The 72,089-nt window shown below is 39.0% G+C and overlaps 1 protein-coding gene across 2 annotated transcripts; it reads left to right on the top strand.

The window, feature by feature from the left end:
* The first annotated feature begins 11,721 nt into the window (after positions 1 to 11,721).
* Positions 11,722 to 57,456, top strand: IRS2 (insulin receptor substrate 2). 2 transcript variants are annotated; one of them, XM_036754007.1, is made up of 3 exons: positions 11,722 to 16,511; positions 37,535 to 37,749; positions 55,026 to 55,831. In XM_036754007.1, the coding sequence occupies exons 1-2, from the start codon at positions 12,356 to 12,358 to the stop codon at positions 37,717 to 37,719; spliced, it is 4,341 nt and encodes a 1,446-aa protein (XP_036609902.1). In that variant the 5' UTR covers positions 11,722 to 12,355; the 3' UTR covers positions 37,720 to 37,749; positions 55,026 to 55,831. The 2 variants fall into 2 exon arrangements, with proteins under 2 accessions (XP_036609902.1, XP_036609903.1); XM_036754008.1 differs by lacking the exon at positions 37,535 to 37,749 and having other exon boundaries at positions 55,026 to 57,456.
* The last annotated feature ends 14,633 nt before the right edge of the window (positions 57,457 to 72,089 follow it).

Here is a 72,089-nt window from a genome sequence, read left to right as displayed (position 1 = left end):
TGTAGAAGGTGGAATTTTACCTGAGACTTAAAGAAGCCAAGAAGCCAGGACATGGAGATGAAGATGGGGAAAATTTCGGGCATAGAGGACAGCTAAATTAAATGCCTGGAGTTGGGAGACGGAATGTCTTGTGCAAGGAACAGCAAAGAGGACAGTGTCACCGGATCACAGAATAAGTGAGAGGGAATAGGGTATAAGACTGGAAAGGTAATAGGGAGATAGGTTGTGAAGAACATTGGATGCCAAACAAGGGATTTTATATGCAATCCTAGATGGGATAATGAGCCACTGGAGTTCATTGAATAAGGGAGTGACATGGTCAGAAATGAATTTAACAGCTGAGTGGAGGATGAATTGAAGTGGGGAGAGACTCGAGGCAGGTAAAATTGAAGTTATAATTGAAGGTAGAATCAACATGACTTGGCAGTTGATTGCATATGGTGTGTGTGAAAGAGTGAGGAGTTGAGGATAATACTTGGGTTTTGAGCCTATTTGACTGGATAAATGGAGGTAATCAGGCAGTTCAGAATGTGGAGGGTTGGGGAGAAAGATGATGAGCTCCTGGGTAATAGGGAGCCATTTGAATTCATTGAATTGGATTGGAGAGGAGAGGGACAAGGTCAGATTTCAGTTGGATTAGGAGATTCTTTCAGTTGGGTCAGGGACTAACAACAGATCATACCTTGTAATTTCATCAGGTTGATTAGTAAACTCATTTTGATCAGGAGCTTCTCTGATGACAACTTACATTCACTTAGTGCCTATACCACTAGATTCTCTCATTATTGTCTAATAATGGCAGACCTAGTTCTGAACAGTTGAGTGTTGGGCCATTTATTCCTACAGTACATTTAAGTGGTCAGTATCCTGTCACCTGCATTATCTTGAATCATCAGCATTGGCTTCAGCTTTAATGGAATTCCCATGATATAATGTTCTTGGGGTGACCTTCATTTGGGGATTGGTTTAGCTATGGAGTTTTTATTCTTAAAGTTTACTTTTTTTAAAGTGCTGGATAGTTGAAAAATGGCTAGATGATTATCCAGTTAGAACTTAACATGGTGTTGTTGTTTTCAAAAATATTCAAGAGAGTCGATATAGTATGGAAAGAGCAGAGAATTTGCAATCAGAGGATCTGCTGCTTACTCCCACTGTGAGCCTGGGTAAATTTAACCTTTACAGGCCTTAGTTTCTTTGATGAGAGGGTGAGTAGCAAATTGGTATAGATGATAAAAAATAGTCCAAGGTGGTAAAGCTGAGATTAGATGGGCACACTTATAAACTATCTGGTTAACAGAGAATTAATACAATTATCCCATAAACCATTTTGCAAATATATGGGGGAAAAAAGGTGATAAAAGTGACAAAATTCGTCATACCCCTTGATCCAGTAATTTTCCTACTGGGCACATATTTGAGATCAAAAATAGAAGAAAAAATATCCTAAATTTATTCATAAAAGGATTTAAGAAATAGAAACAGTAGAAGCCCATTAACAGGGAAACAACTGAACAAATTGTATATGAATTTAAAAGATATTATTGCATGACATGAAATTACAAATATGGAAAATTCAAAGAATAAAAAAATTGTGTGAACTGATAATGAAATAAAGAACACAAGAGAGCAATATAATGACAACTATGATAAATGAAAAAAATACTACATGGCAGTTGAATTCTAAGTAATTGTCTTAATAACCAATTTTGATTCAAGAGAAGAGAAAATGAAACAAGTCTCTCAACTTTAGGGAGGGGGTAGGTGTTTATGGAGGTGTAAATTTGAGAACACTGTTACAGGTGCTATTGTCTGGGATTAACTGTTTTTATTTTGTTATGAGGGATGTTGTAAAAAGCATATCCCCAAATGCCTGATATAAAAACAAGAGGCATCAATAAAACAAACAAATGAACAAAAAAAACAAATTAAAAAATAACAGAAAGGGGATCCAAAAAGTTTTCCCTAAGGTCCCTTCCAGGTTTACATCCCATGATTTCTCCTCACCCAATATCTTCAGGTACAGTTAAAACAGAGCTTCTCTCTTAGTCCTGGTTCATGTAAAGTGATAAACTAATCCTAGAATTTTGAGAGCTGGAAGGCAATTCAGAGATCATCCAATCTAACCCACTAATTTTGCAAACTTAGGAAACCAAGGCTCAGGTATGTTATGTGCCACACTAAAGGTAAATTAGTTAAACTGGTTAAAGAAGGTCTCTTAATTCTTATTCCAGTGTTCTCTTGATTAGATTGTATTTGTCTATCAGATGGAACAGGCAAACAAGAGGTGCTAAACTATTTTCATTGTCTTATAACTAATTAATCAGTAATTGTACAATTAATAAATCACAAAAATCCTTTCAGATTCCACAACCTAGGTGAAATCAAACATTTTGTTGCATGGGTAGGGATCTGGGTAGGACACATAGCTGAAAAATTTCTTACAATTCTATTTCAGTTCAAAGGTATTATTTTATTGCATTGTAGTTATAGGTTTTCTGGGTTAAATTTTTAAAGTTATCATGTAATCTAGGTAACTAATTTTTCCCTTCAGTTTAAAAATCAACCCTGAAATAAACTAAATGTGATTACTTGGGGTATCTGGTTAAAGCTCATTACCATGAAAGAAAATACAGAGAGGTTTTTTTTTTTTTTTACCATCCCATCCATCCCATTTCCCTGTAAGCAATTAATAACCTGAAAAAAACATGCACTGATTTTTAAGCACTCTTGATCTCTTCAAAATTGATGTCCCTTATTTGTACAATATGTACTTGTGGTATAATACATACCTTATTACTACTAAAATGATCTCATTATGTATTATTAAGTTTGAAAATAGCAATCTAGTCACAACAAGGGACATTATTTCAGCAAGCAAATCAGGGAAGACATAAAGCTATTTTTCCCCTATGGAATTAACTGGAGATTGTAAACATCCTTTCCAAGTGAGAGAATTAAGCTCTCATTTTAAGAATTCGAGACAAAAGACACCTAATGAAAAGCAACAACAGAAACCATATGGCAAACACTTTAATTATGTTTTAAGAAACAGAATGAAATGGAATGGGCTAGATGATAAATGCAATTTTAAAAGACTCTAGTTATTATTATTTTACTTAGCATTTATGAAACACCCACATGAGATGATGCTAGAGAGGAGCATTAGAAGTTGTTCTAAAGCCCGAGTAGAATCTATGACCACAGAGTATATTTTCACCATAATACTTTTCAGACTTATCAGTAAACAAATATCCTATAATTGAAAAGAAAACAAAAAACAGGGTAGTGTTCTAATCTGCCTTTGAAAATCAGTAATTATTGTGCTCTCAGGGGTTTCTCATTTCTTTTCTTTTCTTTTTCCAGAAAGCACAATCTTGCTCAGCAGCAATTCCTACCTAACCAAGACTGGACTCATCTCTTGTTGTGTCCCTTACACCTTTACTCAGCTCATTCATTACCTGGAATTTTCCTGAATATGTAATCTGATCTAAATATCTGTTCCTTGATGAAAGTACCTGGACTTGAAGAAGGAGGACATTCCCCCTAAACACACACAAAAAGGAAGAGGCTCAAAATTGACATTAGTCTTTTAAATTAAAGAAAATAATTACCATTAATCATTTTAAAAACTTTAAATTTGGAATTCCTTGTAAAAATAATACTGTCTGAACATAGTGTTGTAGGTCAAGATAGGAAAAAAAGCTATTTCTCAAGTATTGCTAATTTGAGAATGGAATGAAATTAAATGAAAGTTTATTTTGGAAGTTTATTTGGGCTTTCCCCGAAGGTTGCTTATGTGTTTTATTTTATTCAGCATATATTTGATGCTCAGTAACTGTATAAGCATTTAGCATTTAAATATTTAATCATCAGAAAACCCCCATAATTTCTTTAAGAGACAGAACCTACTGAAGTCTTACTGGCAAGAAATGTAAAACTAAAAAACATACAGATTCTATTTGTGCTATAAAATATCATCTCACCTTTTCTAACAAGGCACATACACCAATAAATAATGCAACCATCCAGTGACTCTAAATGCCAACCACCTGCATAGTAATTTTTACTGTGAGAATTTATGTATCAGATTTGAAATGGTATATACTGTTTTTAAATGTGATATGAATTTTAAATGTGTTGAGGACAACTAAAATGAGACCAGAAAAATTTCATAAGGCTCTTAAGAAATAGTTTATTTTATTTTAATATTTGTCTTTTAAAAGAGCTAGGTAAATATTATATATTAATGATTTTATGATAATTCAAAAGACACTCCAGTGTAAAATTTAATCCAACATTTCAATTTAATAAAAAAAATTGCAGATCACTTTTTATCAAGACAGATATCCCTCACAAATAAAAACCAAACCAGCTTAATGTCTACGGCAGTAAAGAAGGATTAGCAAAATCAAAATTTAGGGTCCCATTACACCGGTCTTTCTTATTTGGGGCTTATGTGAATTGAGTTCTTCTAATTCCTTCAGCCATAAGTGCCTGGCCGGCAAATTATATCAATTTCAGAATCAAAAGTTGTGTGAATATCATGATTTTGCATTTCCTAAAGAAATCTAATATCAGTTTTTTAAATAGTTTATGAAAGTTCTAATGAAAGCATAAGGCATTAAAAAACTGCAAAGCAATAATACTCAAATAATTAGGATTCCTAAATTCGTTACATCATTAGGGTTTTTCCCCTTCCTTGGACTCGATGATATATTTTCTGTTCTCTCTCCCATCCCAATAATCAGTTGGTAACAAATTAAACCAAGTTTTTCCCTTGGTTCATCATCCTTCATGTACACCCAGATGTAATAGTAGTGACTAAATGGAAAACCTTCATTCTTTGTATTGGTTAATAATTGAGACAAATCCAATTAGGCAAGAGAAAAAGTCCAAGCTCTGCATTTAAAATTGGATATGCACTCCCTGGGTCTTGGCTATTTTATTTACTCAAAATTTTGGTATGACAATAACCAAGGACCATAGGATACTTGTATTTTACTAGTTTTCTTAAATATTTTTCCAACTGACTCAGATTGTATTTTTTGGTTAACTTCAACAACTTTGAAATAGTTTTTTTAAAAAGATTTGATGTCAAAAATATGTCAGGAAATAATTAGCAGTATTTTCTTAATCAAAGCAGAAACTCATAAAGTTTAATCATGACCACAAGATAAATATATATGTGTGTGTGTGTGTGTGTGTGTGTGTGTATAAACACTAAATCCTTAAATTTCATAAAATCTTTCAAAATAAAATTTCTTGTGAAGAATATCTATACTGCTTCCTTAAATATTCCCAAAGAAATCCAGTCTTTTCAAGACTACAAATCTTTTTTTTTATGTTACTTTTTTGGATATAAACACACGATCGAAAAATGTGTATATTAATTCATGAATATGATTTTTACTTAGAGATTTTCCATACTTCATTTTTTCCTGACTACTGTCAGAAAATACTTCTTTTGCCTCCATTTATTTCAGGAAAATGTATGAACATTCATTTAACCAACTTTCTGTACTAGATGCTGCTCTAACAAAAATGCTAGTGCTGAATCTGGCGTTGGAAGAAATTTTACCAGTTGGTGGCAGCATTCACAAGAGTGGATCACATTTCCTCTGTTATCTTTAGGTTGAATTTCAAAACAACTCTTGAAAACAGTCTCATAAGGCAAGCTTAGAACAGTACATGAACAACTACAGAAAAGTAAAAGGTTTCTAGTTATAATACAGCTCAATAACACACTGAAACATTTGTCAAGGAGCAGGGTTGTTCATGTCCTATTCTCTATCTCATGGGTAGCTCATTGAATGTAAAATCAGGAACAATTCTGCCACACACAAAAATAAATTGTTCAATCAAAGACCTACATGCTGATCTTTCCCCTTTGGTAATGTCTGAAATATATTCCACTATACCCTAAATCCTAGATCATCATCATGGCTCGCCCCCCTCCCCCGCCCCCTTCTAGAAAATATAGCTGTGTCACTTTAGAGACATATTTCATTTTATCTGCTACTGATGATCTGAAGATTGAGAGGCAGACAATTTTGTTCCGCTCTGACTAGAAAAGAGCCAGTTTTATACCCAGCAGCAGGAGCTACAAACAGCAAGCAGTACACAGGGCATCAATTCGGTCACGCAAGACATGAGCCTATTATATTACAGAGGACATGTATTCAAAGGAAAAGAGATATTCCAAGGAGAAAACTCCCATGTTATGATGATTCACTAATGTTATTCAGGCTCAAATGTTTAATTTTCACATCAATCACTGAAGGACTTTAGGAAAGCCCTAGAAATGGCTGCTCGCAGTAGCTTTTAAATAATTCTTCTATGATATAAGATCGTTTCCCTCACGGGTTAAAAAAATAAAAAGACAACAAATTCAACATTTTAGCATTAAGGTGGCCTTTTAATTTCAAACCACAGTTCTTCTTTCACTCAGGTATGTGTTGATATTTACCTAAAATCAATTGCGTTCAATATACTTTTTAGAATAACTAAAAACACTCAGTAATATTAACAAATCCTGTACTGTAAACTAAATGAGTGCTTATATAAGCCTATTTTTGGAGAATGCTATTTATGTAATTCCATCCATTTTCAGACTAGAGCATTATCCAGTGAAGTCATTTCAGCTTGGACAAGCATGTACATACATTAGAAACAATAATGCTTCATATAAATTCGGAAATATAAAGTTTTAAAAACCTTTACTTTTTTGTTCCATTGTTAAATTCTGATTCTTTACATATATATATTCAAATGCCTTAAGTTGTAAATAATCCAAAAAAGTAGTTATTCTATCATTTAAATTGGACTGTTGCACTTATGCACAGTCAGCATGTTACAAAACTCTTGTGAAATTTCAGTTGAAAAATATTAGCAAATGGAATTTGTAAAGAAAAACTTGCTGTTTAAGTGTACTAGAGCCACACTATGAATAAGAGGAATAAGCTTTTTTTTTTCCTTGCACAGAGTTCATTCAACAGAGAAACGGATATTTTAAAACAAACTACCCTACCAAGCCATTACTCTTATTAGAAGTATAATGGAATGCCTACTTTTAAAAACAATGTTCAAGATAAAAAATCTTTGACAATTAAATTTGTCCCAAAATGTCTTCTATTCAATAATTCTAAACATAATCCTAGTGTTTATATATTTCAAAACCCTAGCAAGTAGAGCATGGTCAACCTACCCTCTATTAAGATTCGAATACAATGGAGGTTAGAATCCTTGAATTTACTTTCTAATTACCATAAATGTTCTTATCCTCTTTCTACTTCCTTTTTACTCATAAAATAGTACCTAAAATGACTCAAAGGAGAAAAATAATACTTCCACTATTTTCTACCCTTTTGAAATTTTCCAATATGGATTTCTCTTGATATGGGATTATAATGTATATTTGCTTGCCTTAAAAAAAAAAACCAACCCAAAAAACCAACAACAACCAATGTAATTACTATAGGAAAAACCATTGTTCTAGAAAGAGCACTGATTTATTTAAAATAGAAAAATAATTCTAAGATGCATGAAGGGTCCCTTTTGCTAGAAGACATAAGCACTTTATTATCCTACAGAAAGAGGGGGGGAAAAACTGCCAACTAAAGATCTTAGGGCATGAGAAAAATTTTCAACCAGGCTGTGTGCTGGCAGCAGGCCATTCAACAGTTCTCAGTCCTTCAGTTTTAAAGCATATTGGGCAGGAGTTAATAACTGAGTTTTGTTGAAAGAGTATAGAACGGTTAGGAAAGAATAAGGTGTAGAACAGCTCTTAAATTAGCAAATAAGTATATAATGACATATTCTGTGTGTATGACACACACACACACACAGAGAGAGAGAGAGAGAGAGGGAGAGAGAGAGAGAGGGAGAGGGAGAGAGAGAGAGAGAGAGAGAGAGAGAGAGAGAGAAACACCAGGAATTTTTCACAAAAAGAAATGAGAATGCATTGATTATAAAAGAGGGAAAGAAAAAGCCTTCAGCACATGAAGAAGACTGGAATAATTCTGAGTACAGAATTTCTTGGCTTCAGCATCGTGGAATAAGATTCCTAATGTGAGTTGAATATATACCTCCCACATTTTGAGGTTCAAGGGCATCAGGATTAAAACCAGTTTTTTTTTTCTTCAAGGGATTTGTAATCTTGATGGTATAAGACAATGCAAATGACGTACATGCTCATTCTCTACCCTTTTTCTCAGTTTGCCTACTCTTACCTTGGTGACCCTGGCAACAGATGGAAGGCAAAAGCCAAGCTAAACTTCATGCCTGTCCATAATAGCTACTGATCCTTAACCAAAAAAAAAAAAAGTTGGCATTTAAACTAGAATGGCTCTAAAACATGACTCAAGAGACTTCCTCTAGGTGACACTTGTTAACATCATATGTGTCCAACTGTGTCCAGCTGAAGATGCATAACAACTTTTAATTCATCCTGGTGTAGAGTAAGAATCTGAAGGTGGAGGTGGAGAGGGGGAGAGGGGGTAGGTGGAGATCAATGAAAACACTTGGACCAAACATCTCACAGGAAGTTACAGAATGATGGTAAGATGTCACCTCCTCAATCCCCAGTGACATCTTCTGTAACCTAGGTGAAATGATGAAGGGAAAGGGTTCATATATACATGTTTTTCCTTATGCAATGTGAATTGCTACAAGGCCAATTAAGCAGCATACATTTTCTTCAAATCTCCAGGTAAGACTCCCTCTATGCTTTCCACATAGAGATACGCTGAATTGCTAGGCAACATTTGTTGATATAAAAGGCAACAGAATATAAAGAAGAAGCAAACAGAAAACCAAACTGCAATGTCCACAGACGTTGCCTCCCTCATCTCTCCCACCAACCCACCAACCCCTACACACAAACAAAACAAGAAAACCACATGCCTAGTTACACATGTCTTTATAAAGAGGTTAAGGATTAAGGAATGAGATTTAAATGAATTTTCCTCATGGCCATTTTATATCAAAATTTCTTTGAAACACTGATCTTTAATCATAACTTTATGCAAATTATGACATAATTTAAAAAAATTTTCAGATCATTTAACATGCGAATGTTTTAAAACTATATCATATTTTATTTTTAAAATGTCACTTAAATTGTTTAAGATACAATTAAGATTGTAATATATTTTGAAAATTCTTTTTTATAAATTATCAAAGAAATTCATGTGCGTAATTAATATTTGAATAATTTAATAACAATAATTCACTACATTGATAAATTATTCTCTCACATGACTTCACAGAAACACTCTTAAGAAGTAAAACCAAAAAGAAATTTGTTTTTTTAAAGGGCAATTCTATTCTTCATTTTCTACCTATGATCCCATCTGCCAAATTAAGCTTACGGAAATGTATTGTCAAATCAGTTTTCACTCTTTTTCTAATATAAAGGATTATGGAGAACCTATTTTGTCTCTGAGTATGAAAATCATGAGAGGCAGCCTAGCATAGTGAATAAAGAGCCAACGTGGAGACAGGAAAAGCTGGGCTCAAATATCTCTGGTGATATACCCTGGCTATGTGTCCCAGAGCAAGTATTTAAACTCTCAGTATCCTCAGGCAACTCTCTGAGACAAGAAATAAAAGTACAGTTGCTGATCTGTATTGGTAGAAGGGGCTTTCCTCACCAGGAGTCCCCTCAAAGATGAAATCGCAGGTCCAGACCAAAGAACGGGGGAAATCATCAAAATCCATCCAACCACCCCCAAAATGAGAAGCAGCGATTCAAAATTAAGTTCAACCTGGGGGGAATCAGTAGCTGAAAGGTAGGTATATGCTCTCCTACACTCCTGTGAGGGTGTGTACGTGTGGGATGGGGTCTAGGCAGGCAAGGAACGAACGGCTGCTGACACAGAGTTTTGCTAATGTTGTTTTCTTGCTGGTGCCCGCCCTATCCCTGCACTATGGAAACTGTATTTTTCTCTGGCTGCTCTTCCTTCTCATTCTTTTTTCTCCTGTTACATCCAAAGCAGATGGGTTCAACTTCATGACAATCTGACAAGTTAATAGGTCCTGATGACATCCCGAAAAGAAAATGCGAAAACAGGGATGTTTGTGCGACCAGTCTCCCTCTTTCCTCATCTTGCCCCCACCCCTTGCCACACACATCCGCCCTTCCCACCCCTCATCCCTACCTCCACCACCCCCCGAGCATATGTAAAAAAGAAAGGTCTGAAGCCTGGTCTGGGAGAGAGATTTGCGGCTGATTAAAACCAGCCTAAGCTGGGGGGGGGGGGGGGGCGTTCCATTGAGCTTTGCTTTCATCCCAAGACTCATTACTCTTTCCTCTCGGTATTCGGCTCCCCCCCCCCTTTTTTACGCGGCATACCTCACCCTAAGCAATGATTTTCAACACCCCCTCCCTCCCTTGCTTGTATCTCAGGGGCTGCCCCTTCTTAACAATGAGAATTCTTCTTACCCCCCCCCAACACACACCCTCCGCCCCCCTTCTTTCCCGTAAAGGCAATGAAGCTGCTATTGAGCTTCATCTCACCGTGTGACTAATTTTGATGTTCGTAAACAAGCGCCAGCCAGGCTCTCTCCAGGGCCACCCTTTACAGACAAGGGGAAGAGAGAGACAGAATGTAAAAAAAAAAAAAAAATACTGACAGCGCACCAAAAGTGAGGGCACCCCGACCCCAGAGACCTTCCACCCTAGACCCGTAAACAAACATGAGCTGCGCCACACGTTCTCCTTTCCACCAAACGGCTAATCGGCTGCATAAACTTCTCCGAAATATTAAAGAACGGCTTGCTTTTCCGGAATTGGGGTCGGGCTGGGGGAGAGTGCCGAGAAAGAAGTCCAAATTCGTCCACACCTCCTTTCTTCCCAAAGGAAAAGATTCCATGAAGCCAGAGCCACTGCAGTTTTGGAGTGGGGGCGGGGTAGGGTGTGAGATGCATTGGGGCTTATTCAGGGGGATGCTTCCCGCCCCCCTTTCCCAACCTATTAGCTAGCTGTGTCTACGCTTTGATCTCCAAAGGGTCCCCCCCACCTCCTCCTCATACATGCTTTACAGTATTTCCTTTACAACGGAAGTGTGGGGATAATTTAATATATTCAATGGCAGGAGTGAAAGGTCCGTCTCGCCCCCCCCCCCCACTTCCTCCCCCAGCTCCCCTTTCCCCGCCTCTTCTCCTCTCTCCTTTTTCACGCCCTGGGTGGCATTTCCTTCGCGTGCATCAACAACAAGCCTCTGATTAATGAGGCACTAGAGCTGGCATTTCCCCCATACCCTACGCCCCCCTTCCCAAGTCCCTCCATCTCTTTACCCTGTGTGCGGGGAGGGGAGGGGAGCTCAGAGCGGGGGAGGGGATAGGCGGGAAAAGAAACAGAAGGAGAAAGGAGGAGAGAGAGCAGGAGGGAGGGAAAAGAAAGGGGGGAAGGAGGGGTGTTTTAGGGCCCGCCTCCTCTCTCCTCCCTTCTCCCTCCTCCCGCCACCTTCTGGCTCCCGCTCTGCCCCCCTTTCCTCCCTCCCCCCAACTTCCTCTGCGTGGTGCTCAATTGGTGCTCAGGGCCGTCAGTCCCCCAGCGCTGCACCCAATGCGGGGTGCGTGTGGGGGAGGAGTGCGGCTCTCTCGCCCCCTCTTTCCCCCCTCGCCCTGCGCTCGTGTGTGTGCCTGCGTAACGCAGAGTCACATGTTGTTTTCCTCTTTAGTTCAGTCACTCAGTGCGCGATGTGTTACTCACTGTTCAACTGGGACCGAGACAGGCAGGAGTCGCCGTTGGCGGCGGCAGTAGCGCCAGTAGCAGCAGCAGAGGCAGCAACCCCAAACCACGCCGAGGGATTCGCAGCTCACCGAAGCAGCCCAGAACGCAAAGAGGCAGCGGCAGCCGCCGAGGTGGTGGCGGCGGCGGCGGCGGTGGTAGTGGCTGCAGCCGCGGCAGCTGGGACAAGTGCAGTCGCTTAACCCGGAGCGGCGGACAGCCTAAACAGCGAGGGCGGCTGCAGTCCAGAGACGGGGTCTACAGTGTGCTTTTTAGGGCAGCCAGAGACCCTGGAGAGAGAGGAGCCGCGGGAAGTTGGAGAAGGTGGGGGCGGGAGCGGACTGTGATCTGTGCATCATTCGGCCCGACCACCGGAGATAACCGAGCATCTGAGGGAAGCCGGCTCGGCTCATCTTCCGATCGTTGCTTTTCATATTTTTATTTTTTAAACCTTTGGGGAAAGAGACGCTTTCACTTGAGCGAGTGAAGGGAAGCCATCCCGAACCTCCCATCCCCAAATCACTCCCCCTCCCCAAATCACCCCTCCCTTTGCCTCCCCCTCCCCCTCCCCCTGTTGCCTTCGCGACTGGATTGGGGAGGTCAGGACTGCACCCTCCCGGGAGGATGGCCAGCCCGCCACTGAACGGGCTCCTGACCCCGGCGAATTCCTCCAACGGAGGCGGTGGCGGCGGCGGCGGCGGCGGCACCAATCTCAACAACAACAACAACAACAACAACCACAGCGTGCGGAAGTGCGGCTACCTGAGGAAGCAAAAGCACGGGCACAAGCGCTTCTTCGTGCTGCGGGGCCCCGGGAGCGGCGGCGAGGAGCAGGGCGGCGGGGGGGCCGGGGGGCAGCCACCCCTGCCCGCCAGGCTGGAGTACTACGAGAACGAGAAGAAGTGGAAAAACAAGTCGGGGGCCCCGAAAAGGGTGATCGCCTTAGACTCCTGCCTCAACATCAACAAGCGGGCGGACGCCAAGCACAAGTATCTGATCGCCCTCTACACCAAGGACGAGTACTTCGCTGTGGCAGCCGAGAACGAGCAGGAGCAGGAGGGCTGGTACCGGGCGCTCACCGACCTGCTCAATGAGGGCAAAGCCGCCTACGACTCGAGCTCGCTCTACCCTCACTGCCTCTCGTCCGGCGCCTCGTCTGCCAGCGCCTCGTCCTGCAGCGCCTCCCTGCCCGGCTCGGGCGGCAGCGGCTCCTTCGGGGCAGCGGCCGAGGATCTCCACTACGGGCTGATCACCCCGGCCACCGCTGCGTACCGGGAGGTCTGGCAGGTGAACCTGAAGCCCAAAGGGCTGGGACAGAGCAAGAACCTGACGGGGGTGTACCGGCTCTGCCTCTCCGCGCGCACCATCGGTTTTGTGAAGCTCAACTGCGAGGTGCCGTCGGTCACTCTGCAGCTGATGAACATCCGACGCTGCGGGCACTCGGACAGCTTCTTCTTCATCGAGGTAGGGCGCTCGGCGTCCACCGGCCCTGGCGAGCTCTGGATGCAGGCGGATGACTCTGTGGTGGCCCAGAACATCCACGAAACCATCCTGGAGGCCATGAAAGCCCTGAAGGAGCTGTTCGAATTCCGTCCCCGCAGCAAAAGCCAGTCCTCGGGCTCCTCTTCCACCCACCCCATCAGCGTCCCGGGCACCCGGCGTCACCACCACCATCATTTGGTCAACCTGCCCCCCAGCCAGACCGGGCTCCTTCGCCGATCCCGGACCGACAGCCTGGCCGCCACGCCTCCTGCCGCCGGTGCCCCCATTGCGACCCAGGCCCCAGGTGCTGGGAAGTGCAGCTCTTGTCGGGTACGCACGGCCAGCGAGGGGGACGGCAGCAGTGGGGGCGGAGGAGGGGTGGGCTGCAGGCCAGTTTCAGTGGCCGGCAGCCCCATGAGTCCCGGCCGGGTGAGAACTCCCCTAAGTAGGTCCCATACTCTGAGCAGCAGCTGCAGCGCCTCCATGCGACCTAATAAGATGATGTTAGCCCCTGCAGGGGGCCCCCTGCAACACAGCCGATCCATGTCTATGCCGGTGTCCCATTCGCCTCCGTCTGCCACCAGCCCTGGCAGCCTCTCCTCCAGCAGCGGGCATGGCTCAGCTTCTTACTCCTTGCCCCAAGGACAGCATCCACATCCACACCACCTTCACCACCACCAGGGCCAGCGGCCCTCTAGTGGCAGTGCTTCAGCTTCTGGCTCCCCCAGTGACCCAGGCTTCATGTCCTTGGACGAATATGGCTCTAGCCCTGGGGACCTGAGGGCCTTTTGCAGCAACCGAAGCAACACTCCTGAGTCCATAGCCGAGACCCCACCAGCGAGAGATGGCAGTGGGACTGAACTATATGGATACATGACCATGGAGAGACCCCTGAGCCTATGTGGCCGAACCTTCAGAAGGGTGTCCGGGGAGGGGGCCCCAGACTTGGACAAAGGTCACAGAAAGAGAACTTACTCTCTGACCACACCTGCTCGCCAACGTGCAGTGCCCCAAGTGTCTTCTGCCTCCCTTGATGAATATACTCTGATGCGCGCCAGCTTTGCAGGCAGCTCAAGCCGACTTTACCCAGCCTCATCTCCCAAAGTGACCTACAACCCATACCCAGAGGACTATGGGGACATTGAGATTGGCTCCCACCGGAGCTCCAGCAGTAACCTTGGAGCAGATGATGGCTACATGCCCATGACTCCTGGAGTGGCCCCACTGGCAGGGGGCAGCATTGGAAGCTGCAAAAGTGACGACTACATGCCCATGAGCCCCACCAGTGTCTCTGCTCCCAAACAAATACTACAGCCACGCATGGCAGCAGCCTCCCTTGCTGCAGGTGCAGCCTCCCAAGCAGCCTCATCAGCAACAAGTGGTAGAGGCTCTCCACTGAATGGCAGCAGCTACAAGACCAGTTCTCCAGCTGAAAGCTCTCCTGAGGACAGTGGGTACATGCGGATGTGGTGTGGTTCCAAGCTCTCCGTGGAAAGCTCTGAGGGCAAGCTACTTCCCAATGGGGATTACCTTAATATGTCCCCTAGTGATGCTGGAGCTTCTCTCACCCCACCCGACTTCTTCTATGACTCTGTCCCATTGCCTGGTGGTGGAGAACCACCCAAGGGAGTCCCAGGCTGCTGTTACAGCTCACTGCCCCGGTCCTACAAAACTCCCTGTCCTCGAAATGGGGATAGTGACCAGTATGTCTTCATGAATTCTCCAGTGGGGAGGAAGATTGTGGAAGAGGAGCAAGAGCAGCCAAGGCTGCAGCCACTGCCCACCACAACTACCCCCTGCACCCAGACCACCAGGCCCTTTGTATCTAATGGGGGCAGCCACTCCCAACCTCACCACCTAGTGCCTTCAACAGTTAGGCAGAGTGGCAGCAGCAGTGGCAACAACAACCGGCCAGAGAGTTTCCTCATTCAGCGTTGCAGGGCAGTCCGGCCAACTCGTCTGTCCCTGGAGGGGCTTAGGACCCTACCGAGCATGCATGAGTACCCACTGCCACCTGAGCCTAAAAGCCCAGGTGAGTACATCAACATTGACTTTAGTGAATCTGGAGCCCACCTTTCACCACCTCCACCTCCCCTGCTGACTTCAGCAGCCTCATCATCATCACTGCTCTCAGCTAGCAGCCCCGCCTCTTCAATGGGTTCAGGTACCCCTGGCACCAGTGGTGACAGCCGGAGGCGCTCTCCCCTCTCTGACTATATGAACCTTGGCTTTGGCTCACCCAAGTCACTCAAATCTGGCACTGAGGGTGGTGGCTCTGTGGGCTCCTTGGATGCCTTGATGTCCCCTGAGGTCTCCTCACCCTGCCCACCACTGCCAACACCACCTGCCTCCTCCTCTACTTCTTCCTCACAGCAGCAGCAACTACCACCTCCACCACCACCAGGAGAGCTGTACCGCCTGCCTCCAGCTTCTTCTACCTGCCACCCAGCCCCTGTTTCTGCCTCCTCCCCTTCTTGTCCCCCTGAGACAGGGGATAGTGGTGACTACACCGAGATGGCCTTCGGCATAGCTGCCACTCCGCCACAGCCCATTGCAGCACCTCCGAAGCCAGAAAGTGCCCGGGTGACCAGCCCTACATCTGGTGTGAAGCGGCTGAGTTTGATGGAGCAGGTGTCTGGTGTAGAGGCCTTCCTGCTGGCCAGCCCACCCCCAGACCCACACCGGGGTGCCAAGGTCATCCGTGCTGACCCCCAGGGTGGCCGCCGACGCCACAGCTCGGAAACCTTTTCCTCGACCACTACTGTGACCCCTGTGTCCCCATCCTTCGCACACAATCCTAAGCGCCACAATTCGGCTTCTGTGGAAAACGTTTCTCTCAGGAAAAGTGGCGAAGGACCCAGTGGCAGTGGTGGTGAAAGTCTTGGAGGAGGTGAAGAAGAGCCCTCTACATCTCCTCACCTTCGGCAGCCATCGCTTCCTCTGCCACCTCAGCCCCAGCAGCTGAGGTGGACACAAAGCCAACCTGGAGCATTAGTTGGTTGCCCTGGGAGCAATGGCTCTCCTATGTGTCGGGAGACATCAGCAGGCTTCCAGAATGGTCTCAACTACATTGCCATTGATGTTAGAGATGAAGCTGGCCTATTGTTACAGCAGCAGCAGTCTGGAGACAAGAGTACCTGGGCCCGGACCCGTGGCCTCAGTGGGCTCATCAGTGGTGGAAATGGCAGCAACACAGGTGGTTGTGTGGGACCAGGCTCTGGACCCTTGCCCACAGCCAACACCTATGCTAGCATTGACTTTATGTCCCATCACCTGAAGGAGGCTACAGCTGTGAAAGGTGAGACCATCTTTGCTTTGTAATTGGGTGAAAAGTGGGGGAAGGTGTGAGGGACCTGTGCTGCCTCAACTCCACTCTTTCTCATCCTTAATAACTTGACCTAAATGGCGAAAGCCCCAAATTAAGCTTGGTTTGTTTTACTTTGGGCTCCTATATGGGCCTTTTTGCCAAAGTAAAGCCCTCTCAAGAACCAGTAAAACAGTTAATGTGAAGGAGGCTTAAAAACAGGGATACTTTCATTTTTCCATCCAGGCAGGTCATTTGTCTCTCCCCTCCTCTCCCCCCCACACAGATTGAAAGACCCAATCTGTTAACACTATGAGCCTCTCTTTGAATCAAGCCAAAAAAAGGCAGCTTTAAACAGCACTGTATATCTTTTTAGTTACTAGAACATTTTTGGAAGGCCTTAATAAGTCTTACTTTTATTTCCTCCTGTTGTCACCTTCCCCCTGGATTGCAGTACTCTAGACAGGATACTTGTTTATTCTTTTAAAATGTTACTTAAAAGTTTTTTCTTTCTTGGTTTTTTTTTTTTTGTTTTTGAAAATATAGTACAGAGAAAATTCCTTTAGAAAGTTACCAACCATTCCCCTGGGTGACAGGGTGAATAATTAATTAGCCCATCAAATAATTATTAATTTAATTAAACTTTTATACAGAAACTAAATGATACTTTCCACTAGTCAAATTTTTTTTCTCTTATGGGGGAACTTTAGTGAATCTGCAAGAAGCACAGAATGTGAAACAAAAACATGGGTTTTGTCGGTAATAGTTGTATGAGTGTTCTTCATTGTTCCCGGAGTTTTCTTCAAAGGCCTGTGAATAGTGATGTGTAACTGCAGCTGGCAGTTCATTCTAAATATGAAGGCTTGGTAATTGGCTTGTATGTTGGAGTAGAGCTTGAAGACAAAAAGGAAGATTCAAATGTTGGAGATTTGAGGGGTTTCTTTAATTCCATAGCTGTTCCTTTGCTGAGGTGCTGGTGTTTTAGAGGCTTCTTTTAGGGTTAGTTAGGCCCATAGGGAAGCTTGAACAGGACCAGCTGAATATTATCATTGTGAAGGTTTCGGTTATTTTTTTTTGGTTTTGTTTTGTTTTGCTTTTTGAGCAAAAAAAAAAACCTAGCAAGCATTGCAATTGGATGATTAAGCTGGCATGGGGGTACCCTTCTCTCCATCTCCACACATCTAAATCTAGCAGGCATTTTACAATACAGTAGAAGCATTTTAGGAGATTTAGCTGTAACCGTAAAACATCTCCCCTCCCCCCATGTTAGTCTTCCAGAGGAAAAGCTATTTCCTCTTTTGGAAGTAAGACCAAAAGGTGAGTGACACGATAATTGAAAAAGAATAATGACTTTTGGAAACTAATGAAACTCAAATAAAGTTGATGTGTTAGATTTTTTCCCATAATATCATCCATCCACTGAAGGTCATTTTGTTGTACATTGTATCAAACAAATATTCTAGGTAGTTCTGCAAACTTTCCAAGGGAGTGAAAGGGTTAGCTGAAAATTTGTATATATTATATCAATAGACCCACAGAAGTAAAGTCTGGGTATTTTTTAGTAGGTATATTTGACAGCAGATTGTAAAAGTAACAATTTTTGCCCAGACCTAATTCTAGTAAAAACAATAACAACAAACGAAACACAAACACACACAAGCTGAGGAACTGATAGCTTTTACTGTTTCCGGCCTGTCCCTGAAGGGGAGGAGCAGGGTAATAAAAACCTGGACTGGATTCAGGTGAGGCCCTGGCTGTTGGTTTCTGCCTTCTATTTACAGGAGGTATTAGGATTGGAGTCTGGTCATTGAGTGAGCTCACTGAAGGTATAGGGCTTGAGAGCTAGCCGTCTGATGAAGCAAATTTAATTCTGACACATGATTCGTGTATGATACAGTGCCCTCTTAGGGTTAATAAAAATGGTAAACAGCCCGTTAGTGTGTGTTTGGGGACCAAGCTTAGCCTGTTTGGGATAAAGTTTTCCCAACAGACTCACTCTCTCTCTCTCTCTCTCTCTCTCTCTCACTCACTCACTCACTCTCACTCACATTTATTGTTTTCAAGTCAAAATGCTATGTATCCTTCATAACCGAACAGAGATGGATAGTTATTTTGGCTGGCAGTTTTCTGAAGTATGTGTGTATGTGTCTGTTGCATACACACTGTTTGGAGGAAGGTTAGCTGATTTCAAGGTAAATAAAGGAGGTTTTATGTTAAATGAATCTATACTGAACTAACTTGTAACACAGGGAATAGTAGATTAGGGAAGTGCGAATGTATCATCTTTCATTATTAATGTAATCTGTAAGTAGTACTCTATTGAGCCAGACCATTAGCATTTACAAATTCACAGAATAATCATCTGCGTTGATTAGAATTACATACGAAAAGTGTTTCTGGTGCTTTTACATAAAAAGGCCGTAATAGCAAAAACGCCTTCTAAGAGTGTGATTTATAGAAATGCAGTTGTAGGATTAGAAAAAAAAAAAAGAGTTGATCTTTTACAGAGGAAGGAGTACCCTCGATCATATCCCATTTTAGCCTTAATTCTTGGAAGTGTTTGGTATTTGTGCAGAACAACTCTGCTGGGTATGGAAAAATGGTATTGATTGAAGAAAAATTCCTTGGTGCTAGTTGTATCCTGTTTACTCTTTGCATAAATGGTAGCAAAAAGGGTGTGTATCTTTGTTTGCTTATGTTTGCAATGGACTTTTACTGGATCACCAAAGTTCATTGAAAAAAAGCTTTAGGTAGGCAGTTTTTTTTTTAAGTGGCATGAATGCAAATAAATAACTATGAACACAATGTAAATGTTTTAAACAAGAAATGAAATAAAGGTCACCCACTTTTTGTGTGTGCGTGCAGGAATGCTTGTTTTCATTCTGTTATCTGTGGATTTTTATTGGATCAGAAATTTGTTACTACTTTTAAAAAAACTGCTGATTTGTGTAAACTTGACAACCAAGTGTAGCAAAATTTGTACAGTGGTTTATATTGGCTATTAAGGAAAATCAGTATTTCAGCTTTTTTTTTCTATTCTTTGGAGGCAGTGTCATTCTAAAATTTATTTGTATATTCTAAAGCAAATTTGATGAGAAACACTGCTTGAAGTAATATCCGATGTCCCTTTGTCAGGTGGATTTGTCTAAAATGATAGAGAGTATATCACATGATAATTTTGAAACCAATGGTTGAGTAACTTTGGAATGAAAGAAATGCTTGCAGGGGAACAATAAAGGCACTACTCTATTTACATTTAAGAGGAAGTTGTACTTACTGAAATATCAAAGCACTTGAACACTTTCAGAAGTATAATGAGCTTAGTTGACAAACCAAATAACCTTTCATTTTTTTCCCCTTGGTTTAGTTGGCTAGCTCTTGTCATAACAAGATAATACTGGTATAGAGTTCCTATCCCATTCCCAGGAGCAGACAAGTAAGGTGCTAATGAAAACACATGCACCCTTTCTTGAATGAAAGTCACATGACTGGTTCTGTTTCCTTTATTGAAAGGCAAGCCTTTACAAAAATAGTACTTCATAGTAGGCACATAATCTGTTCCATAGAACACTGAATTAGGTATCAGGAAGCCAGATTTCTAGTTCCTGCTCTGTTACTGAATCACTGTGTGACCTTAGGGAAGCTACTTAATCCCTCTTTTTCTCAGTTTCTCCATCTGCAGAATAGGGAAAATAACTTCTCTCCCCTTAACTATCTCACAGGCACAATTGTGAGGGTAAAGGAGATAGATGCAAGATGTCAAGGTACTTTAGAGTTCTTTCAAAGAAAGATGGGACATCAATCCTAGAATTCTGTTGCTACTTCTGTTTATTTAAACACACACACACACACACACACTTACCAAGAATTCACAGATATACAAAGAACAGGTATTTATTTGTTTTAAATGAGCACACAATTTAACAGATCTAAAAACTATTTTTAAACTTCTAAAATTAAGTTTGCTCTTTTTAAAAAAATGCACCAGTTTTTGTATAATTATATATATATATACACATACATACATAATTGAATATGCATATGTGTATATACATATGTGTATAAATAGATTGCTAATCTTTTGAGTTTTGTTTTTAGTTTTTCAAACGGAGGACGTAATTCATATGTGACAAAGCCATTCATTAAGAAGTAGTTGCTCTATCTATTTTAAGACACCAAACCTCCTGATAGTTTTTGTTCCATTGTTTTTATTTAACTTGATCCTTTATTTAAAGATACCATTAACATTAATGCATTAGTGTTCTAAATTACACTTCAAAATAGATCATTAAGAAAACTATTTTTCTACTCTTGGAGATTCCTAAAGACTTAATTTTTTATTTCAATTACCCTTTATAATTACTTCATATTTAAAGAGGGGCTTTCCAGATGAGCATGTATGTTAAATCCTACATTGTTTTAGTAGTGACAGTTTGTGTTTAGGAAAAATATACATTTGTTTTACTAGTGGCAATCCAAGCTGTTATTATGAGATACATTAGAACAACAATAACCAATTCCTCAGACTTTGCATTGCCTCCATCACTCTTTGTTCACTTTGGTATTTCATTCTTTTGGGCTGATTAAATGAGACTGGTCCCTCTGTGCACCGTGTTTTGACTTGTAATGCTGTGCTCTTTGGTTTTGCAACAATGTAGGAATATATCTACATTTTATCACCACCTTCTATCCAAATTCTGTTTTAATTGAAAATTGAGTCTTTAAAAATATTTTATTAACATTAATCCAGACTTTTGTTGTTGTTTTTAAGAAAAACCTAAAACAAGGTCACAGTTTTCCAGCCATACCAAAGCATAATGGTTTTTCTGTTAAAATACCCACTAATGCATTTTCCACAGAAACATAGTTCCAAGAATTAGTTAACTTTTGGTATCAGATTTGGCAACTAAAGGGAGTTTTTGCCTTTTTTTGTTGCACAGAATCAAGTGTTCCAGTTTCACCTTAAACTTAAGGGAAAATGTAACTTTAGTCTTTTATCTACATTACCAAGTAGAGTTTGGAAAAAAAAAATCATTCAGAGTAAAATAAGCTTTTGTGGGCCCACCCTCCTAGGCAAATTCTCCAATTAGGTCCTAGTCAGTCCACAAACCAAGTTCTCTGCAGAGTTTCTGTAGTATGTATAAGACTAAAAATAATGTGTGCTTCTAATTGAAACTAATATAAAGTATTTGAAGTTAAAAATGCCATGAATTTTGTAAGGTGATATCTTCAAAAACAAAATTTAATTTAGAATATAAAAGAAATACAGCATTTTGCAGGGGGAAAAACCCTAAACATTTTTCATTTTGAGCTTTAATATACATGTCATTAAAAAATAAAACTAATGCCATCTAAAATGCAGAGTGGGGGAGGGGATGCTGGACATCAATGTTCTTTTATTTTTCTTTGTATTTTAAGTCATATTTAGTTTGAATGTCCATTTGAAGACTGTCATGGTAACTCTGAACCACTTAAGATAAATTATTGTAGACAAAGTTGAAGGGTAGGTTTGTTCTAAAGTGAACCAGCAGAGTCATTGCTCAAGGCAGAGGAAATGGTTAGGTTGATGGTTGTGTCTGATTACTCGATTTCTTTCAAGATAGCAACAGAGAGTAACATTGACTTGGCTCTAAGTAAAATACATATAGGAATGTATGTTTAAACAGAGAAAAGATTTGGAGCATATTTTATGTGCTAGGCTTTTCCTCCCACCATCCATAAGAGAAAATAACTTTAGATAGAGCTTGCCATACTTATTAGAAAATTTCATTACATCAGAATGCTGCAGAAAAATTAGGCTGAAACTAGTATGTTGTGTGCTTAGCCACCTCATGTTCAATTTGGTCACTCTGATTTCTTTTCCATTAGTTTGGGGAAATATTATTTTGTATAATTCCAGTGTTTACTATGGGAATCAGAATGAGTGATAATTTTTGACTGGCAAACAAATCCTTAAGTTTTGATTTATTAAGTTGTAGAATACTATGATGTGTGCAACGTGAATGCTTTTGTGTATATTTTAGATGATAATAAACTTTCAAAAGTGAGCTACATTTATTTTGCCATTCTGTCAGTTTTAGATAAGTTGTACATGATATAGTTCTTCAAAATTCATTTCTGAGGCAAACAACTACTTTTACTGTCATTTGCAAATATAGTATCTTCCAAAATGGCCTATATCAATATGGAATAATTTAGAAAGGGTTAGGGAATTGACCTGTAATTTCACTTACATACAGAACATCCAGGTGAGGAAACTACCACTTACATGGCAGTTTGGTATCTACTCTTGAATTTATAGTCTTAGGGATTGCTTGGTATACACACAGGTTAAGTGACTTGCCCAGGGTCACACAGCAGTTGTGAATCAGAAGCTGGACTTGAACCCAGGTCTTTCCGACTTTAAGGCCAACTCTATTGACTACATTCACTGCCCCTGAACCACTGATTCATTTAAGGATTTTAAATTAACCAAATTCCTTATAAATTTTCTAGAAACTGTATTTTTAGATTGACATTTACATATACCTATCCTCATTTGAACACACTTGGCTTATATAAATTTAAAAAGTGATCCCACAGGAAAAACAGTAGTTTTTGCTCTGTTCTAAATAGAAATTCAAAATGATAACTTGATCAAGGACATAAATAAAAATGCTCACATTGGCATAGATTATTTTCTAAACTTGAGATTTTATTTATTTATTTTTTTTGGCAAATGTACCTGTCATGATAATCTATTTCATTATCCTATTAACAATTATCCCAAAGCTTGTGCAGTAATCAATTATATTCCAGAGTTTTATTGCATAATCCTAAAGTTAATGTATGGAAAAAGATGTTCTGTCTTTCAGTGCATCAAATAAGCTGCTCATATCTATCTACAAATATGTCCCCCAAATGACAGAGGTTTAAAAAAATAACCCAACAACCTCTTGGAGAATCAGTCTTTTGTTTCTGAAGGAATGGTGTTGTGTTTAGCTGTAATGAAAGATTTACCGATTTCTACTCGAAAACTTTAGATTTTTTTTTTTTTGGCAAAAGACCCCTTAATGATGTTTTTTCAGTTTTTACCTTAATAAGTAACCGTTCAATAGTGGTGCCTCAACAATCACCAAGTAGTTTGGAGTTTTCAAAGTCCATCCTACATATGTTGTCTTATAGTAAAGCACTTAACAACCCTGAGTAGTAAACATGGCAGGTATTATTCTATCTTTTTTATAGGAGTGTAGACTGAGATTCAGGGAAAATGACAGACTAGTAATGGAGGTAGGACTGGAATCTCGGTCTTCAAACTTTTAGTCTACTTCTCTTTCTGCAGTATCATGCTTCCCTATAAATTATATCCTTTGTAGTCATCTTAGACGATTCATATTGTATTGTGATATCCACATCACAGTTTTCCTGAGCTGGGTGGGGAGAGAGAGAGAGAGAGAGAGTGTAACATTGGCCATTTATAAGACATAAAGATTCAGAGAAGAAAGTTTCTAAAACCTTTGGAAGACTTTAAATAGGATATTCAGTTTGAAGCACTGGCTTTGATGTTTCTAGGATTTCATCAATGTATGAAATTTTAGACATGGAAAGAAAGACATGTCATCTAGTCAGTGCCATTTTACAGACTAGAAAACTGAGACTCAGAGTTTTTGTGACTTGCCCAAGTTAGTGGCAGGAAAATTTGTGCACATTAAAGAGAGTGCATTGCACTCTATTATAATGACTAATAATTTCTTGATTTCTTTCAGGACTTTGGAGCAAGTCAGGCATTTGTAGGAGCTCCTTTAAGACCCCTCAGTCTACTAGAGTAAATTGTTTCTTGGCAGGGACAGAAGGTACCTTCTTTAAGGGGCCAGAATGATTTAATTAACCCAGAAGAGGTCAAGTAAAGGGACAAGTTTTGCACAGAAAGTATTTGGCTAATTTTGATAGTGCTCACGTAACACAAAAATGAAGGAGATTTGTCAAGCATCTCAAGTAATTTACTCAATGTAGACAGCCAATTATTAGAGATAATTCAGTTCTGAGAACCTACCTAGAATAGGACTAGGAAGACATAGCTTAGGTTATAAATGCAATAGCTAACAAACTGCTCACTGTTGAGCTGGATTTTTTATTTGTTTGGAGTTTTTCATGTTCTTCCAGGCTAATTTATTATTTAAAATGAAATACTTTATACCCCTCATTATGTCTAACTCCTCTAACAGTTTCCTAAGACATGAGTCATTAACCCATTCAGGACCGGTTATTTGAAAACTAACCAATCTAGAATTTTCCTGAAGATGGATAAATAACCTATCAATATTTTTAATACTATTTTATCTATTTGTGAGTTGATAATTCTACCAATACTTTCATTATTCTTAAGAAAATAAAGAGAAATTGTTAGCCAAGTTGACTATATTAGTTTAGCATGAACCAATCTCTAATGATAATAATTATGATAATAATTATATTCCTTTTAGAAATACATGCTTTTACCAAAGCATAAATACCCAAATGAACGAATAAAAGTTCATGTTGTATCTATAGAGAAAAGTACCTAGAAGTCTCCTATATGGACTCTGGTTATTATAGATGACTCAGTGTTTTGTTTACATTAGCTGTCAGTCTCTTCAGCATCCTAGAAGAGAATACTTCCTTCCTAGCAGATGGCAGCCCCAGGGCCATGCACCTGCCATTACAAGCAATACACACTAGTAATCTACCCCAGCATCGCTGTTGACAACAGGCTAATGATTGGAGACTGTCTGCCTCACAGGGTAAACAAAATAAGGGGATTTTTTTTCCCCTTCAGTAAAAGTGATTAAGGTAGTGATAAAACTTCTCCTTTCCTGGACAAAAAGGAAATGTCTCCTAGTACTGGATTTGTTATTTACTTTTGAAGTTGAATAAAAGCGAATTAAAGGAAGTAAAGATGTACTGTAAATACACATGCACCCAGGTCTCTTACCACATGACGCTTATTTTATTGACGTGCAATCTTGCTATCTCCTGAGTGAGGGATAGGGTTTGTAGAGTTATATACACTGCCCAGTGTTGTGATATAGGGTCATTCTAAAAGAAGGACTGAAATCTATTTCATCATCACAAATTCCCTGCTCTGTTGTTGAAGAATCCTTCAGTAAATCTAGTTCTGAGTTACACTACCATCTGTTACTGCCATGCCAAGGGACCAGCTTATATTAATGTGGGACTCCCTGCTTTTATTTCTTTCAAGTTTTCAAAAGGCACTGATAGATTATGTTGTGGGTTAGGGGGATGCACAGTGGTAGGAGGAAAGGTCTTTGAAATAGGCCAGGATGTTCTTGCTAAATTTAAAAACTACCCAAATATTACCCGGAGTTTTGGGAGTATTAAGCAGGATTAGGTGACGTGTGGATTAAATGTTGTGTTGAGCAGCTTGTTTTTGTTTAAAGGAGTTAGAAATGGAGACATTAGGGCTCTACTCTATTGCCCCAATCCAAAGTCTGATAACAGATTTAGCAGAAATTCCCTAGAAAAGCAAACCTTAACAAGTCAATTTCCTATACCACAGGCCCCTAGGCATTTTTGATAGTAGTATCAGCATTGCTAATAATGTATCATCTGGTAAATGCTCATTGTAATACTTATATCTTGTTTTTGTCTTTTTAAAATTCGTCTAGATGTGACCTAAGGTAAATGTATATAGATTAGTACATCAGGAAGCTGTTCTAGTGGTAATCTTACAAATTGGGTCAATCAGAAATTCTGTACTTAAATTAATTCTTGTGTTGACCTTCTAGAGAGATTTAAAATAAATACATGATTTCATTTAAAACTTATTTAGGTATTCAGTAGAAAAGTAATTTTGCTAAAATGGAAAACAGTTCCCCCCCCCTTTTTCTAGGAGGTGAGAGTTGGGGGTGTGTAGGGTTAGGGTTCATAAAATTACGTATGTACAAGTCTTTATATTCCATGAAAGTCACTTTGCTATTTGAAGCCTAAAAAATCCAGTGATGGCCTTTTTAAAATCAAAAGCTTCAGTTTTTTCATAATTTCTGCAAATTTGTAAAAAGCAGACCTTTTTTTGGATAAAGCCTGTGTGGCTTTCAAAGCTAAGGACATTTAAAAGTTCTAGTCATATCAAAGGATTATAATATTGATGTTAAAAAGCCCTATAATGCATAGATTCACTTTCAGCCTGATTTGTGAAGCACTTTGTATTAAGGAGTTGAGTCTGCCAAAGTTCATTAGAATTTTTTTTTCATCTTCCTGTCCTCTATTTTTTAATTAATTTATTTTTAACATTCTTTTTAAAACTTATTTTTAAATTCTGAGTTCTAAATTCTCTTCCTCCTTCACACTCCCATCCACTGAGAAGGCAAGCAATATGATAGAGATTATATATACATGTGAAGTCATTCAGTACATATTTCCATATTAGCCATGTTGCAGAAAAAAAAACACAATAAAAAACAAAAAAGTAAAGAAAGGGGGGAAAGTATGCTTCAACTGCATTCAGAGTTCATAAGTTCTCTTCCTGGAGCTGGTTACTTTTATGGATATTTTGAAATTATCTTGGATCATTGTCTAGATAAGAGTAGCTAAATTTGTCATAGTTGATCATCATTACAATATTGCTGTTAATTATGTACAGTGTTATTCTGGTTCTGCTCACTTTACTTTGCATCAGTTCATATATGTCTTCCAAATATTTTCCAGAAATCATCCTGCTTGTCATTTCTTATGAAAAAAATAGTATTTTATCACAATCAACAACTTGTTTAGCCATTCTCCAATTGAAAGGCATCCCCTCAATTTCTAATTATTTGCCACTGCAAAAGGTGCTATAACTATTTTTGTATATGTAAGTCTTTTTCCCTTTTGTTTGATCTCTTTGGGATAAAGACCTAATAGTGGTATTGCAGAGTCAGAGGGTATGCAGTTTTATAACCCTTTGGACATAGTTTCAAATTGTTCTCCAGAATGGTTGGACCAGTGTATCAGGAGGGCAGAGTTTATAATCTCAAAGAGGATCATAAACATGTCTGAAAGGTTCGGAACCGCCGGATATAAGAAACTCTCAAAGTAGAAGGCAGAAGAATCAAAACATTTATTTAGGCTCCACAGTAACCAACCCATGAACCAGAAGCCCCATTTTGATATGTTGATCAAAATCTTCCAGGCCCAATAAGTACGCCTTGCAAGAGTAACCAGGAGGCTACAGAGAAGCATGATTGCGTAAAGCAAAATCATGTTTCCCCCTCGATGGTAATAAGATTACCCACTGGCCTGAAGTCTTTGTTCAGCTTCCTCCCGTAGGTCATTTCTGCTACTGGCAGCTCCTGCTTCAGCTGTGTCTGGTCTGTAACTGAAGCTGCAACTGAAACTGACGATGTAACGGTCGCTGTAACTGACGTAACTGTCGTAACTGTCGCTGGCTCCAACCGGAAAAGGAAAAGAGAGGAATCTTCAAGCTGTCCTCTCCCCTCTTATAGGGTTTTTGACATCATCAAGCTCCGCCCAAATGACCAGGGCCGATTGGTTCCTGAGTTGGCCCCTCCCCCTAGCATAGACATTAACACCTCCCCTCAGCCAGCCCCATGACTCCTCACACAGGAAGCTGTCTGCTTCCCGGCATGCTCCCCGGGCCTCCTGCCCCGGAAGAGCAAGCCACAGTGTCCAGAGGCTCAATGAGGCAAGCTGAGCCATTCAAAGAAAACAAAAGCCATTATGGCTACACTCCACCCCTTGTTATAGGATACATAATCTAATCAGCCATGTATCCTAGAACATACATTGTGATCCAATTACAAAGGAAACTAAAACATATCATTCATTATAAAGCAAAGCATATCATTTGGTGACATTCCCAAACATTGGTTAACGATTCAAATGCGATCCACCCCTAGATCCCAGCAAAATAATCTCTTCAATCAATCATCCCCAAAATAATTATTAATAATTCAAATGTCCATCCCTAAATCCTTGTATCCATTACATAGGATCAATAATATCATAACAATAAAACAACACAGCAAGGATAACACAAAATAAGTAAACAGAACACTATCATCATTTCCACCCCCCTTGAACGATTGGGGCTCAAAATCTTGGGGTGAGGGGTGAAGGTCTCATTTTCCATAGCTTCTTCATGCTGAAATTGGATGTAGAGATGGCCCTGCCCCCAAAAAGTCCCATTCCAGAGGTCATTTCTTTAACGAGCTGGCAGGAATTCCAAGAATGCTACATGCTTAGGCAGTCACCGGAAAGTGCAGGGTGCTTAAGCCTGAAGGAAACAAAACTAGCAACAAGGTTAGCCAAAACAAAGGACAAAAAGAATAGTCTGTGAATCTATTATTATAACCTATTCACGGTAAAATATATGGTTCAGGGGTACGATTTGGTAATTATTTTCCCCTGAATAGACAACTGTTACAGTGTTGTCCTTCCCATGGGCTATAACTTCTGCAGCCTTTGGAATATCATCTGGCTTCCGTTTTACCCATACCTTAGCTCCTGACTTTATTCTATCAATGGAGCAAGACCCTTTTGCCCCTCTAGTAGTTATTTTGGGAGGAGGGTCAGTTTTCACAAAGGGTATTTTTTCACAGGGGATAATAATGACTTGAACCATCCTATCATTTCTACAAAATTGTACAGGTTTTTTACCCATATTCTGGAGTGTCACAACAATTTCTTTTTGATAATTAGAATCTATCACTCCAGCCAATACATGTATTCCTTGAGCCGCTAATCCTGGTTTAGGTAATATCCGTCCAAGATGATTTTTGGGGATTCTCATACATACTCCAGTAGGGGTTTTTCTTATCTCTTTCCTATTTAACCTAAAATTCTCTATACAATGTAAATCATATCCTGCTGAACCAGGTGTTCCTGGACTTGGTAGTGGGACATCTTCCCTCACAGTCCAAAATTCAATGTTTTGGATCTCACATGTTTGCTGTTCTCTGATCTGCAGATTTGGGGTCATCATTCTGGCTAGAGGTGTACTCCCCCCTAAGGGTCTATTATTCAAATTACGTAAGGCAATAGACAAATTATCCTTCCAATGTCGATATGAATTATTGAGCTTAATTTTCTCAGCTGTTCTTTCAACAATCCATTCATTCTTTCAATTAGCCCAGATGCTTGTGGGTAATATGGAATATGATATATCCATTCTATATTATTCAACACACAATATCTTTTCACTTCTTTGCCCTTGAAATGTGACCCATTGTCACTTTGAATCTGCATTGGGGTTCCATAATATAAACTTACAATATCTAGAGTTTTACAGGTGTTTTTCTGAGTTGCGTCTTTATAAGGACAAGCCACTAGTACACCGGAATAGGTGTCAACACACGTACATACATATTTACATCCTTTATCCTGGGGTAGTGGGCCAATATAATCTATCTGCCAAATTTGGGCTGGAACTTTTCCCCTTGCTATTTCTCCAGTAACTATCCTAGGAAGAGTTCGTTCTTTTTCTAATTGGCATATACAACACTCCTCTGTTATTTGTTTTAACAACGCATGAGAAATACTGATACCTCGATCCTGTGCCCATCGATGGGTGGCCTGGACCCCTAAATGGCCAGCAGTCTGGTGGACCCATCTTGCTAAGGCTGGGTCATCAGTTGGAGTTGGAGTAGGGACAATACATTCAGTAGCAATCTTTGCTAGTCGATCCGCATGTGCATTGTACTCACGTTCTGGTGTGGTCAGGGTTGCATGAGCATCAACATGAAAAACTGACAGATCTGTAACCAAAGACATGTCCCATATATTTTCCCATAACTCTTTACCCCAAACTTGTTTGCCATGAATCTCCCAATTCTGATTCTTCCATATAGGCATCCACGTAGCTAATCCATTAGCTACCGCCCACGAGTCAGTAAATATATGACACTGTCCTCCTTTCTCTGCTCTGATGGCCTGATGCACTGCCATCAGTTCAGCATATTGGCTACTTCCACCTATCCCAGAACTTTCCAGAGTTCTCCTTGTACAGGGGTTATAGGCTACTGCTTTCCAATGTCTCTTCTGTCCTAAATATTTTGCTGTCCCATCAGTAAACCAAGCATGTTTCTTCTGTTCTTCATTTAGTCCGTCATATCCATTATTCCATTTCACTAAGGATGGTACCATCTGTTGCTTAGATTCAAGGGGCTTTTCATTGCTCTCAGTATCAATGTTCGCCACAGATTCATGTAGAGCAGAAACTCCATTTTTGCCTGCTCTGGACCTATTCTGAATATACCACTTCCATTTGATTATGCTTGCCTCTTGTGCATGTCCAATTCTGTGAGAAGCTGGGGTACTCATTACCCAAGTCATAATTGGAATTCCAGGCCTTAATACCACTTCATGACCCAGAGTTAGTTGCTCAGTTTCTACTAAAGCCCAATATGCAGCTAACAGCTGCTTCTCAAAAGGTGTATATTGCACTCCAGATGAGGGCAGTTTCCCTTGACCAAAAGCCTAAAGGTACACTTCGGCTTTGTTGTTTTTGCCACAGACTCCAATTTGCATAGTCATCCTGTACAGTCACTTGTAACTCCACTGGCCCATTTTGCATAGGCCATAAGTCTAGAGCTAATTGAATAGCAGCCTTTGCTTCCTCAAAAGCTCTACTTTGTTCAAGTCCCCAGTCAAATTCATATTTCTTTCTGGTGACTTTATACAAGGGTTTTAAAATCTGTCCCAAATGTGGGATGTGGTGTCTCCAATAACCAAACAGCCCTATGAACTTTTGGGCCTCTTTCTTATTGGTAGGGGTGGGAAAATCCTGGATTTTTTGTCGAGCTTGTGGGAGAATTTCTCGCAGTCCTCTATTCCACTGTATCCCCAAGAATTTTACAGTTTGAGCTGGCCCTTGAACCTTTGCGGGGTTGATTTCCCATCCTTTGCTTTTCATATGGTCAATTAATAATGCTAAACTCTCCTCCACCTCCTTTATATTCTTTCCCTGTATCATGATGTCATCTATGTAATGTGTAAGCTGTACACCAGGTAACTTTAATTCATCCAAATGTTCAGCTACAATCCTGTGGCAAATAGTTGGGCTATGAATATATCCTTGCGGCAGGCGTGTAAATGTATACTGTCGGCCTTGCCAAGTAAAAGCAAACTGATTCCATTGCTTGGGGTCTATTGGGATTGTAAAGAAGGCATTGGCCAAATCAATAACTGCATACCAAGTCCCTTCACGTTTTTGTATTCTCTCTATTAAAGTAACCGTGTCTGGGACAGCAGCATACAAGGGAGGAGTCACTTTGTTCAGCTGTCTATAATCTACTGTCATCCTCCATGTTCCATCTGACTTTCGGACTGGCCAGACAGGGTTGTTCCATTGAGTAGTTGTAGGGACTAACACTCCTGCCTCAACACATTCTCTTATAGTGTTGGCAATTTCATCTTGCCCACCTGGCACACGATATTGCCTCAAAGTAATTACTTCAGAAGGTTCGGGCAAAGTGATTGGATCCATCTTGATTTTCCCCACTAAGACTGCATTAATGCCTATTTTCCTCACAGCAAATTGGTATTTCCCTTCAGGTAAATTTAAGGTCATACCCTTCAAAATGTCTATTCCAATGATGTATTCAGGAATAGGCACAATAACCACACTATATTCTTTCTTGGGCAACTGTCCAATTTTCATCATCAATTTAACTTGTCTGGCTGATATTTCAGTCCCTCCTAGTCCTGTAATGGTAATAGGAGTTCCATGGCTGAACTTGTCTGGATTTCCATAAATAAGGGTGGCCTCGGCCCCAGTATCTATTAATGCCTCAGTTACCGTACTTGACCCATTTTTCCAATATATGGTCAAGTTAATGTGAGGTCTGCAATCCAGCCGGTGTATTTCCTTAACTTGGGCTGGGGCCTGGCCTGTTCCCTAGTATTCCCTTTCATGTGATTCACTTGGGTATGAAGGTTCAACATCTGTAGCATTTGCAGGAGCAGTTCTGATTTCCCTATCTCTCCTGTTATCAAGGCCTTTATCTCTGTACATTCTATATAATTCATTGGTTGGAATTCCATCTATCATTTCAAAACCTACTCCTGCTCTCAATAAAGCAGTAAACATTTCTTTCCTTGTTACTCTCCTTTGGCGCCAAGTTTGCTGGTTATTCACCCTTCTCTCTCGAGGAGATCTATCCCCTCCCCAGTCACCTAAGTCATGTAACTGTAAAATCTTATTTATCACTGTTGTAAGACGGCTCCCTACTTCTCCAAGTAATAAATTCAAAATTAGTTGTTTATAAGCAGGGGGAGCTGTCCTAATTATTAAATTCCTGTGAGGCAGTTCCATTGAATCATTGTAATATTTGTCTGCAGTTCCTGTCATAATGGCAGTCTTCATTACCTCCTCCTTTAGTCTCATGATACAATCTCTAAGTGAATACCAGGGTCTGTGCTCAGTGGGCCACATAGAATCAGTAGCATATCTCTTATTGCATCCCACAGTGGCTAATGCCAACAGAGTAGTCCTGCTATCACCATCTCCTTGCTGATGATGTTCCCTAAAAGCTTGTTGAACTAGAGGATCATGGCTGATACCTATGAATCTCATGCAGTCTGTCCCATCTACTGATATTCCACCGGCCCCTTGATCACTGAGTCTTACCATCCAAGATATCAATGGTTCTCCTATTCTTTGGCTGAATCTACTCAAAATATCTGTGACCTCTTGCGGTGAGAAATCTTCCTGAATTTCCCTTGTAACTGAATCTTCACCTCGGGTTTCTGTCTTCCTCCTTTGTATGGGTCGAGCCCTTGTCTGATCATTTAACCATCTCCTATTCTCTGTGTGAGGCACATCCTGAACCCCAGTAGTGTTTTGTGCCTCAGCCCCTAACATTGTCTCATTCTCTCCCCACTCACTTCCTCTGCCACCATGGCTAGGACGAAGCAGGCAATCAGGCTCTTTCTGGGCTGGGTTGAAATGCACTCTGGGCTTTTTTGGTCTCCTGTTGCTCTTAGCCACATTAATAGAAAAGTTCTCATTTGAGTCAGTTTGGTCTTCTGCTATCTGAGATTTCCCTTCTTCCTGTGGGGTAGGAGTGCCCCCATGTCTTTCACTTAATCTCAATCTTTCGTATACTAGCCGGTAGGCTGATAACACTATCCAGCTTTGCCTAGATAGTGATGCCCCTGACTGAATCCCAACTTCTCGTAAACACTTTTCCAAATCCCTAGGATCTCCTCTCCGTAGCCTTGGTTCCCAGTTTTCACAGGGTCCAGCTTTTTTAACCAATTCTTTTGCTAGGGAGGAATAAAATGGATCCTCCCATCCTGGGATATTCATCTCTTCCTCTGAAATTGTTCTGCTTCTAAATAGAGATCTTATACCTAGCGATCCTGTTTGTGACGCCAAATGTATCAGGAGGGCAGAGTTTATAATCTCAAAGAGGATCATAAACATGTCTGAAAGGTTCGGAACCGCCGGATATAAGAAACTCTCAAAGTAGAAGGCAGAAGAATCAAAACATTTATTTAGGCTCCACAGTAACCAACCCATGAACCAGAAGCCCCATTTTGATATGTTGATCAAAATCTTCCAGGCCCAATAAGTACGCCTTGCAAGAGTAACCAGGAGGCTACAGAGAAGCATGATTGCGTAAAGCAAAATCATGTTTCCCCCTCGATGGTAATAAGATTACCCACTGGCCTGAAGTCTTTGTTCAGCTTCCTCCCGTAGGTCATTTCTGCTACTGGCAGCTCCTGCTTCAGCTGTGTCTGGTCTGTAACTGAAGCTGCAACTGAAACTGACGATGTAACGGTCGCTGTAACTGACGTAACTGTCGTAACTGTCGCTGGCTCCAACCGGAAAAGGAAAAGAGAGGAATCTTCAAGCTGTCCTCTCCCCTCTTATAGGGTTTTTGACATCATCAAGCTCCGCCCAAATGACCAGGGCCGATTGGTTCCTGAGTTGGCCCCTCCCCCTAGCATAGACATTAACACCTCCCCTCAGCCAGCCCCATGACTCCTCACACAGGAAGCTGTCTGCTTCCCGGCATGCTCCCCGGGCCTCCTGCCCCGGAAGAGCAAGCCACAGTGTCCAGAGGCTCAATGAGGCAAGCTGAGCCATTCAAAGAAAACAAAAGCCATTATTATTATTATTATTATTATTATTATTATTATTATTATTATTATTAACAACTCTACCAATAGCGCATTAATGTACCTATTTTTCCACATCTCCAGCATTTATCTTTTTCTTTTTATGTCATGTTAACCAAGCCGATAGATGTGAGGTAGTACTTTAAAGTTCTTTTTATTTGTATTTCTATAATCAGTAGTGATTTAGAGGATATTTTTCATGTGACTATTGATCACTTAGGTTTCTTCTTCTGAAAATTGCCTCATCATGTCTTTTGACCGTTTGTCAACTGGGCAATGGCTCTTATTTTGATGAATTTGGTTCAGTTTCACATATATTTGAAAAATAAGTCATTTATCAGAGAAACTTTCTGTAAATTTTTCCTAGTTTCCTTCTTTCATTCTAATTGTGGCTGCATTGGTTTGGTTTGTTCAAAAGCCCTTTAGTTTTATGTAATCAAAAGTATCTGTTTTACTTCCCATGATCATCTCTCTCTTGTTTGTCAGCAACTCTTCCATTATCCACAAATCTGATGGGTACATTTTCCCATGCTCCCTTTATTTATGTTATCACTCTTTATAGAACATTGTTTCTTAAAGATAGCATAGTGCAGTGGAAAGAACCCAGAGTAAAAGCTGAGATCTTGAGTTCTGGCTTGAACATTTACTAAACATTGTAGCTGTGGTCCATCATTTAGCTTCTCTGAGCCTCAGTTTCCTAATCTGTAAAACAGAAAAGAATATTTTTATCACCTACCTTATACCACTGTTGTGGAGAAAATGCTTTGTAATACTTAAAATGTTATTTATGAATTATTATTAACAATGTTATTCATAGTAGTAATAGAAAACCAATGTCAAATATACAACTTCTCTAGACCAAAATGTGTTCATTCTCACCATGTTCCTTACTTTATCCAACTCATGAAACACCTATAAAAGTCTGAGGCTCCAGATAGTGGAGGTTTTACCTTAATAATTCCATTTATATACAGTTTGAGGATTGTTATGTTTGCACATATTGGAAACCATAGACCCTCAGTAAGGGTGGGAACCTGTTCATATTAACCTGTTATTTAGTCAACAAATATTATTGTTCACTCTGGTATTTCATACACCCATTTATTTTTTGGTGTTGATAAGGAAATCCTGCAAAATAGTGTAAATGTGCATGCATGGAGAATTCTGATCCTTCAGTGATAATAATTACTATGCCTAAGTACAGGTGGGAAAAATAACCTTTCACACCATAAATAATAATGTAAAGCCAGCTGTGTTGTTTAGTCGTTTTTCAGTCATGTCTACCTCTTTGTGACCTGATTTGGGGTTTTCTTAGCAAAGATACTGGAGTGGTTTGCCATTTCCTTCTCCAGCTCATTTTACAAATGAGGAAACTGAGGCAAACAGGGTTAAGTGACTTGCCCAGGGTCATACAGCTATTAAGTGCCTGAGGTTAGATTTGAACTCAGGAAGATGAGTCCAAGCCCTGCACTCTATCCACTGTACCACGTAACTGCCCAAAACTAGCTACAAAGGATGCCTATAGGACATAGAACACTTGCTTTTTTCTCTTGTCATCTGTTTTTCAGAATCCATTATCCTATTGTGGAAAACATTCACAAAATCACAACTCTGAATTAATACGCTGATTCTAATTAGTAATCCTCCTGTCATGTAGAAAAGATTGATTTTTATTATCTGATGATGCTGAGGTATAAATTTGTTCTATTCTTTTAGCAGACTTATACATGTTTATCTATAGATCTGTAAGTATATATACATGTGTATATAGGCATACATGTGTGTATATATATATATATATATATATATATATATATATATATACACACACACACACACAAAATCCCTCTTTCTTAGTTCCATATGGCAGTGCTTCTATGTAGTCACATATTTTCCTAGATAAATAAAGCACGAAGGAATCTCGGAGCTCAAATTACCCCCCCTCTTTTTAATATGGAGAAACTGAGGTCAAAAGAAGGTACATGATTTTTCCAAGCCAGTCAGTGGCTCCACCTCATTCTGCTCTCTTGGCTTCTTACCCCTTGCTGTTTTCACTTTAGCACTGTGAAGTCTTCTCTCAGCCTCATACTTCTAGTTCTTTAATCTTGCCTATCCTCTAATACCCATGTGGGAGAGTGGGAGAGTGTGTGTGTGTGTATGTGTGCGTGCGCGCGCGCACATGTTTTAACAAGCCCTAGGAATTTTTACCCATACATTGTTTCATTTTCATTTTTAAAATACTAATTCATTAATTTTTAGTTTTCAACATTCACTTCCATAAGATTTTGAGTTTCAAATTTTCTCCCTCTCCCTCCCCACCCCACCCTAAGATGGCATCAGTCTTATATAGGCTTTATATATATATGTGTTCCCATTAAACATATTTTCACATTAGTCATGTTGTAAAGAAGAATTAGAACCAATGGAAGGAACCATGAGAAAGAAGGAAAAAACAACAGCAAATATTGTGCATTCAGACTCTGTAGTTCTTTTTCTGGATGTGGACAGCATTTTCCATCATGAGTCTTTTGGAGTTGGCTTAGATCCTTGCATTGCTACATAGTTTCATTTTTAGTAGTCATGAGGTGGTTTTTTTCTTTCATGAGAAGGTGATTTTCTTTTCTCTTTTTCGTATAACTGTTTCAAGGAATACCTATGTGGTCTGAGTTTTACACTCAGTACTTTAAAATGCTTATATAATCCTAAAACAACTCCTCTAGTAGTTAGATGATTTTTGTTTCTATTTAGTCATTTCAGTCCTGTTTGACTCCTTCTGCCTCTAGGGCTGGCGCTCTATCCACTGCACCACCTGGTTTCCCTAGTTAGATGATGGGGTGGTATTTTTATGTAATCACTTGAAAAACATCAATGATGGTGTGGGGGCTTTTTTTTAAGCATTTGTCCCATCCCTTTTACAGACAACTGTGAAATATCCAGGAAAGCCTCCTTTCCTTCATGTGCAGAGGAGGCTATTCTCCCACCATCAGTTCCTACTGCTTATAGTGCTTCCTTCATTGAAAAATTGCTACCATTCAGCTCAGTTCCCTCAACTACTGTGATGGTAGCTGGAGAAGGGAAATCCAATTTGACTGGGCAGCCCTGAATCATGAACCCATAGGGGAATCAGCTACAGGTGAGTTTCCTGTCGTTCCTGCCTTTTTTTTTCTTTTATAACCAACTGTCACTATTCTTTACAAAAGTAATGACAGGAACTTCACTTAAAGGCTGCCTTGGTAGGGGGAGTGGGAGATAGGAGGGTGTAGAGAGGGCAGAAGAATATATAGAACCTCATACAGCATCAAATTTGGAGTTCGAAAAGGCCTTAAGATCATTTACCAGATTAGGAAGCTGAATCATAGGCTCTGGCCTAAGACTGTACACCTAGTCTGTGGTAGATGTAGAATAAGACTTCATCTCCTGATTCAGAACAACTATACCTAGGCATCAGGAATATAAATAGTACCAATACCACACTGCCTCCCAACTTCAACCATTCAGAACTCATCTTTCAACCAGAAAGTAAAGAAGTCCTATGAACCAAGGTGGAAAATAGTTGTCATAAAGCCCATGCACCTAATTAGGATGCTCATTTAATAAGCTTGGTTATTTATAGATGAGAAACTTTGAAGGGGGTGACTAGGATTTAACACCGTTTGGCAATAGTGAAGACTTGGGAAGGATACAGTTTTGAAAAGCAGGAAAAACTATAAAAGCTTAGCATTCTGGTGTTGTTTAGCATAGGAGCCAATAGCTCCCTTAATTCAAAAGCCTTTGAGCGCACTGCTGTATTAGAACAGAGTGCAGTAATTAATTTTTATAGTAATGGCTGCCCCTGAAACAGGTAGGTTATGATAAGCAAGACAAGGAAATGTGGAACACATTTTTGAAAAAATTCCCTTCCAAGATGTTTTCTTTAAGAAGTGTTGGCACTTTTTTAAACATTCATTTTATCATCAGCCACAGGCAAGCAATATGATAAGTGTTGGCACTTTTTAAGGAATAAGCCTTAGGTGTCTGGAGTTCAGATACATGGCATACCAATTAAAGGAAACATTACTTTAAACACATTCATTTTTCCAGTTAAGTTCTAAAAGGACAATTAAGTGAAGTGTGTGGGTACATGTTCACTTTTTTTTAAATCATGTATAAACCTGTTCCTGCATTAATTTAGTATAGTATGCCTTTAGGTGAAAAAGTAAACTGAGTCTGCCACAATTACACAGTTACATTAGCGATTCAGAGAGAGATGAACTGGGAAGAATTTAGAAGCAGCATGATCAATTTTATTTTAAAACTTTATTTTTAGCCTTCCTTTGCATTGTATATGTGTAGGTTATCACATATCTTAAAACTAAGTTTAAAAGTGAAGTATGATTTTCTTGGAGACTCTTTATCAAAACCATGTATCCACTAATTTTATTTTAAAATTAAAATAAAAGCAGGTAACTGAAATTGTACATTGTTAAAATAGCCTTATCTCCCGAATATGAGTGTTGTCTAAATTTTTTAAAAGGCATTTTAAAGACATTCACATACTTCATTTGAAAGAAGCTTATAGTTGAGGAATTTTTCAAAGTTCGGAAAGCAGAGATTTAGTTATTAAATTGTGTAAGAGAGTCATACTAAGTCGTCTTTGAGTTTTCCATTTCTAAAACTTCCATGTAATGGGAGAGTATATTTAAACTTTGTTATGTCAAAGGTAGGCTATTCACAGAAAAGTATTGTGGATTTGGAGCAATCTGTAAAATCCTTTGAGACTTTTATATTGGGTGGTCATGGCTTTTCTCATTCCTTCATTGTGTTCATGGTGGCCCATGTGATATTTCAGCACACAGTGAGGTAAATGTCAACTCTTGCATTTCTTTATAAAATATTTTATGTACTGTTTTTAAAAAATCTTGAGAGGCAGTGTGAAATAGTATGTAGAGAATTGGCATTGGAATTAGGAAGACCTGAGTTCATTTTCTGCCTCTGAAATATACTAGCAAATATCTTAATCCTGGGTAAGGCCTTTAGCTTCTCAATGCTCTTGGAAACTCTTTAAAATGGTAAGTTTCAGAGACAGTGCAGACTTGTGTTGGAAAAGGGAGTTTCCTCTCCGGGCACTCTCTTTGCCAGCAGAATCACTGTCCTTTAAAAAATCTTCATTGCCTTTCAGTAGAATGAAGAGCAAGTAAAGCAACTGGTGAATACTTTGAAGCAGCAACATCTGAAACTCTTCTATTATTAGCAGTTAGTCATTGAATTATGAAATTTATTATGTATCCTTTCTGTTTTATTGTATTTGCACTACAGTCCTGCCTTCTGGGTTCAATGTCTGGGATCATCTGAAATATGAAACTTCCTTAGGTCTTTCAAATGACTAATGATTATAACATATTCGTTGATAAGGTGCCTTATCCATTTCCCACTGTATTTGTTTTCCTTTAGGTTTTTTTAAACTTCAGATCATGAAGTAAAGGTTTTAGTCTTTGACTCACTTCATTAATTTGGGAACCAAAACGTAATGATATCTTACAGATTTGCAAGGGACAGATAGAAGGGAGTTGACCTTTAATTTGGTATAGGAAACCCCCTGAACAGGGAAAGCTCCCTCTACCAATGCAGGTCAACATTTCTCTGTAACATAGTCTCTCAGATAGTTGTCTGAAACACTGAGAGGTGATGTGACCCATCCTGGGTACATGTCATATATACTTGAACCCAGATCCTTCAACTTCCAAAGCTGGTTTTTTATTCACTGTCATACTAACTGTCAGTATTTGTAAAGTGCTTTAAAATTTGTAAGTTGCTTTGTCACTTTTTATCTCATGTGATTTTCACAGCAGTCCTATTCCATAACTGAACTACCTATCTAGTTTAATTGACTTGCAAGAGGTCACACGCCTATAAATAATAACACTTTTTAACCTAGGTTTTCTGACCTGGTCTCTTTCTATTGTAAATCATACTGTCTCATGGTTATGCTGTCTTGCCTCCTAAATAGATTGAGTCAGTCAGTCTATCATTCCATAGAGAAACAATGTAGCAGCCTGGATAGGAGGCTGGAGTTGGAGTCAGATACATCTAGGGAGAAAATCTTGCCTCTGACACTCCATGGACATGGACAAGCCTATGAAACAGGGATAATAATGCCTTTATAGGCCTTAAATGAGGTAATATCTACCACATACCTAATAAGTCTTAAAATACCATATGAGGGTTAGCTGGACTATTTGTGTCCGACCTGAGCTCATATTGGTCTGATCAGCCACAATCTGACACACTGTACCTTGACCCCAGTGCAGGGATGTCATTTTGGTCCTCCTCAACTGTGAAGGACAACCAAGGGTCAGCTGTCGTTATCTTGTGTCTTCTATAGACTTTGTACTGATGGAAAGAAAATTTAGAATTAATGATGTAAAAATTGTGGAAACATTAATAAGCTATAAGTAGCATGATGCTTTTTTTTTCCAACCCTTCACTTATTGGAGACCATGGAGAAGCAGTGTGGTATAATGGGAGGAAAAAGGTGAACTTGGAGTAAGGGGACCCGAATTCAAATCTTGACTCTGCTATTTACTAGCTCTGTGACTTTTAAGCAAATCATTGAAATTCTCTGGCCTTTATAAAATGAGAGTAGTAGACTAGAGGATTTCCAGGGTTCCTTCTAGCTCTGAATGCTTTCGCCTATCATGTAATTAGATTGATTTGATTAACTTTACCTGAATATAAGTTTGAGGATATTTTGAAAAACTTGATAAATGCTTTTATCAACTCTTTTCTTTTAGGATCCAGACTCTGTTCTACATGTTGATTTTCCTAGAATAAGAATATCACCTCATTAATCATTATTGACATATAAAGAGCCCCCTATAAAGACAATAGTTATATTTTCCAAATTAAAATTAATGAAAATTAAAACAAATGATGTGTCAAAGAATATCCTGATTGCAAAGCCATTGCAATGTATGTAATAATACATTTCCGCCTTGAAATTTGTACTTTCCTTTGCTATTATAGTGTGTGGTTGCTGTACCTATAAAATGCTATCCTTCATTAATCAGAGGTGAGGGAGGAGAAGAATAAAACCCTTTCATTTAATTCTTTGTGGAGCCTGAATAATTAAATATTCCTTCTCAGGCTTTATTGTCATTTTTCTCTTTCAAGTCCGAAATACCAAATTCAAATTTCTACTGTCACATGGGTTGTAGAAAGCAACATTATATTTCCAGAGCCTTTTGACAGTATCCGTATTCATAAGGTAAATCTTAGAAGACTTCTTTAAAGGGAGTAATGAAAGTAGAAACAGCAGATGAAAGGAAGCAGCTGTTTTTGCATTGTTGGGAATATAAACAAAGGGATGGTTGTGACATGCAGTAGTGCATGTGGTGAACCCTGGTGCCCTTTGCAGCAATTATGAAAAGACCATAGGAGATTCCTGCTCAGTCTCTCTGGATAATACATAAAGCCTGATTTTTAGGGGAAAAAATCATCAACGCATATTTATAAATCATCTGATTGGGTTACAGTTTTTAATTTGTTGAAACTGGCTTATGTTTTAGTAAAGTTAGCATCTTTGTTTTTATTACACATTCCATTTGTTAGTTAATTTTTTGGATCTCTGTGTCATGCCTTACATTTTCATCACAGAAGTAGGCTTCATTCATTTATGTTTAGTTGAATTAAAAACTGCAAATACTCCTCAGGAAATAGGAATGAAATACAGTTGTATTTTTAAAATGATCTACTTGCTGTTTTTTTTTTAAGAGACATGGGTTCTAGTCTCAGCTCTGCCACTTTCCAGGTGTCTTTGGTTAACCTGAATTGTGGTTTTCTTGTCTGTAAAATAAAGGGGTTGGAACAGGTGATCCCTTAAAAACCTTTCAGCCCCAACATTTTGTGATTCTGTCAAGATTGAGAAATTGTCAAGTAATCTTCCATATATATACACATGTATGTATATGCAGGATATCTATCTATGTAATCCTATGGCATATGGATGTCTATATGTGTGTGTGTATGCATATATGTATATTTGTATACACATGTATACTATATATATTTCTAAACTTATGATTTCATTGAAGTAGTGAACTCTTAATGTTTTACAAACGCAGATTGTCAACTCTTTTGCAACTTAAAGTCCTAGTTGTCTGGGGGCACTGAGAGGTTAAGGGACATACTTAAGGTCACATATCATGTCAGAGATAGAACTGGAACCAGATATTTTCCTGACTCTGAGGCCAGTTCTCTATTCACTATGTCACATACTTTTCAGTATCAACTATTAAGCCATATAAAATGGATATCACAAAATTAAGTTAACCAAAAACACCATATTGTACTGATTGATATTTATTTTGGGGGGAATATCATCTCCCATCTTTGAGTGGTTGGGCTGCAGGAAAAATAATAATAAAATATAAAAATAATAATGACAAAAAAGAAAAATCTAGAGTATGTCAGTGTCAGAATATCATAGACAAGGAAGGGATTCTCCAGAAAGGACCTTAGAAGTTATTTAGTCCAACCTTATCGATTATGCATCTGTTAATTTAGTACTTTAAATTTTGATTTTAAACGACTAGTAAATCAGTTTAACAGCTTTGTGTTGCATATGTGGAAAATGTTGGCAGTACTATATTGCTTTGGAAAAAATTCTTATAATTGAGAACATATGTATTTGCTTACATCCTTTATCTCCAATTTCAGTGAGTAGATGCTTTGGATGGTGATTTTGTACTGTAGACATTTCGGGAACTTATATGTTTATGTAGATAAGGATTTTATTTATAATCCTTCTGTCATTTGGGGGTTTAATGAAGGAAGCATCACCAGAAATGCTTATAATCATGTGTCATAAAGGGCATCACTGCCTTCCAGTCAGAAAGAGATGAAGCACATGTATCAGTCACTGACCTTGAACTTCTCTTTTGCTACTTTCCCTAATTCAGAAAAGGAGTTTGTGTTTCTTAGACTGGCAGTTAGGTGTTCTATAAATTGTATCTGAAGAAGGGTGCAGTCAGACTCTCTTAAGAAGACATTGTTTCTCTTTTTAAATCAATAAGTCATCTGGAGAATAAAATAGACATTTTGGTAGTTGGGAGCCAAATATGATGAAATCATCATAAAAATTTGGTTTTCCCCTCATATACAACACCTTTAAAATGTCAGTGGGTTAGAAGTGATTCTATTCAGATTCCTGATAAACTACCATCTCATTTATCTACTACTTAATTTTCCTTGTGACAGAAAAGAAACAGTATGGTACATTGTAAACAGCTCTGGGTTTGGAGTCAGAGGAGATTATTTTGAAACCTGGCTCTGCCACTGAACACCTGGGTGATGTTGGGCAAATTAGTTCACTTTCTAAAGTTTACTTATCTGTCAAATTAATGGGGTTAGATTAGAACTGAAAGAACATTCTAACTTTTAATTCTAGCATCCTCTGTTCCTGAGATGTGACTGCACAAATCCTTACACCCTGAAGCCCACATTTTCTAAAAAAAAATGGATATAATAAATCTGTATGGAGGATAGCATACACACACACACACACACACAGTTGTATGTATAAATGTGTGTGTGTGTGTGTGTGTGTGTGTGTGTGTGTGTGTATGTAAGAAGAAATGTTACATGTAGAGCTTTGAGGACCTGAGGGTATTGTAGTAACTCCTGGAGACAATAGGAATGCCTGAAGTTTGCAATCATATGAGCAATCCATATACCCTATCACCAAATTAAAATGATGGAGACCATTATTCCTCTTTTACATAACACTCAGGCTTACTTCTTGAGATATTCTTCCTTTGAAGGCTTTTCTTGAGGTTCAGTTTAATGTTGGATAGTAAGAGCATACAGAGTGTGACTTAGTGAAGGCTTGGCTTCACGGCCTTCGTCATGGTTGCGGGTCTTGTATTTGTCCCCAGCATGAAGGGTCCCTCTTATGTAAATTAACTGTATAATGATAGTTTGTTACTTGGTGTTTGGTCTTTTTCAGTAGTGAAATCTAAATAATGGGTGATTTGAATGTAAATCATTTTTCTTGAGCTGAAGGACTTACATGTAGATCTACCAATTGGTGCATATTTTTATCAGCTAGAGAAACCTGAATTGCTATTGCTGCATGGCCTTGACTAGACTCGTATCTAGTTAGTTTATGATGTATTGTCCTTGCTCAGTACATGTGAAATTAAAAAGGATTTTGGCATTCTCTAGCTGTGCAGCTGCCTATCCTATTGGCTGCACCCTCTTTCAGTGTGTTTGCCTGCCATTCACAGTGCATTGAGAAAGCAACTCTGTCATGCCCTGAGCCTTTTGCAAAATTTTGAAGAACTTTAAGCTTTTCAGAGGCCTATAGCTAGTTCTTGGAAAAAACAATTCCAGTCCTATTTAGTTTCTGCACAATTTAAGCAAATATATTTATTTGTCTTATTTGAAGGGTTATTTATTTAATTGGTTTTAAGTATTAAAGTATTAAGTATTTTAAAAAATATTTTCAGTTCTTTGCTGAAGTATCCTTATGAAGTGATTTTCATAGCAACTGGTAGTGATGTTTTTCATAAATATAATTTGAGATGAAGAAAAGCAGTAAAGACATATATTGTTGTCTTAAGAGAACATGACTTCATCATTAGCAGTAATAACATGAGACAGGAGTGGTAGTAGGGATTATATCATTTTATTTTTTGGTTCTAGGAAGTTTTTTTGAAGTTGTTTTAAAAATTGATGACACAGTTTTGGAGGAACTTTAAAAATAATCTGATCTAACCCCTTTGTTTTACAAATGAAGTCATGAGGCCCAGAGAGATGAAGGAATTTGCCTAGTCTCCCATAAGTAGAAGTTACAGAGCTAAGATTAAAACCTAGGTCCTCTAATTTCAAATTTAATACTTTTTCTACCATGCTATACACAAATCAGGCAGAATCCATCTTTTCCTCTGTCCAAGAAAGATTTAGCGGTGTGTGTACACACACACACACTCACACGCACACACGCATGCACACACATACCCACCCCTCCCTACCTTCTTAGGATGGGCCACTTAGCAATTTGTATTTACATTCTTTCACTACCTTTGAAAAAGCAAGACTTTGTTTCCTTGTTTGTACTGAAGCAGTCTACTGAATACAAATTTACTTGTTTACCATCTAGATAAAAGGATACTAGGTGGGGATAGGCCACCTAGTAGTAACCTAATTTATGTAGCATAATTTGTATCCTATGTGAGAGAAGTCAAATGAAATGCCCATAAGACAGAGGAGGATTCTTCCAAACGCTTCTTGGCTTCATAAATGATTTTATGACTAGCTTCCTCATTTTCAGTTGGCTCTGTAATAGGATAGCATGGTTTTTAGGGGATAGTATTGCATTTCTAAAGTAAGCAGGCTTGCTGGTGATTTTCAAAGGGAGTATCAGTTAGTCTCCAGGTGTAACACACAGATGGAAATTTATTGTGTTATTGTGACAAAACTGCCCTCCTTTTTTCCTCACTCTTTTCTTTAACAAAATAAAAGTTGCTATGTATTTTCCTTGGAGCCACATCATCATAGGTAAACTGTAAAAAGGGATCTTTCCCTGCTGTGTTTACAGCTAGCTGGGATGGATGGCCATGTTGGCCATTGTGTGTGTGTGTGTGTGTGTGTGTGTGTGTGTGTGTGTATGTGTGTGTGTGAGATACTTTTGAATTCCTTTGGGTAAGTAACAGTATTCCATTTGGAAAGGAAAAATGTGGATGGAATATGAGAAATCATCATCTGAGAGAACCTTCTGAAGGAATAGTTCTATTACACAATTTTTAATTATGTCAACATAAAAGAATTTATTAAGTTCCAGGGGCTTTTTAAGCTTATTAAGCTTCTTCTAAAGAGGCCCCTGGCATAGTAGACAGAGGGTCAGCCCTGGGCTCAGGAAGATCTGGATTCAGATTTTTCCTTTCATCATGTAGCTACTGTTTAACCATGGACAAGTCACTTATCTTGTGAGTACTTGAGGCAGTTTTAAAAGACCTTAAATTATAGATGGGTTGCTAAGTTGTATCAGTGGAGTTTGTGTTTTGGGAATTCTCCCATACTGGTTAAATCATTGGTCTAGACCAAGGTAAAATGATCCCCTCCCTTTAAGTTCTAGGTATCTAAGCACAAATTTCAGAAAGGGGCTTTTTGTGTTCGTTTTTCATTTGTTAAAGAAACATAGCTGAAGTAGCCTTTACTTTGTAATATATTGAGAAGATGACCAGATTCAGTCAGAAAGGCCTTCTTGCAGTCTTTGATCGGCCACTAATTAGATGTATGATCTTTTCATGTCTCTGGACCACAGTTTACCTATCTGTAAAGTTAGGGGGTTCAATGAAATTATTTCCTAGGCTCTTTATACTCTGTGATTCTATAAAGACAAGGCCTCTTTTTTGTGTAGTCCCTTGAAATCTAGGGCATGGTTGGATAGTATCTTTATGTCAAGTAATTATTTGCTTGTCCTTTTATACTAGATGTGGTGCAATAATTTTTTATGTTAGAAGTCTTATAATAGCCCCTATTTTGTGTACTGGTTTGGCTAAAAAGATTTAGGGGTCATTCTGTTCCACAGTGGACTGAGATCAGTTGATACTTGTCTTTTGATTTGTGACCAAAGAACAAAAAAGAAAGGGCAAAGATAAAGCAAAATTTTTAATTATTGAACATAAAATGTGTTTGGCTCTCACACTAGAAATTCAGTATTGGATTTAGCACAGGTTGTCTTGGACTGAATTGTGAACACAAAGATAGATTTTGAAGTACGCTTTTACTAAAAGCAAGTAGAATGAGTTGGTAAGGACTGGGTTTTGAATGGTTTACATAGTACTTTTTAGTTAGTGGAAAAACAAGAGTTGGAGAAGGGAGGTTAGTCATTTTTGTTTTGTTTTGTGCTTAGCAATAAGGTCTCTATAAAAACTAGATTGTCTCATCGTTGTGGAGTGGCATTAACATCAAGTTACAACTTGATTAGAAGTGAATACTTTAATAACAAAGGTTCAGAAAGGAATGATGGTTCAAACTGTAAGTGGGAGTAATGAGCTAATATAAAAGAAGTTACGAATTCACCTCATGAAAGATTTAGAGATACCCTGAATTGTTTTCTTCAGCCTGAGAAGCTTTATTTTTCTATAAATTTACTTTAACAAAATTTTAAAAATCAAATTAAAAAAAAAAAAACCTTTCCCCAGCATTTATTCCCTTGCATAGCTTTCTACAAAACCCCAACTTGCCATTCTGGATATATTCTTGAAATATCTTGCTTTGATTATAAAAAAGGAATGCATAGCAGTCAGGTTTATTTTCCTAAGAATTTTGTTGTTACTGAAAGCTAAACTTTCCCTTTGTCATACTATATTTTAATTTAGGAATAAAATTCTTTCCTAGTCGTGTCAACTATAGTCATTTTATCTGTCTGGACCTCAACTTCCTCATGTATTCAGTGAGGAGGCTGACCTAGATAGTAAATTGTTTGGATTTATTAGAAAATAATTTCATTAATCCATGATGCTAATTATTAAAAAATAAAATCTCCATTTTAAAATGTGATTTGCTTTTGCAAGTCAATATTAAGAATGGTCTTGACTCTTAAGTTGAAAATATTAAAAGACATCTTCCTTCACCCTATAAATTGGCAGCAGTTTTTTGTGCCTTGGCTATCTTCTATAGACATCTTTCTACCTTCTTCCATATTGCTTTCTATTGAGAGAAAAAGAACAGTTCAGAGATCTCACTTTTGAGGTATCTGTTCTGTGTTTTCATGTGACGACTTATAATATGAGGATGAGAGAAAGCAAGGATAGTGTTGAAGCCAAAAGTCCCCCCAGTTACAAATGTTCATTAGAGCCTCACCTAAAGGATATAGTTTAGAGCTTATTCAATTTTATTTTTAATCTTCTACCTTTACCTAAATGTTGGATTTTCATTCTTAATTCTTAGATTGTTCTTAAGTCCCAGTCATATCAGTTCCTTTAGCCAGTTCTTAAAGAATCCTAGAAATTATGCATAACTTTACATTTTAAAAATATAAATGTGAAAATATGTTGTCTAGGTGATATGGAATATAGAATAACCATCTCGTTTTTGGTGGAATTTTGAAAAAAAAAGTAGGGAAAAAGCAACTTTTCTTATTCTTTCTGTTGTGTGTGCACCCTCCAAAGGAACATAGCCAGTGCATACAACTCAGAAACCACAGCATTTGCCCAAAATTATGTACCTCCTAATAATTACGTTCACTTTTGCAGTTATACTTAGTGTAATTCAAGTGCCATCCAGTTTAGAAAATATACAAAGTAGAATGAGCATAAAATTAATGTTTTATCCCCCAAAAAGGGATAATTTCTTGACTATTTATTTATTATTAAGTAGGAAATAAAAATCACTTTTAAGCAACAAGGGAGCTAACATAAATAATCTAATGCTAGAATAATCTTACTAATAGCAAAAGTAATTTTTAAAAATTTGAAAATAAAGGATTAGTTCTATGAAGGGACATTGTCAAAGTGTAGTTGTCATTGTTTGGTTCAGTTTTAGTTCTATTAGACTGGGTCTCTCTCATTTAGGCTGTAAGTACAGTGTACACTCATGGTCGAGTCCCACTACTGATAGTCACAAGAGCTTTTACCTGCTTCATTTCCACTATAGGGGGGTTTGCCTCTCCTTAGGCATTCTAGTTGCTGCCTGCTCTCAGTGGCTCACCATATTGGTGGTAGACCTAGGAATACCCAATCAGCTTAGCCTACTGAAGCAAACTGCTCCTGAGCTCAAGTAATTCTCTATTCCCAGCTATCATAGTAGCAAGGATTACAGCCATCTGCCACCACACCAGCCCATTTTAACATTTTAAACCAAATCATTAGTGTGTTCATATCCCCCAATTCCACAGTATTCAGGAATACTTCATTACTCTGGCTTTCCTCCTTCAGCCTTTCTAGGAGTAAGGAAGTAACGTTCTGGAGTGAGAGCTTGTCAGGTGGGGTAACAGTTTCAGTAACATCAACCAGAAGCACATCCTCTTCATTTTGCTTTCTCATGTTTAAATGCTGTGTTGCTGAAATGTAGAGGATGGTTGCCTGTCTGCTACATGTTACTCATTTAAGTGGCATGTTTCCTGTGAAGTTTCTGCCTCCCATTTCTCTTTGTTGAGTCTTAGTCCCCATCATTGCTGATCTCAATTCAAGGTCTCTGTAGCATGTAGACTTAGAAGCATAGTGTATTGGAGAAGAAAGGAACTTTGGAAATCTTCTCATCCAGCTTTATATTACAGATCATGAAGCCAAGGCCACAAATGGGAAGTAGCTTGCTTGAACTGACCCACACAGATAAAAAAGGTGGAATTAAAGAAGTGAAGCTCTGTAAATAACATTTCCAAAATAAATAGTTGAAAGTGAATTCCTAAAATTGGCACAGCTTTTAAACTTGCATTTTCACAGACCCTCCAAAGATTTGATCCAACCTCTAGATTCAATATCTCATGCTACTCCCCGTCATGTACTCTGTGTTTTTAAGCAGGCTGGACTGCACACCCTTTCTAGCTCTTGTCCAGTACGAGTGCCTTTGTTCACTGATTTGCCACGCCTCGAGTGGACTTACCTCAGCCCATTTCTATTTGTTGAAGTTCCCCTCTTTTCTCAAGATACAATCCAGTTTCTGTCTCCCCCATAGAAATTTTGTTGTTCTTCCCTTGCCCCAAAGTAAAAGTTTGTCCTTCAAATTTGTTATAGCGTTTGGCTGAGATCTTTCCACTTTAATTTTCCCAAACTCATTTGTGTGTATACCATTTCTCTCTTTAGACTGCAAGCTGAAGAATAAGAGCTATTGTGTCTTTCTTTGTTTCCTAGTGCCTAGAGTCATGCCTTGAAATAGTTGGAGCTTAATAAGTTTTTGTTGAATTGAAGTGAGCTCAGAGTTTTCAATTGATCGTACGTTTATTGACTAGAACATCTTCCATATAAATACTGTGGGGGGGGGGGGTAGAGAATACAAAGATAAATAGAATAGTCCCTTAACCCAAAGTGCTTATAGTCTCAATTAAGAGATGACAAGTTAAAAAATAATAAATGAGAATAGAAAAAATACATAGGAGAGATATAGATCATTTATGAGAGAGGTAAGAAATTAAGAGATTATTTCTGGATGAAGGGAGCAGGCAAGGTTTGTGAAAAGAGGTGACATCTAAATTTGGCTTTCATCAAGGAAGAATTTCAAATCAAGTGACAAAGATCCAGGACGTAAGGGCTGCTTTCCAGGCATAAGGGTAAAGGATAACCAAAAGCATAGAGAGATTTGGAAGGAGGGACATATTGATGTATCTCTGGGGTTTGATAAATAGGCTTCCATTCTTTCCAAATCCTCTTGTTAGATCTCAGGAAACAAGGAGTCATCTTTATCAGAGCTGAAATCTATCTCCAGCCTTTCAATTTCTACCCTTCATCTCTCTCTGTTAACAAGTATTGTTTCTGATGGCTAACTCTGTTGATGTTTTGTGAGTATCACTAAGCATTCTCAAGCTGTCTACTTGTATCAGCAGTGCCATCACAGAGAGGGTTTGCTAAAGCTTGTTTTGGTATCAAGCCAGTAATAAGCCAGTTTGGTTTGAAGAGGGCAGGGCCCCGTGACTGGCAGAAAGATAGATTTCTAAAGAACGTGAGATCTAATAGATTTGAGCTCTATCTCCGAAGCGACAGTAGAGTTGGGTGTTTTTTTGTCACTTTGTTTTTTATTAGTCAGGAAACAAAAGTCACGGTTCTACTTTGGAGTCTGCCTTACTAGATAAGTGAAATTTTTCAGATGTCTCTTTCCCTTTTTCAAGTATCTGACTCTTTGTGATCCCATTTGGGGTTTTCTTGGCAGATGCACTAGAGTGCACATTTCCTTCTCCAGTTCATTTTATACATGAGGAAACTGAGACAGACAGGGTCAAATGACTTGTCCAGGGTCACACAGCTAGTAAGTGTCTGGGGCCAGATTTCAATGCAGGAAGATGAATCTTCCTGACTCCAGAGCTAGTACTCTTATCCACTGGGCCACCTAGCTATCTTTCTAAAGTGTCTCTGAACTTGTCTGCTCAACTCTAGTTTGTCCCCACTTCATTCTGTCCTACACACGTTGCTCAGTTAATCTTCCTTTAATGCTGTTTCCACCATGTTACTCACCTGCACAAAAATCTTCAGTAGTTCCCATTTGCCACAGGATAAATTCCAAACTCCTCAGTTTGACTCCTTAGTCAAGATCCTCCATAATCTGATGTCAGTCTGTTCCCTTTCTTTTTCTCCCCATTGTGTCATTAATGTTTGGAACTCCTTTTTCCTACAACCTAGAGTCTAAGAGAATTGCCTAGGGCACTATAAGGTTTAAGTGACTTGTCAAGGGTCATGCCACTTACAGTAGAAGTGGAACTTAGAGCCTAGTCTTCCTGACTTCAAGGCTAATTCTGTCTGCTATGCCAATGTCCCTCTGAACTCTGCCTCTAAGATTACCAAAATCAAAACTTTAAAAAGTCCACAAAAGGACACATCAAAAAGAAGTAACTAGTTTCTCTGATAAAGTACCTGCCAACATGATCAGTTACTAGCCATTTATTAGTCCTATTTCTCATTAGGCCGCTGGGTGGCACAGTGGGTGAAGTGGGTCAGGAGTCAGGAAGACTCATCTTCTTGAGTTCAAATTTATCCTCAGACACTCACTAGCTGTGTGACCCTGGGCAAGTCACTTAACCCTGTTCGCCTCTGTTCCTTATCTGTAAAATGAGCTTTAGAAGGAAATGGCAAACCACTCCAGTATCTTTGCCAAGAAAATCCTGACCAGGGTTATGAAGAATTGGACACAAAGGAAAATGACCAAACAACAAACCTACCTTCCATTATTCTCATTCACCAAGAGGCCACTTCCTCCTACTGTCCCTAGAAAGTATTTGCTTTATTGTTTTCTAGGTCTGTTCCTTTCTTCATATTGCTCCCCTCGCTTGGAACTGTCTTCATCTTCTTGCCTCCCAATCTTGTTTGTTCTCTAAGACCCCACTCAAATCCCAGATACCCTTTGTAAAACCTTCCTCTGACCACCTCCAGCTGAAGTCATCTCTGTCCTCTAAACCGCAATTGCAATTCTTGTCAATATAATTTTGCCATTAATCATATACTACCTTGTGATATTCTTTCATTGTTGTTTTGAACTGCTGTTTAAATCTTTTATTATCATTTCACTTTTCAGGCATTTATATAGCATCTCCTAGTCAAGTCATTAGCCCCATTTCTCTTCCCCTCTGCAATCCTCATTAATTCCTTTTATCGCTTTTTGTTTTTCCTCCCACTAAGGACACGTAACATATATTTCTTGTTTTCCCTACTCTCTGAAATTAAGGAGTTTTTAATCTGCTGATTTCTACTGGGAAATAGAGTTTAACATAACAAAAGCAAAGGTTACAAAAATTGCCAGGGTGTTTAAAGCTAACCCTGGCTGTTCAGGAAGCGAGGTAGGCCCTAGTTTGTCTTAGCCAGAGGTGTCAAAGGTGGCCCACAACACTCCTGAGTACAGCTGAACCAAATTAAAATGTAATTGGGGAATATTTAACCAAATAAATAAAAAATACAATAAAATATTGATAATATTACATTTCAAAACAAAGTAAAATGTCACCCTCAGGGATCCTTTTATGTACAGATTAATGCCTTCAGGAAAGGTTTCCAGCTTGTTGAACTGCTTTTCCTATTTGGAATTAATGAAATCAGGTTGGACTTCCCAGGAAGTTCTAGTCACCGGTGTCATGTCTATTCTAACCTTGGGTTTATTGGCATAGTTGAAGTAGCAGGTTGGTCCTTCATTCAGGGAATGAATTTTTCTCTGTCAACAACTTCTACCAGCTTCATAATGTTTTCAAATTAAGGACTCCTTCTCAGACTCCCCACCCTCCAAAAGAATAAGTACTTTAAGATTAGAGTTCATAATAGGAAAAAAAATACTTTGCACATTGAGTGATTAATTACTGACAGTTCCTTTCTCACTCCCCAAAAGGAACAGAGTCAAAGCTCCATACTTTCTGATTAGATGATAAGCTCTTTGAGGCTAGAAACCTTATTTGCATATCTTTCTACTTCATTTTCTGGCACAACTTAAACTTTTAATTAGCTTTTAGTAGGAAAAAGCTGTGAGAACACTATTGTGAGCCCAAGGGATAATGAAACATGACATTCTATGGGTGGTCTTGCCTTCCCTACCTTCTCCCTGAGCTCCAGGTCTCTTTGGCATGGAAATTTGAGGTTAGCTCTTTACTGGCTATCTTACCCGGATGGAGACATTTTTAGGGCTGTGATAACCTTATGACCTATACATAGTCCATCAGGAGTTTGGCATTGCCTGAGTGTCTCCCAGGAAGCTTCTAAGTTTTATTTTTAAATGAACAGGACCCATGGTATCACTTTTGTGATCTAGAGAAAGGATATCTTGAAAATTTTTAAATGATTAAAATGTGACATTAAAAAGCATCAGGAAGGTATGATAACACATGGAAAAATGTGAGTAAGAAGCTTAAGTTAATTGTCCAATTCAGTATAAAAAAGCTAGAGGAGGGGATAAAGCCGAAATTTTATTAAGGCCTGAGAAGAAAAGAAGACATGAAAAACCATTAAAGAACTAAGATAAAGCAAGTGTGGAAGGGGAGGAGACTTAGTGGGAAGAAATGGAATCTAAATGATATAAAGACAAAATATGCAAATGACAGTTACTAACATTGGTGTGCATTACTGATTTTTTTTTTTAAATTGAAGTTTTTTTCTAGTGATTCTTAGAAATGAAGGCCATGTAGTATTTAGGGCAAAGAGGGCTGAGCTTGGAGTCAGAAGCACTAGTCTCCAGTCCTGGCTTTAGTATTTAGCTAACTCCATAGCCATTGACAAGTCACTTTATCTCTTTTAGTCACAGTTACTGATGGGATCGATATAAATTCTCGTGCCTATCTCACAGGGTTATTGGAAGAAGCCAATGAGGCAACATATACAGAGCACATTGCAAACTTGACACGTCAGTTAATGTTTCCCCCGTTGAATTTGCTTTTATGAAGTTCAACAAAATTTTTATAAAATTTTATAAATTAGTTTTTATAAAAATGTATAATTGTTTATAAAATTTGCCCTGTAAATTTGTGGTATGCATAGTTGATGATTACATGAAACTGAATTCCATAGAACCTGATGACAATATAGGAAAGGGTACTTCTACATCTTTTTTTTTTTTCATTCCTCCCTTGTCTTATGTTCATTGCAACTTTGAACTCCTTGAGATCAAGTACAGTGTCAGGTATATAGTAGGCACTTAAAAAATGCTTTTTGACATGACTCTTCTGTGGAGACATTAAAAATCTGCCTTCTTGTTTCATGGGGTGATCATTACTCACTTCTATTTATTTATTTATTTTCTTTTCAGAGTGAAAAATCTGGCTAGATCACCATGACCTCATACACCGGAGTGTAACATTAACAACAGAAGCTGCTCTGCATTTGTCATTTCTTAATCTGAAGCTGCTTATGGTTTACTTTTCTTTTTTGATCTGGGCAGTTACTTAACTTTTGAGATGATAATGGACTACATTAAGACAAGGAGTCATCAAAGAAAGGAAAATGACCTGCCTCATTTGTTTCCTGTTTTGGGCATCTGTCATCATGCTGCTGCTTGAGAAAGTTAATTGAAGAAGCTATTCTATAGAAATCTGGACCTTTTTAGCTGGCCATCTGAAGTGGTGGCCAATGCCTTCATTTCCTTCTCCCCTTCCTCCTCTTTTCTTTTCTCTCCCCTCCTCACCCTTCTAAAGACAAACTACATTTATCCCTTAGCATGCTAGGAGATTCTGTTAACACCCACTAAAGCAGTAAAATCTGGTATTTACTGGTATACTCTCAAAACTACCACAGTCCTACCTCAGTTCAAAGTAAAGCCGGATTTGTATTGTTGGGGTATGGCAGGACCTCCTTTATATCTCTATGCTGAATGTTTCTGAAGAATGGTCATCAGCCTTATTGAACTTACTCAAGTATATAGCAGCTTGCTGGATCTCAGTTCACTAGCTGTAGGGTTTATTTAGAGACAGAGAGCCCAGTGTGGTACTGAACAGTCTCAATAAATGAAAATTTTATGTTGGACTTTGAAGATGGATGCAGAATAGTTATAATGTGTAACTAAAGCAACCTAAGTTAAAAATCATAAAACTCTATAGGGGTTGAAGTGGGGGTGGGGTGGGGTGGGAAGGGATTTGGGGAGGGGATGAGTATCTCTTTTTACCTTTGACAGATGTTTAATCCTCTCTATGTAGATGTTTATGTAGGTACTTGGAATTGCAAAAGCCTTTTATCCTATTTCCAAGCTCAGATTTCTCTGCTACCCCTAATATTGAGCTTGCATTTCTTATTACCAAAAATCCACATAGGCATGCTAGCAATGCAAGGGTAGTCATGGGTGTTTGGCAGATAAAAACGTTATCTCTAATATAATGCTATCATGCCAGCCAATATGGCTGCTTTGTACAAAAAGAAAAATGAGGCATTCCAGCCACAGACATTAAGGGAAAAAGAAGAAAAAATTGCAGTACTTGTCAGTTGTCTAAAAGTCTTGACAGGACTACCCATGTTTTATGTTTTCAGTGTTCTGAAAATACCAGTATTGTGGCAAATATCCCAGATGTCACATAGAACTGCTGACCCGGACCAGCAGAATCTTATGTCCTCTTGCTGCTCCTTTGAGAAATTGGATTGGAGAATTCCCATGCTTTTTTCTCCATGGGTACAACCCCAGTGTCTGCCTTCTGATAGTCATGTATGTATTACACTAATTCAGTGTAGATGTGAAACGTTTTGAAAAGTTTCATGCTATGGGAAAAATATATATATATATTATTACATCACTGTAAAATGAGGTTTATTTGAGGAAGACCAAAAAATTAAATGTCTTACAAATCCAGTTAACGGCAATGCAAAAAGTCTTCCTGCTTCCATGCTGAACTTTTAGAACAGAGGATTGTATTACAAGACAAAGATGAATGTAAAGTAATCCCCCTGAACATTTTTAAGGTTTTAATTTTCTGGGACTTCACAATGCAGCACTGCATAGGCCATACAATACTAGTTTGAAGGTCAATTTCAGTGTATAATATGTTTTATTAAAAGGGTGTAAAATGTTCTAAAATTTTTATTTAGTTTCAGAAATAAGATGATGGGTGATATTTGCTATGTAATTCCCCAACTAAAATAGCACTGAATGTGGAACCTGCTGAACACAATAGTGTATTGACTTATATTTTGAAGTAGTCCTCTGTACTTACAGTAAAGTCATGCCACTATAGGAAATGGTTCATATTCACACTGCAACTTAAAAAAAAAAAAAACAAAAAAAAAGTTGACCATGTACTAAATTTTCCTCTATCCTGTACATTTCACAAAAGGCATATGCAATATTTACATTTTAATTTAGTTTACAGAATGGAACCAAAATGTATAAATGTTATGTTTGCTAAAACTTCACATTGTATATTGGGTCTTTGTACATTTTGCCTGACTTACCTTAAATTTAAACTATTTTTTGCTATATAAACTTTAACAGTTATTAAACAGTGTTTTCTTTTTGGGTACGTATCGTTTCTGGATATCAAGATGTTAAATATATTTCTTGCTATTGTGATATGACAAGAGACTTAACTTATCTTGCTCTGTCTTCCAATGTACACGCTGTATATAAGGATAAATGTGATGCTGCTGGAGACAAGAATTAATGGAACTAGAATAGTGCATTGTATTTAGTCTGTATTGATCATGGATGCTCTCCTTAATAGCCATATGCAATAAAATAAAATGCATTATTTATGAAATGAAGTCTTTGAGGACCTGCTTTCTGTAGGGTTTCTGAGTTGTGATATAAAACCACTTTACTCTTGCTCTTTTTAGGTAAATGAATAAATATTAACATTCTGAAAATATTGCATGCTTTTCCTACTTTAATTCTAATGAGAAATTTCAAAAATATTCTTTTCTTAGATGTTTTCTTCAAAATTGCCACAATATTAAATTTGTAAAAAATAAAAAGGGCCCCCCTCCCGATAAATTAGGCAAACCAGTTCGAAAAAGTAGATGTAACTTCAGGGAAAAAAAACCAAACAAACATGAAATAATAATTCTTTTTGATTTGTCAAAGCCAAATGGAGGCACTAATGAAAATCTTACTGCCCTGTTAAATAGAAATATTTAGCAATGATTTATGGAAAACAGAGGCCTTTAGATTTTTATTCTTGTCCCATTTTCACTTTAATTAAAATCATATGATCAGGGCATCCGCAAATCATGAAACCATTGTGGCTGCCACTGGTTTATAAAAGGTACAATAGAGAGAAAAATCCTTGAAGATGTGAAAGAACTTTTTTTTTTTTTTAAGATTACCAGGGACTGGTCATTTGTATATTAAGACATTTGGGAAATTGGCTAATAGCATCTCTGGGTCACTCAGACATTGTCTACATGCCCATTGATTATGGTAACTGCCCCATGATTGATAATTGTCGGTCAAACTGATCATCTAATCCAATCTACATTGATTGATTTGACCTCAAGCCACTGTCAGAATGGTTCCATTCTGTGAAGAAGGATAATCTTGGCTTGTCATTTTTAAGAACTCATAGAGGACAAGGAAGGGTCATGTAGCATTCACCTTTAAGAAAGGATAGAAAGAATGACTAGATAGAGAATGAAGTAGTTAATCCAGATACTGGTTAAGATACTGGAACTATTCATTTAAAAATCAACTTGCAAATCCTTAGGTCTCAGAGTGCTAGATAGTAACTCACATGCATCAGGAAAGAACCAGTTCAGTCAGGTTATCTATTATATCAATTTTAATAAGACTTTGATTCTGACCCAGGAGATGGACTCATCAATCAACTAGGGAGACCAGTCTGGGTTGGGCCACTGCCTTTAGGAAGAGGATGATTGCACCAAAGAGTATAATAACTCAGAGGCAACTTGAGAGAGACCAAGCTAGTGGTCCCCAGAAGGGTCGTTCTTAGTTCTAATATTATTTAATATCTTTAGCATTGATGTGGGTGATGGGCTAGGCAGGATACTCATTGATTCCATGAAAAAAACATGAGTTTAAGAGGCTTGCTTACAGTATTGTAGTGGGAAAAAAAAACAAAAACAAAAAGCCTAGGACTAGGAGTTCTAGTTCAGAGCTGGGTTCTGGTGCCAGTTCTGCCAGCAAACAACATACCTAGCTGTGTGGTCTTAGTTAAGTCCTTTAGAATGTAAGCTCCTTGAGGGCAAGGACTGTTTTGTTTTTTTGTCTCTGTATGCCCAAATCCTAGCACAGTGTCTTGTACCTAGTAGCCACTAAATAAATGTTTGTTGAATTGATGTCACTTCACTGCTGAGCCTCAGTGTCTTCATCCATGAAAATGGGAGCTTACTGTCAGAGTTTCTCAACTCTGTGTGTGTGTGTGTGTGTGTGTGTGCGCGCGTGTGCTTGCATGTGCATGTGCGTTGTGGATCTAGGCAATTAGGTGACGCCTATGGACCTGTTCTCAGAACAATGTTTTTAAATGCATTAAAATAAAATACACAGGATTACAAAGGGAACTAATTACATTGAAATACAGTTATAATTTTTTTTTAAGTTGACAGGACCCTGGGTGAAGAACCACTTCCCCACATGATGATAATCTTAATGAGTTCAGGGGCCATGTCTCAGTTCATTTTTGCAAAGCCTGATGGGTGAGGAACCTGTGGTCTCAAGACCACATGTGGCCTTCTAGATCCTTGGGTACAGCCTTTTGACTGAGTCCATGTTTTACAGAACAAATCCTTTTATTAAGGGGATTTGTTCTGTGAAGTTTGGATTTAGTCAAAGGGCTGCACTTGAGGACCCAGAAGGTCACATGTGTCCTTGAGGCCACAGGTTCCACAGCCCTGGAAACATTATGCTTGTAGATGTAAATGCTCATTTGCTGAAGAATTAGATTGGTCTGTAAGGTAAAGCCCCTGTCCAGCACTAAAATTGAATGAGCCTTAGCAAATATCAGTATTTCAAAGTGACCTTTGCAAATTGGAGAAAAGATAAAATACAGAATCCATTTATGATAAGTGCAAGATAAAAAAGAAAAACATGCCCACCCTGGCGATATCTCCTAGACTTGCATAAACCCACTGCACATATAAACAGCCATCTAACCACCATATTTCATATGACAGCTTATATGGTCATTTACACCATGTTGCTAACCCTTGAGACTGTAGCCCCTTTCTCCTTGAGCTACCTTGCACAACACAAATATATGCTCATATGTGTGTGTATGAATATACGTGTGTGTATGTATGTGTGTGTGTATATATATATAAATATGCATATTATATTCATATATATACTCACTCCAAACCAGTCTTGGATAAGGTACCAAGAGAGCAGAGACCTTGGGGTGATGAGAAAAGAAGGAAGGAATAGGTGGATCAAGGCTAAGGCCACTAGCCATGGATGTGCTGGTAAATAATTAATAACTGCTTCCCTGGGGAGAAATGTAAGCAGGACAGACTTTTAAGTTTAATCTGCATTATTAACATTTTCTTGTCTAGACAATCAACAGAACAATAAATCAAGCCCTGGTTTGTAACATTTGCATCTCTGAAGTATAAACACTCACTGAAAATTTCACAATCAGTTCAGCTTGCTTTAGCACACCTCTGCTGCTAGTTCTCCTTGTCCCCACCATTGCTACCAACATTTCCATCCTAGGTCCAGCGCCACTTGTATCTTGTTCTTCCCTTGGTAGTGTTTCCAATCACAGATCTATCTCCCCACACCCAATGTCACCCCCAGAAGTCCTATCATTTTTATACAATAGAACTGTTACTTTACTCTGTTACCTAGGCACCTTGACAAAATGGGTGAGATGCCCTTAGTCTGATTTTCCTCTGAAATATATATGAGCCCCATTTCCAGCCTAAGATTCTGCTAACTCCTACATAAAACTTTACAGGTTTTAAGATAGAATTGGAATAAGAAAAAGTAGATAGAAATAGAGGAAAGGATAACAATTTCTCTGTTAAAAAGATAGACCAATCTGTGGGATCCATGGAAGAAAGGAAAGGGGTCAGTCCTAGACTAAGAAGTGTCTAGAAGGGTTTACATTTTCAGAAAATTCTGCCCCTACAGCTCCTTGCCTTTGAGCCTGCATGGCAACCACACCACCCCAAATCCAATTCCATACCCTAGAATTCCATTCCCATCTCAATGCTCACCACTTCCTGTCCCAGGTCACAGTTGAGTGGCTTGGAGGTAGGAGGCTGCTGCCACTGCTGGGATCACGAGTTTTGTTTCTTGAATCCCAAGTTTAAGCTCTGAACGACTTTCCGGAGAGAAATTCCCTTTGGTGTTTGGGTCCCAAAGTGCTTAGGGAAGGTAAAATCATTGAGTGACAGGATGACTTCTTAAGGGGAGCGGGGAGGGTCTGTAAATATGAACACCTCTTTCAGCAGATAACGTCTCCTACTTGATTGGGAATACAGCGGAGATGCAATTGGCTGGAATTCTCTTATCCCCCCATTCAAGACCTCAGAATCTATCCTTGTTTTCTTTCCAGTTTTCCCTAAGAATAATCACACCAAAAGAATATGTGATGACTCAGTTAACCTGAAGAACATAGCTACTGTTCTCCCCAATGCAACTCCATAGTCTATTAATCTTTGTCAGTGATGTGGGTAGTGTTAGGTGTGAAAATCTTTGATATTATGAGAAGTCCAAAGTTGAGCAAGTTTGGCTACTGTTGGTACAATGAAAAGAGCCCTTCTTGCATCCCACACTAAGAGTCATACCATTAGGGTTCTCAACCCACCTGTATGATCACAAGCAAATTTCAAGCCTCAGTTTCCACATATATAAAAAGAGGATGGGAGCAAAGTTGGCCTTTTCAATTGGGCCTAAGATCCCATTTCCTCCCTTCTCCTACAGTACTGTTATCCATAAATCTTCCCCCTCTCTCCCCCACCCCAGCCACCACACACACCATCTTCATTCTCTTCTTCATATTCATTTCATGTTGCATATATAGATATGCTCAAGAAGAAGAAAGATTGTTATTGTCTCATCACTACCCACTCACTCCTAAACCCTATGTATTCTGGCTTCCTTCCCTGTCTCTCCAAGGAAATTTTTTCTCTCAAATGTCATCATTTGTGAAATTGAGGCTCTGTGTGATACACTGGAAAGACTGCTAGGTTTGGAGTCAGATAAGTGGGTCTGAAACCTGGTTCTGTCACTTACTTGCTACCTATTTGACCTTGAGCAGGTCATATTCTCTCCAGACCTCAGTTTCCAAAATTTTTAAATGAGAAGATTAAACTAGCTGTCTCTGAAAGTCCTTTCCATATCTGAAAGTCAAGTCAAATCAATAAGCATTTATTAAGCACTTTCTATGTGCCAGGCACTGTGCTAAGCACTGGGAATACAGATACCAGCAGAAAAAAAGACAACTTGTGCTCTTAAGGAGTTACATTCTAATGGGGGAAATCAATATATGAAAGGAAGCTTAAAATGGTGGGAGGGAGGAAAAAATATATATATTTTTTAAATGGGGGCAATGTTGGAGAAAGATTGAAGAGTTGGGAATAAAGCTTGGAGACAAATGAAGCCATGGATGGCATGGGCATTTTCCTTTAAGGTGGAGGTTCTGGGAGGAACCAGCCAATCAGAGGAAGAGGTCATAGGGGCCCTTTTTCGTTCTCCCCTCCCCCATACTCCCTCTCTTGGCAATCTCACCCATTCCCTTGAGCATCATTTCTGTTGATGATTCCAAAAACTGTATTTCTAGCTAAACCTTTTGCCTGAATTCCAGACCCAAATGTGCAGCTGCCATGGTTACCTCCATGGCCAACTTCATATATTCCAAAATTGAACTCGTCATCTTCCTAACAAAACTCATTCTTCTTTCTAACTTTCCTATTTTTATTGATGATAGCACTTTCCTCCCAGACTCAAATGTCTTCTCTTTCCTTCTCTTCTCCTACCTAATTAATTGGCAGTACTTTTAGATCTACCTCTGAATCTCTTAACTCTGTTCCCTACCTTTTTATTTCAAATAACACTACCCTATTTAAGTCTTGTATTTTTGCTCACTAAAACCATTGAAATATCTTTCTGTCTCCCTGCCTACATTCTTCTCCCGTATCTGAAGTATTTTTATACTAATTTCAAAATAATTCTCCTAATGCATAGGTTTAATTATACTTAAAAAAAATTCTGTTTTCCCCCCATTACCTATAGGATAAAATGTAAATGCCCTAGCATGGCATTTGAGGACCCCCAAAATCTGACTCCAGCCTACCTTAAATTTTTTTTTCAATTAACAAGCATTTATTTTTGCATCATCCCAGCCCCCTCCTAAGGGAAAAAACAAACAAACAAACAAACCTTGTAATGAATAATGCATATACAACACAAATTCCCACAATGTGGGAATTGCCCCAAAATGTGTCCCATTCTGGAAATTTACTGTATCACCTTTCTGGCAGGAGATTCCAATCTTTTCTTTTTTTTTTTTTTTTGCCAGCCCCATGGCACACTCTTCCATTTAATATACTTTATTGCCTAGCAAAACTAGACTTCTACCTGTTAACCCAGTTTTATTATGCCCTCTCCTGCCTCCATGCATTTATGTCTTCCATATCTTAAATGCATTTGATACTACCACCATTAATACCAGCACCTCATCCATATCCATCCCACCAATCTTCCATCAAGGAAATACCCAACTGAGAAAAAAAATAGGGCTAAGAAGATAGACATATCTGGAGTAGTTCCCTGCCCCCCCAAAACACACACACACACAAGCATCCCCTAGCCCAGTTCTACTGTTGCTTGTCCTAGCTGACATGCTGCCCCTACTGAGTCAGGGAGAAATTTCTCACCCAAAAACATTCTTCTGTAACTCAAGAATCATCTCTTTTCCTTGTCAGTATTCTTCCATACAGAAGGTTTGGAAGGTAACACAATTTAAAAGGAAGAAGAGGAAGTGGAAGAATAATTCTAAAGGAAACAAATCAGTCAAGTAGTTTTACACCAATAAATGGTGATAAAGAAGTCATCAAATACTGACTGACCCATGTGACCACTTTCTTATATAGATGTAATCATGAAACTACTCAATACATAACCTTATTACTTGACAATGATGCACATAACCAGAAAAAATAATCTTGGTCATGGTCATGAGGGCAAATCTATGGACAATTAATTCAGTGCCAGATGGGACTGCATAGAAGAACCAGAGGAAGACTTGTTGAATAGAATGTCTTAGATAGGATTTACAGAAAAACAATGTCAGGAATTATGCAATATATGAAGACAAGATGGAGTTGGAATCCATATCAGTGGAGGCAGAACCAACACCAATGAAAGTATGTATACATGGAAGAATTCTCTATTATGTCCTCTATCATGTCCACTAAAACATAATGAGCACGGTACACATAGGAGTAAAATTATAATTAAAGGAATATGATTCAGTCTTGGGGGTACTTATCATGTATATTAGAGGCAAATTTTTGGTTGTTGTTCAGTCATTTTAGTCATGTCCGACTCTTCGTGACCCTGTGGACCATTTTCCATGGGGTTTTCCTTGGCAAAGGTATTGAACTGATTGGCCATTTCCTTTCCCCATGGCAGAGTTTAAGTGACTTGCCCAAGGTGTTTCTGAAGCTGGATTTGAATTCAGATCTTCCTAACTCCAAGGTTAGAGCTCTATCCACTGCGTCAGACACTGTGCTAAGTGATGGGGGTACAAATACAAGTAAGTAACATAGTCCCTACCTTCAAAAATCTTACATTATGATAGAATAAGTTGCCATATAAAGAAGAGCTGGAAAGCAGGATGGGAGTTTGGAGTAGGATGGCAGAATGGAGTTAGCACAACCAACTTGAGAAGTCAGCGAATAGAGTGAAACATGGCTAGCGGCCCTCCAGGAATAGTGGTCAATCAGCTTGACACATGTTTAAAAATTTAAACAACTTCTTCCAGGTTCACCTTGTCTCATTTACCTTCAGTATCTGGTATTTCCAGGCCCAGTGGGTTTCTATGCTTTCTTGCTAGTTCAGCCTTTTTCAACTCAGAGACCCAAGTTAAACTCTTTCTCTGAGATCTTTATATCCTTGAAGAATTAAAAGTTTCTTTTTTGCTTGAGGCCTTGGTCCAACCCTTTCTGCTTTCAACTATTACTGTTCTTCCAGGCTTTACCAGTCAAATTGTCCTCAAAGGTGTTTCCCTTGCTACTTCCCAGGTACTCTACTTAGCTCCTTGACACTGATCAGCTCCAATGATAACATTCCTTTCCCAGATTCCCCTAGTTTTCTCCCTTTTCCCACTCAATTCCAAAGTTCTTTTAAAATTACCTAGTTTTTTTTTTCAAAACTAGTCCTCCTCCCTCATAATCACCAGTTCATCTGGATGGTCCAGAGATCCCAACCTCCCTTCCAAGATTGCCACACACCACCATCTCTAAGATGCATATCCCCAGGCCTTCATATCTGGGCTATTGTTTATTCTCAGACAATATTAGCATAGCACAATAATACATCTGCAACCCAGTTACACAGCAAATTTTCTGTCTCCAGCTAGGCTAGATGTTTTCAAAAATCCACAATGATTCCAGCATGAACCTAGCATGTATTAACAAGAAGTATAATCTTAAACATCCTGAAAGTAATGCTATTACAATATTCTTGTCATTGGTATAGTTTCTAATGGAGAACATTGTAAAAAAAAATGGAATCTGTGATTTAAGGAAGATTGAAAACTGATTATTAAAGATTTGGAAAATGGAAACTTGAATAGAAGAATTAATATTGTTTAGCCTGGAAAAGAGAAGGCCAAGGAATGATTTAATGAAACCTTAAGTTATACTTTAAGATTCCCTGATTTTGTTGGTTTGGTTGTTATTTATAGCTTTGTACATGGTGTAGACCCTCTCTCCATCATTGGATGGTCTTCCTAACTGCTCTGATTGAAAAAAATCATATGGTGGCTATGCCACTCAGTGTTCTACAACCATGACTAGGCTGGTCTTCAGATGACAGACATATGATTTATCATGGGAATCATAATCTTTCCAGCTTAGTAGAACTTGATAAGAGCTTGTTCTCTATGGAATAGCTCTTGAAAATCTAGGACTCAGTTCCATGCCAAGATTTCAGTCAGTCAATAGACATTCATTAAGTGACAAAGTGGCAGAAGGGATAGAATGCTGGGCCTAAAGTCAGGAAGACTCATCTTCTTCAGTTCAGATCTGGCCCCAGACACTTAGCCATTAGGCTGTGTGACCCTGGACAAGTCACTTAACCCCTTTTCCTCAATTTCTCCAACTATACAATGAGCTGGAGAAGGCAATGGCAAACCACTCCAATATCTTTGCCAATAAAACCCCAAATAGGGTGATGAAGTGTTGTATGCACCTGAAAAATGACTCAGTAACAACAGCAAACGACAAAAACGTGCTGTAACCAGAATGGACTTTGTTTTCTTTGAATGACTCAGCTTACCTCATTGAGCTTCCCTGGACACTGGGGCTTGCTCTTCCGGGGCGGGGGGCCCAGCGACCGTGCCGGGAATCAGAGAACTTCCTGTGTGATGAGTCATGGGGCTGGCTGAGGGGAGGTGTGTTAACCTGGTCTACGCTAGGGGAAGGGGCCAAGTCAAGAACCAATTGGCCCTGGTTGTTCAGGTGGTGCTTGATGATGTCAAAAACTCTATGAGAGGGGAGAGGACAACTTGAAGATTCTCTCTCTTCCCGTTGGAGCCAGAGACGCCTACAGCCGAAGCTGAGCTGCCGGTAGCAGAGCTGACTGGAGGCTAGTGGGTAATCTTCTTACCGTAGAGGGGAAGCATGTATACGATTTTGCCTCATACCATCTCGCTTCTCTGTGGCCTCCTGGTTACCCTTGTGAGGCGGACTTATTGGGCCTGGAAGCTTTTGATGAAAATACCAAAATGGGGACGCTGGTTTGTGGGCTTGTTACTGTGGAGTGTAAATACATGCTTTAGTTCTCCTGCCTTCTGCCTAGAGAATTCCTTGTATCCTACAGTTCCAGGCCTTTTAGGCACATATGAGATTCTCTTTGAAATCTTAAATTCTGCCTTCCTAATATAAGTGCCTGCTATGTACCAAGTACTGTAGTACTGAGGATACAAAAAGAGGCAAGTAGTTCACAATTGAATAGGGGAAACAACAAGCAAATTAATATATTCAAACTGGTTTTATATGGGATAAATAGGAAATAAAAGAAAAAGCACTAGAATTAAAAAGTGCTGGGAAAAATTTCCCATAGAAGACTGGATTTTGGTTTTAGTGGGTGGAGATGAGGAGAGGGAGCATTCCAAGCATAAGGGATAGCTAGAGAAAATGCTCAGAGATGAGATAGAGTGTCTTGTTCGTGGAACAGCAAGGAGGGCTAGTGCCTCTGAATGGAAGATTATAAGGGGCAGAAAATAAGGTGTTAGAAAGGTGGGGAAGAGAGAGGTGTTGGTTAGGTTCATAATGGCCTACACTAGAGTGGTGTCACTATCAAAGAAGAGAAGAGGGTGTATTCAAGAGATATTGAAAGTGAAATCAAAGGTGAAAGTGAAACAGGTGAAATCAATAGGCCTTGTTAACAGATTTGGATATAGGGAGTGAGAGATAGTGAGGAGTTATCTGAGGATGACCACTAGGTTTCTAACATGAGAGACTGAGAGGATGTGTTGCCTTCTGTGGTAACTGTTAATATATGGGGTGCTGAATTTTAAAAGGAAAGATAATGAGTTTTGTTTTGGACATGTTTAGTTTAAGATACCTATTGGACATCTGGTTCAAGATGTCTGAATGGCCATTAGAGGTGTGAGATAGTAAGTCGGCAGAGAGGTTAGAGCAGGATAGGTAGATTTGAGAATTCTCAGCATAGAGCTGGTAATTAAATCCATGGGAGTCGATGAAACAACTAAGTGAAATGTAGTACAGAGGAAGAAGAGATGAAGGCCCAGGACAGAACCGGGAGAAGATGGTATTCCAAAACCCTAAATAAGAGAGTTTCAAGGAGAAGAGAGTGATCAACAGCATCAAACATTTCAGTTATGTTCGACTCTCAATGGGGTTTTCTTGCCAAAGATACTGTAATGGTTTGCCATTTCCTTCTCTAGCTCATTTTACAAATGAAGAAACTGAAGCAAGCAGGGTCAAGTGACTTGCCCAGGGTCACACAGCTGGTAAATATCTGAGGTCAGATTTGAACTCAGGTCTTCCTGATCCTAGGCAAGGTGCTCTATCCACTTTATGACCTAGCTGCCCCTCAAAGGTTGTGGAGGGGTTGTTATGTTAGGAGGAGCAGGAAGTTGGAGTGAGTCAGAGCTAAAAGAGAGACAGAGCAGTCAGAGCTGGAAGAGAAAGACACACACAGAGAAGTTAATGTGAGTGAGAGAGGTAATGATTTCGCTTAAGGGAGCTTGTTTTATGGGAAGGCCCTAATAGAGGGAAGGCTTGGGAATGACGGTGCTCCCTGCATTGGTAATGGGTATAGATTTCTTGGTTACTATGATAGATTTCTTTATTACTATGATGGGTTTGGCTTTCTGGTGCTTGAATAAATGTTTTGGCTTTGTCTTCCATGGAGATATTTTGCGATTGTCTTCCATGGAGATATTTTGCAATTCAGAAATATGCTGGCATATTCATAGCAGCTTCTGTGGGTATGGCATTGGTGCTACAGGGGTCAGTAAAAATGAGGACTGAGGTAAGATCATTAGATTTAGAAATTAAGAGATCATTAGTAAGCAACTTTGGAGAAAGAAGTTTCAGTGGAATTATGAGGTCAGAAACTGGATTGTAAGATAAGAGAATGAGAGGAGAGAAAATAGAAGCACCTATTGCAAAGAGTCTTTTCAAGGAGTTTAGGCCACAAAGGTAAGAAGAGATATTGCATGATAGTTACTGAGGATGGAAGGATCAAGTAAGGTTTTTTGTGTGTGTTTTTGAGAATGGAGGAGACATGAATGTGTTTATAGGGAGTAGGGAAGGAGAGATTGAAGATAAGTGAGAGAGTGGGGATATGATAGGGCATGTAATCTGTTGAAGGAGATGGGATGGAATAGGATCAGTTGTGTAGGCAGAGGGATAAACTTTGGAATGGAGTAAGACATTCTCTTTGTGTAAGACAGGTGAAGGAGAAGGTAATGGCAGAAGGCATCTGAGTGATACAAGATGAGGATGAGAAGAGAAGAAGGAGCCCAGTGAATAGACTTGGTTGTTTTTTCCCCTGTAAAATATGAGACATGGTACTCAGCAGATAGGATGGCAGAGGGAGTGGGACCTATGGAAGGTTTGAGGAGGGTCGAAAAGGTTTGGAAGAGCCATTATGGAGACTGAGTTAGTGAGTCACCAAGAGAGGATTGCCTAGCAGCAGAAAGGGCTCAATTGAGGTTGTGTAACAAAAACATTTGTAATGGACCCAGTTGCATTATTTTCTTCACCATTGTTTAGCAGCATGTATGGAGGAGTGAAGGAGGCAATAGTGGGAATCATCCAAGGCTGAGGTTTGGCAGGGCATAATGGGTGATATGATAAGGGTGCCAGGGACTCCATAAAAGAGGGTGCTATGGAGTTGGAGCAGGATTTCAATGGAGGCTTTTGAGTTATATTAGACATCATTATAAGACAGATAATCATCTCCATAGTAGATAAAGCTAGAGCAAATGGACACAGTGAAACAAGAGAAATTTAAATTAGCAATAAAGGATAATATGATAATAGTAAAAGTTGTTAAATATTGGTGTCGTCTTCTCCTATCATAGAATCTCTTTTTTTCTTTTAATGTGATTTGTAGGCATCTTTTAAAACGGGATATATGGATAGGGAGTGGTGAGATGGGCTAGGTAACCTCATGAAATTCATCACACTTCTGTGAAAATCAATTAAAGATTAAAAAACAATGTATTCAGCTTAAGAGGGAATAAAAAGTGATCAAATACTTTGTTTACATCTTATTTGTATTATAATGTTGTTTGATTATAATATTTGTCACAGATCTAAATTTTTATGTATAAGTAAGCCAGAGAATATCCCCCTTTGAATTTACAAAAGGAATTGGTAGTTAATTCAATCCTGACCTTTAGCATACCTTTTTAAAAAAATTCAATTTTACCTTCATCAAGATACCATAGACTTATAGGACCCCTCGAATCTAATGCCAGTAGGTAGGTTTTCAAGTAATATTGTTTATATTCAAAACATGTTCAGAATAAGGGGTATACTGTATTACATACCCAAATATCTTTGTGGTCTCTATTTAGAAGTATAACATATGATTACATTGAAGAAACTAAGGTTCTGAAAAGCTGATTGATTCACTGAACACTATGTGAGAAGTCAGCAAGGAATATAATTTCTTATTGCATTTTCTATTTTGGACATCTTTATCATAGCACCTAGGAGTACATTTGCAAATATTTCAAAAGACCCTGCCACTACATATGAAGCACATCATCTTGTGTACATATAAGCAAAATTAAAGAAAATTGAAAAGAAAAAAAAAATCACAAAAGCTTTAATGCTGAATTTCTTCAAATGTCATTGTGATCATTTAGTCAATTGGAGGCACTGGGGTAAATTTCAGGCTGTTACCTATGCAAGTCTGAATTTTAGTATGAAGTTAGGCATAAAATAGGGAGACATATCCTTGCTAAACCTATTTGCTACTGTCATTCAAAAAGGATATCTAGAGTAAGTCTAAATCAAAGAGGGAGCCCTTATATATATAAACATATATATATACATATATATATATAAACATATATAAATATCTTTACATGGTCTTGCTGGTAGTTGAAACTGTTCTGATTGCAGCAAATGCCAGAATACCAGAGAGCCTCCCGAATGAAGTTTGCAATCATTCAAAAGAGTTTGGCTTAACTATAGATAAAAGAAAAACCAAGTGCATGCTTCACGGATATGTCTATCATGGATAAGCACTACATATGGACAATGACTTCAGCCTAGAATTGAATGGAAAGAGAATGATTCCTATTGAATTTGAGAAACTAACCATTCACTGATTTTTTTAAATGATCAAATTTCTCCCTAAAGCAAAGACTAACCTCCTTGTTGTTTCTCACATAAGATACTCCATTCTCCTGCTTCCATGTACTTTTATTGTCTTTCCTCATGCCTAGAATGCTTTCTGCTCTCATTTCTGTCCCTTGGCCCCCTTCAAATGTAAGCAAAAGTTCTACCTTCTGCAAGAAATCTTTATTGGTTTTCCCTGATTGCTAGTTCCTTCCCTGTGAGATTACCTTATTATCCTATAAATGTCTTGATTGTACATAGTTAGTTGTTTGCAAATTGTCTCCTCCATTAGATTGTATGCTCCTCAAGGGCAAGAGCAGAGAGATTAAAGATTAGCGAGAGTGTTGAGATGGTTGAAGTTTGAATCTACCAGAGAAGGTGGGATGGAATCACTAGTGTATGTAAAGGGCTTTGCCTTGAAAGAAGAAGGGCTGCCTCTTTGTATGAGACAGGGGTGAAGGAGGAGATGGTGGGAGGCAGCTGAATGATGTGAGATGAGGAAGGAATCAGAGGGAGTTCTCAGCAAATGGCCTCAGTTTTTTTCAGTGAAATAGCAGGCAAGGTTCTCAGCTGAGAGGATAGAGGGAGAAAAAGCAACGAGAAGTTTGAGGAAGGAGAAACAAGTTTGGAAAAGAAACTCTGGTGAGTGAATTAACAAATTGTTTAGAGATTGCCTTGCTTCAATGAGGGTCCAGTCGGGAATGTGTAACGCAAATTTGTGGTGAACTCCATCAGCATGGTTTCACAGTTTTCTACAGCTTTATTCAGCAGCAAATGAGAGGAGCAAAAGTAGTTGAAGGCAGGAGTAATCCAAGGCTGGGCCTTGGCAGGACAAGGTAGGTGGTAGAATAAGGGGGCAAGGGACTCAAGAAAAGAGTGTGGTATAGAATTGAGCTGGTTCGCCAAGATGGAGTCAAGATGGAAAAGAGAGCTGGTATAGCTGGTAAAAGGGTGATGGTCCAGGCTAGAACTGAGGGGTAGAGGGACTGGAAATTGACATGAGGTTGAAGAACAGGGTTAGGGTGGCAAAGCAAAGGAAGAGATGGAACTACAACTGATTATGGTCAGATAAAAGAATTTCAGAATTCATGAATACAGAAGTGGAATACTGGTGGATGATGGATGCTTTTCCTTATATAAAGCCTAAATATGTCTCATTGCTCCTTCAACTCATTATCTAGTTCTGCTAAGACGGGACAGTAGATCAAATCTAACCCTTCCACATATAAGTACTTTGTAACCTAAATTACAGCTTGAAGTCAGTTATCAGGTCTGAATGTGACCTACTCACAAGTTTGATCACTCGCTGAGCTGCAGGTCAACTTATCCTCTTCACCATCTGGAACACCATGTTTCTCCCATACAAAAATTACTAGGGAAT

This window comes from Trichosurus vulpecula, chromosome 4 (assembly GCF_011100635.1).
Source record: "Trichosurus vulpecula isolate mTriVul1 chromosome 4, mTriVul1.pri, whole genome shotgun sequence".
NCBI lineage: Eukaryota > Metazoa > Chordata > Mammalia > Diprotodontia > Phalangeridae > Trichosurus > Trichosurus vulpecula.
Note: the sequence above shows the minus strand (reverse complement) of the source record. Positions and strands in the feature narration are given on the sequence as shown.

Coding starts and splice junctions, on each gene's coding strand:
- IRS2 (XM_036754007.1), top strand. CDS start 12,356: ATGGCCAGCCCGCCACTGAACGGGCTCCTGACCCCGGCGAATTCCTCC. Junction 16,512..37,534: donor GGAGGCTACAGCTGTGAAAG/GTGAGACCATCT, acceptor TCCCTTTTACAG/ACAACTGTGAAATATCCAGG.